Here is a 72089-nt window from a genome sequence, read left to right on the forward strand (position 1 = left end):
TTTCGGGGTGAACAGTACCGATCCGAATTTCTGATTTTTCTCCCCTTTTTTCTCTTTAACTCCTATATTATACTATTTTCTAAAAATGTCCAAATACCTTTTGATTCGTAACGTTTTCATACGAACTCTGATTTAGGCGTGCCACGTGTCCACGAATTCTTATCGACGAGCTCTACGACTTTTATGTAAGAAGTTTTCAAAGAAACCCCATGAGTCAAAAGTCAACTCTTAGACTCGTCAAATTGAACGTTTCCGAACAATTAATCTTTCGAACCCTTTCGTTTTCATCCTCGTCTAATAAAATTGGACAATGACCAACTTAATAATATCAGGAAACTCATTGGAAATTAGATAAAAAATTTCGGGGTATTACAAATGGTGGTTTAAATATGTCAAAACGCCTCTTTTTTTGTTAACCATAGGTACGGACGGTCAAGCCATGTCCAAAATTGATGAAATTTTTACAGGTTCCCTAAATATATATACCGATCACATCTGCTGGTGTCGATCGATCATATTTCAAACTGGAGTTGTCGATCGCCGAAGTGTCCACTAATGTATTATAACCTTTATATAGGTTTATAATAAAATTATCGCAATATGAAGCGACTATATGAAGGAACTTTCTTGGAATCGATCGAGACCATCTGATGTGATTGGTATATATATCTAGTTCCATTTTAAAATTTTATCCAATTCGGACCTTGTTTGACCGTCAAAATTTCCGATAAACCAAAAACACAACTAATATGCCTTAACGGAAGACCCATTACCAAGATGCGAATGTCGAAAACTGTTTACATATTTGAAATCATCTAATTTTTGTCACCAATCGTGGGTGGTTGCAACGTGGAAACTCATTTGGCAAATCCCCGGTCAATAGAGTTTTATTATGTCAACACACCTCTTTTTTTGTTAACCGTAGATACGGACGGCCAAACCATTTTCAAAACGGACGAAATTTTTACAGGGTCCCTAAATATATACCGATCACATCTACTTGTGTCGATCGACAATATTTCGAAATTAGAATTTATTTGTGACTTTTTTTAAAGAATGTTTTCTAATAATTCTTTTATTGTTTCAAACTCTTAAATAAGAGTATTATGTTTTTTTCTAACACAAGCCCGGAAGGCCCGACCCGTTAAATCCTACAAGGCCCGGCCCGCAAAAGCCTGCAAGATATACTTTAGGTTAGCGGGTTTGGTTCTTCATATTTTTAAAAATATCCAGCCCGCCACTTATTTAAATAAATTAGGCCCGGCCCGAGCCCACTACTCATGGAGGTGTAGTGTGTGGATTGTAATTTTGGAATTAATCACATAAGTATGAATTCTTTATCTTCTTAAATACATTCAGTCCTTTGGTTTTTGATGTTGTCTTTGTGGTCATCACTGGGGTTTTTAACATGATCCATGCTTTTGATTGTCACCTCCCTCACAGAATGGAAAATTAAAGCATGTACATCTTGTTGATGCTCCTGGACATTCTTGCCTGAGACCCAAATTAGATGAGTTCGGCCTCAAGCAGCTGGTGTAATTTTTGTGGTGGATGCTTTGGAGTTCTTACCAAACTTGCGTGCTGCTTCTGAGTAAAATTGCCTCCCCATTTGAGCTATAGATGCTTTGATAGTGATCTTTTTTTACCATACGTCACACCTATTTTACCCTGATAAAGGGTGTCAGCCTGATTGTTTAGCTTGTAAATGATGAAAGTTTCGCTCCTTAAATCCAACAGGTACCTGTACAATATTTTGACCAAGGCTAGTGTGGTGAAGAAAAAATTCCGGTTCTTGTTCTCTGCAACAATACAGACAAAGTAACAGTACGTAGCAAAGAGTTCATTCGAAAACAATTGGAGAATGAAATGTAAGATCTAAATTCGTCTAAAAAAATAGAAACAAACATAATAAAACTGCGAACAATGTTACCTTTTGATCAGACAATTTTTTATTTATTTTTCAAGTCAAGATTTTGATAATGACTTTATGGGATATTGCTAGTCTAGTACATATGCACTTATCACTTACATCCCTAAATTTTAAATAGTAAAAATTCAAATTTAAGGATACTAATACTCTGCTGTCACGCTGCTCAAACCTTCCATCTCAACTACTGCGTAGTACCTACTGTATTACCCTCTGCATCAATAATGGAACACCAGGGTTGTTAACACAAACTTGGTCAGCTTCACAGCTGGTATGAGTAAACTTAATATAAATATTCAACCTAACAACATCACGCAACAAATGCATCGACAATCAAAACAACTCGCAACGCATGCATAAACCACCATAACCACGCAATACATGTAGAACAACACCACTCACAACAACAACGCAACACATGTAAGACAGTTTTGGGTTAAAGTGACTCTTGAATCGCACCCATAAGAAACCTGACAATGAAGACTAGAGCTCTAGCTAATCAGCCCCACATTTGGCCAACGTGTGGTTCCAACACTGCCTATGCCACTAAGGCCGCCACAAAGGCAGAACAATTAAATATTTTTTGCCACTAAGGCAAAACAATATATATTACTTTTCCTTCGCCAATCTAGCCACAATAAAGGCAGAACAACGCACACAAAGTCTTTGGCCAAAAGGCCACCATAAGAGAAAAACAACACCACACAAGGCCAAGCCACAACAATCATACCATAATGTACATTTTCTTCCCGCCCGACTACTATACAATTATCAATAATCACAATAATGCCGGAAGGTACATTTTATTCCCTTCTGGCCAAACAACATATATATATATATATATATATATATATATATATATATATATATACTTCAACTATACATTTATTCCATCAACAACCTCCAAGTTACCGAAAGGTACATTTTATTCCCTCTCGGTCTCATCCTCCACAGTTTATAAACAAACAAAATTATACACAATATCTTTCGCAATTAAAATATAACAATATATATACAAATATACTAATCACATACTAACATGAATAAGGACAATATATACTCAATGATAATTATATGCATATCTCATTACCATTAGATATACATATTTAAATCACCAAATATGTATGAGTATATAACAATCTCACATTAATATAATTGATGATATTATAATAAAATATGTCAAGTTCCCGCAAGACATCACTTAGTCAAATGAACTAAAAGAAACTAAAAACAAACACAACCTACTAAGGACATCCCACAAGAGCTTGATGCTCTCACTCTCTCTCTCTCGACACCTTCAAATAACCAAAAACTCACAAACCACACAGTGGGACTGCACACAACCTCTCACCACTCAAAACAACTTCCCAATACTACCTCTCGGTCTCTCTCAACTGTCCAAAGAATAAAACAACATCTATACTCATAGAAATACTCACCCATGCCACACGCTAATGGCATCAACACCAACCTCTCACCCTCTTCCTCTCTTACTTCCTCAAAAACCATCCTCTTCACTTAATACACAAAGTCAAGCCGCACGACCTCTTCCAAAACTATCCTGAAATACTCACTCCAAAACTACAGCAACATAACAGCAAATCGAGAATAGTCAAACTCCCAAAAACAACCAACATCAATTTCAACCTAGACTTACTCAAGAATTAACCTAACACAAGCAAATGACCTATGAAAATGCTCGTATTAATGAGTACATCACAATAGAGTAAACCATTACTATGAAACATTACACTACACGTCGCCGACAGTGGCGGTACCACCAGTTTTTTTCGTGACCACCAATGATTACCAAAATTCACCACCACAACATAAACAACATTTTTAAGAACTTTCTAGTTGACAACAAAATCTAAATCAAGCCTAAAAAGTCCAATCAGCGAAGAACATAAAAGCGACACTATTCACAGACCCTATAAATTGAAATCATCGATTCTCCTTGTGTGTTTGGAAATAGATAAAACTATTTTAGAGGGTTGACATACATCCTACAAGCTTCAAAACACAAGAAGAATCACCTTCATTGGTTGCCGGAAGAGGGAGTTGTCCTCACTTTTTCAAACCGGGACAACAACATTGTTTCTTCATTTATGGGCTTCAAACAGCTCGAATCTTTCTCAACCACTAGCCCAAAACAATAGAGGATGAAGAGACGGTTCCAACGCCACCGGTATCACTCAATTCCATCGCCGGACGACGGAGATATGGCCGGAGAAAAATCCGGCAACCAATAGGGAAAAGTCGCGTGAAAAGTACCCGAACTCGGATGAACAGTAACTGAGCTGGGTTTGGGAAAAAAAACTGATTTCCTTAATTTCTAATCTCCTCTCCTTCCTTTTATACTCTTTCTAAAATTAGAAACCAAACTTTTGTTGCTAACAACTTCCACATACAACATCTGATTAAAGCGTGTCATGCGTCTACGAACCCATATTGACGAGCCCTATAACTTTTGTGAAGGAAGTTTTCTAAAACAAGTAACGGGTTAAAAGTCAACTCTTAAGTTAATTGAACTTAACCCAATATTGACTTATTGGTTCTTGACCAATTTCTACTTTGAATGAAGGCTATTCAAAAGGCGTAGAATAAGGATATAACCAAAATAACATTTCATTAATCTCAAGAAATTACAAGAAATGTAAATCAAAATTCGGGTTATTACAATGTTAGTCCTCCTATATTCAATTGAAGTTGTATTGATATGAGCACTTTGTGCAATGTTCTTAACATGTTTTTACCTCCATTTGTTCTTTACTTAGCCTTTATTATTGTAATATCGAGTCATTGAGTCGAGTTAGGAGTCTTGGTGACATTAGTTGCATTTTGGTGCTAAAACATGCTTTAAACGCATAAATTGTTAAGAGTTCTATTTAGAGTAGGATTTCTTGTTGAACTAGGAAACCTAGTTAAATTAGGAGTCTTCATTATTCGACGTTTGTGTAACATTTGTGGTAAGTTGAGATTCCTATTTGCATTAGGTATCCCTTTGGACTAAGGAACGTATTAATTGGGACAGTCATACTTGAACTATAACTCTTATTCTTTAACTCTCCTAATCAAACTTTTCAATTCTAATAACTTGTTCAAACAAGTTCCCTGTTGTGAAATGGAAACTTTCCTAATCTAAACAAGCTTATTTATTACATATGTGTCTTTTTAAGACAACAATTGTCTAGATTAGGACAAATTTATATTAATGGTTATCTTGTTTTTAATTTTCTCTTTTATTTTATTATTTTCAGATTTTAAAGGAAGAGATAATGAAAAGCTAGAAGAGAAGTCAAATATTGGAGAGGAAATGATGGAGATGCCGTGTGATACTTTGAGGATGAAGAGATAGAGATGCTTAATTAAAGGAAGAGAGATAAGTGGATGAGGTGGATGAGAAGGAACCTTGCTTTTTTTTTTTTTTGAAAGGAGGGCTTCTGCTTGCGAGGCTGCCCTCGAACTTTGATTAATGAAACTGGCGAATAAAAAAGGGGGGGACCTTAAGCCTAAACCCCTGATTGCAAAGACCTAAAATAATATCAGATATCTCTACAAACTTGTACCCAACTAGGCACCAACTAGCAAATAGTGCACTAATGGCTACTCTATTTACTTCAAAATAGCAGTGACATACCAGAAAGATAACTCGACTACTGCGAAGAATAATGGCTAATAACATAGTTATCCCACTATGTTGTCGCCGAAAAATAAATTCGACGACACTAAACTTCACCCTGCCACTAAGCGACAATGACCATTTGACAAAGCAAAGAACTCGCTGTCTATCTAGAGCAGACAAGGCACAAAAAGTTCACTCACAAACACGAAACCCGACTAATCGTACACAACTAAGGTAGGAACTTATTAACATAACAATAAAACACAAACAAAAAACAAAACAATAGCAAAATACTTTGGTTTAGGCCCAATGTCAAAGCCCAAATTGAAACCTTATTCAAAGGTGCAGGAAAACAACATGACGTCGGCCAAACTCCGCCGAACCACACTGCAGCCACTGCCATCAGTCTGCCCATTGCATCGATCCTCACCATTCGCCGGAACACCGCCATCCCAATCCATGGAGACGCGTCGTCCCTAGCCTGCCAACATACAACCCAAGCCGCGCCGCCACAGATCGCTACGTCACCACCATCTTGCCACCACCTAGAAGCCGCCGCACCTACAACATCAAGCTCCTCCATCGAGGCAGACCACATGGTTTAAGACAGAAACCTACTGCCGCCACGCCATCTCCCTTCTGCAACCCCGACAACACCAATGAACACTCCCTGAAACAACCAAAGGTCGTGATCAAAGAGCCTCGATACATCTCCTCAGACCCACACAGTGCCGACAAGCCCAGTCATACGACAACAAAGGGCACGCCGCCGGACAGCGATGAGAACCCTATTTTTGTGTCTCAGAACCCTATTATTTTTCGTACTGGTAGACTTATTGAAGGAACCTTGCTATCATGCAGAACATTAAGGAGAGAAGATGGAAGAGAGAATTAAGGAAGGAAGAATTCAACCGTGCAACCCTAGAGATAATTAATGAGATAAGTCACGGCAAAGAAAGAAGGAAGGAGAATAAATGAGAATATTGAGGAGAGAATTAAATTGAAAAGGAGAGGATAAAGGAAGTAAAACCATGCAGAAAATTAAGAGGAGAAGAAGGAGGCGCCATGAGCAATTAAGAAGCAGATAGCAAAGTCAATTCACCGTGCATGAAAGTAAGAGGAGAAGAAAATGGCATCCATGAACAGAAATTTAGAGATAGAGAGTAAAACACTTAATTAAAGGGATAAGAAGAGGAGATAAAGAAGGAGAAGGAAAGTGGGACGGCACAAGGGAGAGAGAAGCACTCTCATTTCAGCCCAAGTCCAACCCGTGCAACCCATTCCTCACAAGCCTCTATATATACCCAACTCTTTCACCAGAAAATGATCACTTCTCCTTTACAAACACAAACCGATACTCTGCTAAAAAACTCACCAAAAAAATCAGCAGCCTTTCCTCTATCTCCACTACTCACCTATGGCTCGTTCTATTTCAGATTTTATTTGTTATTTATATGACAATTCGCAGTCGTATGTACTTAATGATTCCATAATTTGGTCTTCGATTTTGTGTTCTTCAACGTGTTTATATATTTTTAGATAATTTTCAGAAATGTGCAACCAAATTTAGTGTTTGAATGCAGTTTTCGTGATAGTGTTTGGATGCTATTTTCATCTACCAATTTGGTACACATCGAATCATACACTAAGTAGGTTCGGTTTGTACCAATTAAAAGGGTTTAAATTTCTGGAAATTTACATGTATTCCATGGTGAGTGACGCTCCATGTTTAATATCTCCGACAAAGATATGGTGCTTATATGTGATCTTGTTTGAATTCTACGCTACGTGTTTTTGAATGTGATTACATATAATTTAGCTGTTAGGCGCTAAGTCAGCCTAAAATGCAAAAGAGATCTTGCATGACTAGATGATCGCTAAGGCTCTAGTTGTATCAGTGTCTAAAATGTATAAATATGTGTTGAATGCGTTTTTGAGTCCTAATTTGTGATTGTTATGTGATATGGTTGTGATGGTGAAACTTTACAAAAGAGGAGTCGATCATGTAAATAGTAGTTTAGGTTTTATTTTTACGTAATAGTTAAATAAATATTTTTAAATCCCCCATTAATTTGTCAACACAAAAGTTTAGAGTTCCCTTCAATTCCCCGGACAGAACTATCCATGTTTATTCTATACTAACGATGATATTTTACAGGGTTTATTATGAGATGCTCATGCGTCCCATCATGTATGTTCTTTCATAGTTGGGGGAAAGATTTTTCTTCTAGTAGTATTAGCACTTCGTTTATATGGTTTTCTGGATATGATATCTGGCGCATGTAAGTTAGGAATTTCATTGAATTTTGATTGATTTATTTATTTCAAGATGTTTTGACTTAACATTGATAGAAGCACAAAGTGTGACGTTCTTAATGTATATATGTCATATTCTTGTTCTTTGTTATCTCTTTTATTTAGTTATTTTAGGTTTATATTTGTCATTTGCATGTGTAGGGGTAGCTTATTCCAAAAAGATAGTTTTGTGCTAAGTGTTAGAAATCCTTATTGAGCTATGATTCCTTACTCGATTAGGACTCTACTTTCCTATTTCTTATTTGTCGATTTCTTTTCAAGAACGACAAAATCCTATATGGACAAAAAGTAGTGGAGCCGTGATGCATTCCTAGTTGGACAAGGAGATCATGTCCGAGTTCGATAAGGATTGAAGAGAGGCCGACCTAGCATTTCCTAGCTCAACATGGAGAGTTGCCGTGCATCCATTGGTTGTCTCCCATTTGGATTTGGTTTCCTACATTAAGTTGGATTTGGAGTTCAAGAATCAAAATCCATATCAAAGAAGATATCAACATCCCTTGCTCGGCATAGAGAGAGGGCATCATCAATTCTTTCACCAAGAAAGCCAAAGCTTTACCGAATTTCGTACTCACCACTAATAAACCCTAAATCCGAATTTCATCTTTCATCATCCCTTGCTCTGAGTGCGTTGAGTGAAGAAGCTCCATTCGATTAGAAGTCTTGCCATGCCTTTGTGAATGCGTTGAGATTGCATAAAGTGTACCCATGATTCTTCTATGTTCAATTGGATTTTTAGGTTTCTTGTATTTGGATGATTACAATATTTGTTTTTTTTAATCCTCAATGGAAAGCCCTAATGTTCACCTTAGGGAGTTCTTGGACATTTGCAAGCTCTAATCGATTCATCATCTTTCTCAAGAAGGCTTGAGGTTGCTTTTGTTTCTATTTACTCTCAAGGACGATGCTAAGCTTTGATTGTACTCTCTGCATGCGGGAATCATCATCACATGGAATGAAATGACTATGAGGTTCTTGAAGCAATTCTTCCATACTGAACTCAAGAAAAGATTAAGGAGGGAGAATAAGAACTTCACTCAAAAGGTTGGTGTTCCGCTCTATGAGGTATGAGAGGAATTTCATAAACTACAAAGGAAGTGCCCTCACCATGGAATTTCGTTGGATGACTTGGTGCAATTCTTCTATGAATGACTCGACAAACAAGAGCATGGTGGATTGGGCATGTGGCTGCACATTCATGAACAAGACCGGTCAAGAAGCTTACTATCACGCTCCCAAATCCGAGACCACTATTATATGGAAATATGGTTCCCGAATTACAAGTGTGACCTTAAAAACCAATAAAATTTTCTCAATAAAACTGACATAAATATATGTCTGAATAATAATTTTATTAGGAAAACAAAATGAGAGTTATTTTACAATACAACAGATTTACAAATACTGAAATTTAGCGAAGATACATAAGTCTGCATTTATTGTCTTGAAATAGTATTTGAAGAAAAACCATCATTTTATTTAGTAGATTCATCCAATTTCCCAAGCATCTACTCATTACCTGAAAATAAGATTGTGTAGCATCATGAGTAATACATACCCAGTAAGTACATAATACATTCTTATAATAATTTGGCTAATAAGAAATTCAAATATGAACAACCAAGTAAAATGTACCAAGAACCAAGTGTATTTGGTCACACGAATTTTTACTTATGCATATAGATATACATATCAGCATCAATATATTCAATCAATTATGTGATTTTTCAAGGAAACTGGTAATTAATTACAAAGTCGCATGTTAGGTTTCACGTTTACCCAAAACACGATAAGCCTCAGCATACCGAGGCGAAGACTAAACTATGTATACTCAAGGTCAATTCTCTTATGACTATAATAATGCACTATCTGTAGGGACTACGGCCCAAAACTAAGTCACAAAGCACAAAACAATTTTACTAGTAACTCACTTAAGCACGGGGTAGTACTAATCACTCGGCTTCACACCTCCAACTCAATAACGTCTATAAAATATCACAAAGTTTAGTAATTAAGACAATATTTAAATACTAAACAAAAAATATATAATCTTACACCAAGATATAAATATTTATTAATAACACAATGTATGCATGAAATAAACAAGTTAATAAACTTGAAAGTATATGTGCAAATAAAGTAAATGTACTTTAAATTAAAAGTAATTAGATAATATTAGTTAGTAGTCATTTCTCCCATAATAAAGAAAGTCTTTGTCCAAAGTAGCAATTGTCATTCAAATAATAGTGTCAAAGTCTGTCAACTTTCCATATCGATAACTCAATCAATAAACATCCAAATTAAGTAAGTGAGGAGTCTATGTTCAAGGATTTTTCATAACAAATCTAATAGGATAAGTCATAGAATCCAGTTTAAATTCATTGTGTCAAAAAAAAATTCAAACACAGTAGCAGTGCAGAAACCGATCATCAAGTTATCATCTTAGATATCTAGATATTCTACTTGTAACAAAACTTTTATCATTGCTTCTGAAACTTTTCAGATTAAAAGTAGAGGTCTTATACTTTAATTAGATATAAAGCTTGTGGAAAATAGTTAAGAAATGAGTGAGATATGTGTATTTAAAGTTGTGAGTGCTACAAAAGATTTTCATTGAGTTTATTAACTTTAACTTTAATTAGCCATAACTTCTTCATTTCTAAACCTTTTTGAGTGATTCAAAAGCCTAAATTGAATAATTTTTCATGAGGATTTAATGATATTGTTATATTGGACAAACTCAGATGTTATAAAATACGAAAATATAACTTTTACCAAATCATAGTCTTTACCATTTATCCCTAGCTATGCACTTTGATAAATCTTAAAAGGCAAAAGATTATAAGGATGTAAGATGTACATACCTTGAAGTTTCAGGGGTGAAATCAAGGTTTTTATGTGTATCCAAAGTTGGATTACTTTAGTAAAGAATGAACGTGTTTAAGAGAGAAAGAGTGAATGCTAGAATTTTAGCTTGAGAAACATTGAATGGTTGAGTTTTCTATCAACTAAGGGAACTCTAGACTTGCATGATGTCTGATTTTGAAGTGTGAAGAAAACTTGAGGCAGCTCACAAGTATAAATAGGTCAAAGAAGGAACACAAAAAAATTCAATTCTCACCTAAAATAGTGTGATCGGGTAAAACATAAAAATAAATCAGCTAGGTTCAAAACACATTGGCATAAGGATTATATATATATATATATATGTAGATATAACAAACACATTTATATGTGTTATTCTAAAAAGTAAAGGAATTTAGTACATTCAAATCATAAGGTTTTCAATATATTTGCATTATCTAACACCAATATAATGCATAAAAGATAATACCATTAGTATTAGTCTTAAACTCGATTACAAAATATCGAGTATACGCAAGAAATATGAGCTAACGTACTCAAATTGTGGTCGAACTTACAAAAAGAAATTTTCTATCTTTGAAAGTAAGAACCTTAGCATCATTTGTTTCTAAAGAGAAATATTAGAAGAAAAATTGAATTAATTCAAGGTTAATATAACCTTAGAGTACTAAATAGTAAAAATTAAATTTCGGGGTATTACAGTCTATCCACCTTAAAAGAAAATTCGTCCTCGGATTTTACGTACCTTGTTTCATTTGTTCTATGAACAAATGTGGCTGTTTCTGATCTTAACTCCCATGAAGCCTCGTTTTCATCATGTTCATTTCATTGTATCTTAACCATTGGAATTTTCTTAGTACGGAGCTTTCTTACTTCCTTGCCTAATATGCGAACAGGTGCTTCGTCATATGTGACATTCGCCGCGAGTTCTATGGTACTATAGTCTATGACATGGGAATTGTCTGGCTGGTATTCCCGTAACATAGTTACATAGAAAACGTTATGCACATTAGACAAATGTTGAGGTAGATCTAGTCGATAGGCTAAATCACCAACTCTTTCTATAATTTGGAAATATCCAATATGTCGCGGTGACAACTTGGCAATCTTTTTTCCAAAACGGATAACGCCACACATGGGTGAGACTTTCAATAAAACACGATCTTCGACATGAAACTCTACATTCCTCCTATGTTGATCGTCATAGGTGTTTTGTCGACTCTGTGCAGCTTTCAAGCGCTCCTTAATTGAAGGAAGGACCTCGGCAAAATGCTTAACTACATCAGGTCTAGGAAGAACGGTGTCGCCTACTTCAACCCAACATATTGGCGTACGACATGGTCTCCCATACAGAGCTTCAAAAGGCGCCATCCCTATGCTTGAGTGATAACTGTTGTCATAAGCAAATCCGATCAAATATAGATGATCCTCCTAGCTCCCTCCAAAATCCAAAATGCCAAACTTAAGCATATCCTCCATCACTGGATTGACTCATTCAGTTTGTCCATCAGTTTGAGGATGAAATACAATGCTCATGTCTAACTTCATCTCCATTGCACTTTGTAAGCTAACCCAAAATCTTGAGGTGAATCGGGCATCACGATCTGACACTATCGATACAGGAACTCCGTGCAGACGTACTACTTCTCTTAGGTATAGCTTACTTAAGAAATCGTTGGAATCTGTTACCTTTATTGGTAAGAAATGGGCAGATTTTGTAAGGTGATCAACAATAACCTAAATTGCATCGTTGCCTCTTTGCGTCCTTGACAATCTAGTAACGAAGTCCATCGTGATGTGCTCCCACTTCTATTCTGAAATTTTGAGAGGTTTTAATAATTCTCCCTTTTGCACGTGCTCTGCCTTCACAAGTTGGCATGTAAGACACCTAGAGACAAAGTTAGCAATGTCTCTCTTCATGTTGTTCCACCAATAGTTCAGTCGTAGGTCTTTATTCCTTATGGGTCGATTGTGAATTTTGAACGATGTGCTTTTTGCATTATATCCTCATTTAATGATGCAACATTTGGCACGCAAAGCCTCCCTCTAAAAAGCATCCCTTCTTATGTCCGTGTGCTCCAGTCTTTGGGGTGCTTCTCTTTCATTCCCTGAACGTATTCCCCGAGCCCTTCATCCTCTCGTTGTGCTTGAATGATTTCGCTTATTATTGAGGGTTGACCACTAAGTTTCCAATAAACATCTCATTCATGTTCGTTGAAAGAGTAAGATTGTACTCAATTAGAATTCTTAACATACTCCAATCCTCTCTTATAATTGTAGGTAGGTGACTTTGAAGTTTTCGGCTTAAAGCGTCAGCCACTACATTTGCTTTATCGAGATGGTATTTCAATGTGAAGTCATAGTTCTTGATAAGTTCCATCCATCTTCTTTGTCGCATATTTAAATCCTTCTGAGAGAAAATATATTTAAACTTTGGTGGTCAGAGAATAGATCAAACCGCTCCCCGTACAAATAATGCCTCCAAACCTTCAAAGCAAAAACCACAGCTGCTAACTCAAGATCATGGGTTAGATAGTTCTTCTCATGCACCTTATATTGTCGAGATGCATAAGCTACCACCTTCTCATTTTGCATGAGAATGCAACCGAGTCCTTGATGTGATGCGTCGCTATTATGACAAAATGATCTCACTTTCTGGAATGGTGAGGATTCGTGCTGTTGTTAGCCTTTCCTTTAGATTCTGAAATGCTTGTTCACAATTGGTTAAGATGACAGATTTTTCTAACGGTGTCGAGACTATTAGAAGCTCATCTTGTTCAATTGGCGTTAAGTCCAAGGTTGCGACAAATGAAACATATATAAACGAATTAGATCCACCATTATCAAATAGTATATGAGCATGAATACTATATGCTACTAGCGTACCTTCCATGAAAAGATTAATTCTTTGATTAACATACATAGTAGCCATGTAGTGTTTATCATCTAGGTTGATATCAGGATTGTTTAAAGAAATATAAACACACATATTATAGGCCAGTTGCCTATAGTATTAGCACGTAGTTCCAAATACTCATTACCGAATTGAAAATCACTTCGTAATGCTTCTACGAAACAATGATCCATACTGTCAAATCATCATTGTTAGTTAAAAAAATCAACTCTAAAATTTCGAAATACATCAATTCAAATCAAGCACAAAACTTGAAGATGCAACAAATTATATGTGAGAACTTATATGCAACTCCTCTAACTTTGAGAAACACATTCGCATACAACATAAATACATAACCCTCCACGTTCTTGTTAAGTTTTTGAAAATATGTATAGATTTATTTTTTAAACAAAAACTTAAGAGAGGAAATGCTCTGATACCAATCTGTCACGCCCACAAATCCGAGACCACTATTATATGAAAATATGGTTCTCGAATTACATGTGTGACCTTAAAACCAATAAAATTTCATCAATAAAACTGACAGAAATATATGTCTGAATAATACTTTTATTAGGAAAACAAAATCATAGTTATTTTACAATACAATAGACTTAGAAATACTGAAATTTAGCGAAAATACTTGAGTCTCGCATTTATTGTCTTGAAATAATATTTGTAGAAAAACCATCATTTTATTTAGTAGATTCATCTCATTCCCCAAGCATCTACTCATTACCTGAAAATAAGATTGTGTAGCAACATGAGTAACACAAACCCAGTAAGTACATAATACATTCTTATAATAATTTGACAAATGAGAAATTCAAATATGAACAACCAAGTAAAATGTACCAAGAACCAGGATTATTTGGTCACATGAATTCTTACTTATGCATATAGATATACATATCATAATCAATATATTCAATCAATTATGTGAATTTCCAGAAAACTGGTAATTAATCACAAAGTCACATGTTAGGGTTCCGGTTACCCAAACCACGGATAAGGCTCAGCATATGAGGACAACACCAAAGTATGTATACTCAAGGTCAATTCTCATACCTGTATAATAGTGCACTATCTATAGGGACTAGGGCCTAAGGCTAACTCACAAAGCACAAAACAATTTTACCAGTAATTCACTTAAGCATGGGGTAGTACTAATCATCCGGCTTCACACCTCCAACTCAATAACGTCAATAAAATATCAAAAAGTTTAGTAATTAAGACAATATTTAAATACTAAATAAAAAATATATAATCTTACACCAAGATATAAATACTTATCAATAACATAATCTATGTATGAAAAAAACAAGTTAATAAACTTGAAAGTATATGTGCAAATAAAGTAAATGTACTTTAAATTAAAAGTAATTAGATAATATTAGTTAGTAGTTAAAGCATTAGTAGTCATTTCTCCCATAATAAAAAAAAGTTTTTGTCCAAAGTATCAATTGTCATTCAAATAATAGTGTCAAAGTCTGTCAACTTTTTGTATCGATAACTCAATCAATAGTCCAAAAAAGTTCAAACACAGTAGCAGTGCAGAAACTGATTATCAAGTTATGATCTTAGATGTCTACATATTCTACTTGTAATAATTTTTTTTTTCATTTCTTCTGAAACTTTCCAGAATAAAAATAGAGGTCTTATATTTTAATTTGATATAAAGTTTGTGGAAAATGGTTAAGAAATGAGTGAGATATGAGTTTTTAAAGTTGTGAGTGCTACAAAAGATTTTCAGTGAGTTTATTCACTCTAACTTTAATTAGCCATAACTTCTTCATTTCTAAACATTTTTGAGTGATTCAAAACCCTAAATTGAAGCATTTTTCATGAGGAATTTAATGCTATTGTTACCTTGGACAAACTCAAATGTTATAAATTACGAAAGTATAACTCTTACCAAAACATGGTCTTTTCCATTTTATCTTTTGCTATGCACTTTGATAAATCTTAAAAGGCAAAAGATTATAAGGATGTAAGATTTACTTACGTTGAAGTTTCAGAGGTGAAATGAAGGTTTTGATGTGGATCCAAAGTTTGATTACTTTAGTAAAGAATGAACTTGTTTAAGAGAGAAAGAATGAATGTTAGAATTTTAGTTTGAGAAACATTAGATGGTTGAGTTTTCTATCAACTAAGGGAACTCTAGACTTGCATGATTTCTGATTTTGAAGTGTGAAGAAAACTTGAGGCAGCTCACAAGTATAAATAGGCCAAGAAGGAACACAAAAAAAATTCAATTCTCACATACCCTTCTCAATAATTAATATTGAGTGATGGCCTAGCTAGTTAGTGGTGTTGTTGACAAAAAAAAGAAAAAAAAACAAATAATGTGATGGAACACAAAAATTCAATTCTCACCTACTATTCTCAATAATTATTATTGAGTGATGACCTAACTAGTTAGTGCGTTTGTTGACAAAGAAAAAAAAAGTGCGATGGGGTAAAACATAAAAATAAATCAGCCAAGTTCAAAACTTATTGACATAAAGATTATATATATATATATATATGTAGATATAAAAAAACACATTTATATGTGTTATTCTAAAATGTAAAAGAATTTAGTATATTCCTTTCATAAGGTTGTCAATATATTTGCACTATAACACTAATATAATGCATAAAAGATAATACTATTAGTATTAGTCTTAAACTCAATTACAAAATATCGAGTATACGCAAGAAATATGAGCTAACGTACTGAAATTGTGGTCAAATACTTACAAAAAGAAATTTTCTATGTTTTAAAGTATGAACCTTAGCATCATTGGTTTCTAAAGAGAAATATTAGAAGAAATATTGAATTAATTCTAAGTTAATATAACCTTAGAGTACTAAATAGTAAATACTAAATTTCGGGATATTACGCTTACACCTTAATTGATGATTTGGTCGACAACAATCGCCAATTTAGTTCCAAGGAGAAGACATGAAGCAAGAGTTGTGGGGTGTATGATGTTAATGCAAGGAATCAAATGACTACTTTAGAAAGGAAGCTTGACGTTCTAGTCAAGACATTCAATGGTTCGAGCATGAACACTCAAGCTTGTGGTATTTGTTCTTTCAAGGACCACACCACCGAGAATTGTCCAAATGGTGCAATGACTGAAGAGGAGTTAAACTTCATGGGACAATAAAGGCTTAGGTATGACCCTTACTTGAACACATGCAATCTTGGACTTAGAGATCATCCCAACTTTCGTTGGAACAACAATGCTCAACCGTCCAATGCTCAAGGTCAAGGACCTCGTCCTTCAGATTTGTTTGTTAGGCCTCAGGTACCTTAAGGTTCTGTTCCCTTTAACCCCAATGTTCATGGTTTGAATAATACATCTGCACCTAACTATGATGAACTTTTGAAGTCCGTTACTCAAGGGCAACATAATTTAAACTATGCTACTCAAGCTTTAGTTACAGATCAACAAGCCAATTCTATGGGACAAGTGATCAACTTCATGGGCATGATCCATGAAGGAGGTAAGTTGCTGAGCCAAACTGAGCCGAATCCCAATGTGAAGGCCATGATGACACAAGATGGGAGGACCTTGGATGCTCCATTATAGCCAATCAAGAAGGCCATGCCTTCTAAAGAGAAAGAGTCCGAGAATTTCAATGCAAATGACCTAGAGAAGGGCCCTGCCTCCTCTAAGACTAATGATGCCGTGCCTCTACCCCAAAGTGATCATGTCGTGCATAACACATGTAAGAATCATAACTCTAGTGGTTTAGTTTCAACTAATGCTCGTCCTCGTGTCCCCTTCCCCAATAGATTTGCAAAGCAAAAGAATGATGACTCTAATCAAGCCATGCTCGACATCTTTAAGAAGGTGGAAGTGAACATGCCTCTTATTGAATGCATTCAACATAATCCTAGGTATGCTAAGTTTTTGAAAGAATTGTTCACCAATAAAAAGATGACTCAAGAGAATGAGGTTGTCACAATGAGTGAGACGGTTTCTACCGTGCTCCAAAGGAACCTACCACCAAAGTTTAAGGATCCAGTAAGTTTTTCTATCCCTTGTACAATCGAAAACAGGACATTTGAAAAGATAATGTTAGACATAGGCGCATCGATCAATGTAATGCCTTACTATATTTATGCGGATCTAGGTCTAGGCAACTTGAAAAGAGATAATGTTGTTATTCGATTGGCAGATTGTTCTAACAAAGTCCCTTTGCGCTATGTTGAAGACATTTGAAAACATAATGTTAGACTTAGGCGCATCGATCAATGTAATGCCTTACTATATTTATGCGGATCTAGGTCTAGGCAACTTGAAAAGAGATAATGTTGTTATTTGATTGGCAGATTGTTTCAACAAAGTCCCTTTGAGCTATGTTGAAGACATTCTTGAGTAGGTCTCGAGCTTGATTTTCCCTGCAGATTTCTATGTCATTGAAATGAAACCAACTCAAGAAGATAACAAGGAGTCCCTATCTTGTTGGGTCGTCCATTTATGAGGACTACAAGAACAAAAATTGATGTGTTTAGTGGATCACTCACCTTTGAGTTTGACGGTGAAGTGATTAGCTTCAACATCTTTGAAGCTATCAGGTATCCCCTTTCAGAATTGATTGATTTCAGTTGACATTATTAATTCCCTTGCAGATAACCTAGATACCTTAGCACATGACAAGTTGGCACTCACCATTACCCAATGGCCGGATTTACAAGTGATTGCTCTAACATTTCTGAGTTGGAAGCCAATGATGTTGTGCCATCTTTTGTTTTAGAGAATGTGACCTCTCTTGAGGAAGAACGTGAGGTAAGCTATGTTTCTCCTAGTCCAATTCTCGTAACCACTAATAAGAATCTTCCTTTTATGGTCCAAGCCCCAAAACTTGATCTTAAGGTTTTTCCAGACCACTTGAAGTATGCATTTTGGGAGATGAGGATACATTGCCAGTGATCATTTCATCTTCACTCGACAATGAGCAAGAGGAGAGCTTAATTGAGGTTTTGAAAAGACTTAAGATGGTCATATGATGGAGCTTAGCTGACATCAAGGGAATCAGCCAACCCGAATTTGCTTGAAATTGGGCCAAACCGACCAAGGAAGGTCAGAGATGTCTTACCCACCTATGATGCAAGTTGTTAAGGACGAGGTCACGAAGTTGCATGATTGTGGATTCATCTACCCTATTTCGGACAGTAGGTGGATCTCTCCCATTTAAATTGTGCCAAAGAAGTCCGGAATCACGGTGGGGAACAACAAGGATAACAAGTTAGTGCCTCAAAGGACAGTGATTGATCACTGTGTGTGCATTGACTATAGGAAGCTCAATGCTACGACAAGAAAGGATCACATACCTTTGCCATTCATTGATCAAATGCTTAAGAGTTTAACTGGTCATTTTTTCTATTGTTTCCTTGATGAATATAGTAGATACAATCAGATTAGTGTTGCGGAGAAAGATCAAGAAAAAACGACGTTCACATGTCCTTTTGGTACGTTTGCTTATCGTCGTATGCCTTTTGGTTTATGTAACGCTCCAGGTGCGTTTCAACGTTGTATGTATCACATTTGCTCTGAGTATATTGGTTCTAAAATTAAAGTTTTCATGGATGACTTTTCTGTTTATGGTGAGAATTTTGATGCATATTTAGAGAATGTGGAACCTGTGCTTAAACGTTGTGAAGAAACTAACTTGGTTTTGAATTGAGAAAAGTGTCATTTCATGGTTACGCAAGGCATTGTCTTAGGCTATTTTCATTTGAAGGAATTGAGGTTGATAAGTCTAAAATAAATCTTGTGCGTCACTTGCCCCTCCCCACAACTGTGAGGGATGTTCGATCGTTTATTGGACATGTAGAGTTCTACCGTAGGTTTATCAAGGTCTTTTCCAAGATTGCGAGACCATTGAGTTCATTGCTTCAAAAGGACGTTCCCTTTCACTTTGATGATGATTGCGAGCACGCATTTGAGACTTTGAAGAAGCTCTTGACATCGGCAACGATCATGGCACCACTGGATTGGTCTTTGCCATTTGAATTGATATGTGATGCCTCTGACTATGTAGTTGGAGCCGTGCTAGGGCACCGTGTGGGGTTGTTGATAGGAGCACAGAGTGTGACATTCTTAATGTATATATGTCATATTCTTATTCTTTGTCATCTCATATTTAGTTGTTTTAAGTTCATATTTGTCATTTGCATGTTTAGGTAGAGCTTATTTTGAAAAGATGAGTTTTGATGATGAAATTGTGCTAAGTGTTAAAAATCCTTATTGAGATATGATTCCTTACTCGACTAGGACTCTAATTTCCTATTTCATTCTTTTCTATTACTTATTTGTCCATTTCTTTTCAGGAAAGACAAATTCTATGTGGACAAGGATTAGTGGAGCCGTGATGCATTCCTAGTTGGATAAGGAGATCATGTCCGAGTTGGATAAGGATTGAAGAGAGGCCAACCTAACATTTCCTAGCTCAACATGGAGAGTTTTCGTGCAACCCTTGGTTGTCTCCCATTTGGATTTGGTTTTCTACATTAAGTTGGATTTGGAGTTCAAGAATCAAAGTTCATATCAAAGAAGATATCAACATCCCAATCCGATTATATCTCCTTATTGGGACGACAAGGCTATGATTTGACTCCTATATATAGAGAGGCTCGACATAGAGAGAGGACATCATCATTTCTTGCACTAAGAAGGCTTTACCGAATTTCGTACTCACCACCAATAAAACCTAAATCCGAATTACATCTTTCATCATCCCTTCCTCTGAGTTCGTTGAATGAATGAGCTCAATTCCCTTAGAAGTCTTGGCCTGCCTTTGTGAATGCGTTAAGATTGCATAAAGTGTAACCATGAATCTTCTATGTTCAATTCGATTTTTAGGTTTCTTGTATTTGGATGATTAAAATGTTTGGTTTTTCTTAATCTATTGCGACTTTGTCTATGAAGTTGCTATATGATTTCGAGATATATAAAGATGACGAATTTAGGTTTTGTTTCTATGATATTTGGTTTCTGCCGTGAGTTTCATGATTGATTTCGAAAGTATTATGTGTTGTGTTTGCATTGAGTATAGCATGATATATATGTTGTTGGATTTATGACTTGCGCTATGAACATGTTTATCTTTTCTATATATTTTCGGAATTGTATGAATGTTGGTTAAGTAGGTGATAGCATAAAGTATGACGTTCTTAATGCGTTTATGCCCTATTTTTAGTATGTTTTAGTTTCTTTTGTATGAATAATTGTCTAGGCAGAGCTTATATCGATTATGAGTGAATTGATAATGAAATCATGCTAAGTGTTAAGAATCCTTGTTGAGATATAATTCCTTGTTTAAGTAGGATTCATCATTTCCTCTTTCTTTGTTTCTAACGTACTTATTCTTATTAGGAAAGACAAAAATACATGTTAGAGAAGGAAAGCAATCCTAGTTGCGCAAGGAATAAGGAAAAGAAGATATGCACTTAAAAGCCCAATCCATGCAAGAGTCAAAATGCTGTCAAGATTCGTAGTCCAACTTGGATGGGCTCCCATGGACAACTCCGATCGAATTAGAAGACGTACCATATATGGATAGAAATCTGTGTGAGTCTAGTTTCTGTAGGATTTTGAATCAAAGCAATATCTTATACATACAGGGAGATATGACTGAATCATTACTCGGAGGTCCAATGAGCTCGGCAAAATTATCTCAGCCATTGATTTGCTTTTGATCCAATGGCTATAAGGGAAACTTGGGACCTTGTTTCTCTTATATATAGAGCACAAATCTATATCAGAATCACCGTAAATTCCTGCACCAAAGAATGTCAAAGAAGGCAAGCAGCAAATTAATGAGAATAGGTAAGAAAGTCAAAGAATGCATGCAGCAAATTAATGAAAAGAGGTAAGAAAAATCAAACATGGCTGTAACAATTAAGATTCTTGCTGGCTCCCTAATTCCAAGGAAGAAATTTGTACAAAAGACATCAGCATTAAAGGAGGAAGAAGATATGCAAATAATGTCCAATCTTTATAGAAATCAGAATTCTAACAGTGCAGGTCATCCAACTTTGACAGGCTCCGCTGGACAGCTCACAATGATTCAGAAAATGCATGATATATGGATGAAAAGACATGGGAGTCTATTTTCAAATGCCGTTGGAATCAGCTCAATATCTATTTTCTAGAGAATGTTATGGCCAGAACAAGGCACAAAGGTCAAATTTGCCGAATTGAGAAAATCTAGGAAACCTCAACCAATTTGGTTTCAACTTTGTGGCCTTTGTGGCCAGCCTCCCTTGGGTTTCTTCCTCTACATATAGCACCTCATTTCCACAGAAAAACATCATCAACCTTGCACACAAGTATAGCCAAACCTTTACCCAAACACTTTCATTCTCCAAGAATCATAGAATCCGAATTCACCACCCTTCACCATATTTTATGCCCAAAGCTTGAGAGCCTATGTTACCATACTCTTGAAGATTTCGTGCTACCTTTGTAAGGAACTTTGGGAGGAGAATTATAAAGTGTAACTCTATGATCTTCATGTTTAGTTTTCGGGTTTTTATGTTCTTGTTCTTGGATGATTTATGTTAGGTTTTGTTAAAGTTATTTTTTTCTTGTTTATGAGATATTTGTAATTTTCGAATGACATGATGAATTAAGGTTTTCGATTTTTATTCAATGATTTTAGGTTTTATGCCATGAGTTTCTATTTATGTTCTTGATTAATTTTCAGTGTGTTCTTATATTGCATGTGTAATTAAGACAAGTAGTTGATGTCGCATATGTTAATCATTCAAAGTTAAAAACGATTTTGATACAAGTAGTTGATTAATTGTTTGTCCTTTGTTCTTCCACCGATTATGATCTTAAGTTCGACATTGGATATGTGCTTAAACATGTTGATTTCTCTATGTGATACGTAATTGCATGATAAATTGGTATGTTAGATTTTGTTGCAAGACAAGTAGTTAAGCTCGATAGTATCCATGTATTAGGAACCAAGTAGGAACTTGATGCATGATCGAACTTAAGATGAACTATAATACCCACGGCATGAACATGATTGAGAATAGATTTCGATGGTTTTGTTCTTATGTGATTTGTTTGGTGATTGCTTATGTGTTGGTTGGTTGGTTGATCACATGTATATATTAGCTTAGGATTTATTTCTATTTTTGATACCGATACTATATCCCAAAATCCTCAAACTCTTATGAATTCGTTGTTAAATATTTGTGATTCTTTGCCCTGGATGGATCCCCGGTTTGTGAACGATACCCTCTTGCTTTACACTACTAACGATGCTTACATGGTTCATATTGATCTCGAGTAATCGAACCGATTAGTAGGTGATATGCTTAATGAATTCAATATGCATGGCTTTGGAATTACGTGGTGAGATAACTATGTTAGATTTCAATGAAGAACGTTGAGCAATAGTTGAATGAGTTTAGTGTCTATGTGTTTAGGATAGCCGTTGAGGACCCTAATTGCATGATCCAACCTTAGTTGCTTGTGAGATATCTCGGCATGAACCTTAGGGAGAAAGAAACTTGATTTTCGTTGGCTTTATGTAACTTGTTTTAGTGATTGCTGATGTGTTGGTTGGTTGATCACATGTATATATTAACTTAGATTTATGTTTCTGTTTTATTTCTGTTTTGATCCGAAACTTATATCAAAATCTTTTATATCTCTTTGTGAATTCGTGTTAAATGTTTGTGATTCTTCCACTGGCTGGATCCCCGGTTTGTGAACGATACCCTCTTGTTTTATACTAACGATACTTACAGGGTTAATATTAATGTCGAGTAATCGAACTGCTCAAATGTAGACTTCTCTGTGAATATGATTTTATTCTACTTATGAATGTCTATATTTATTCTAATGAAAATTTGTCCTCTCATGTGTGTATCTTCTAACACTTAACAGTGATAAATTACGGTCATCAAGAAGTGCAATGTTAACAGCTGATATTGCGACTGACTTTACTCTTGGGGTACTTGGCGAACCATTCTCATTCACTCAGTGTCAGAATAAAGTAACTGTTGCGGCAGCTGTGGGTACTGCAGGTGATATAACTGAGGTGGAACAGTTCATTAGGAACCATGTAAAGCCTTAGGATGTTTTATAGCATCCAGACCAAAAAAAAAAAACAAGAAGGCGTCGGATGTTTTATTCAGCTTTAGTCTTTCATAGAGATAGTTGTGGGTTGAATATTGTGGTTTTATCATTGAAAATCCTCCAAATAGAATTTTTCAAGGAAAAGCATCAAAGGATTTTAAACTAAGAAACAGAGGAGACGGACTGTAATTCATGTTTGTGTAGTGGTGGGCGACTGAATATTATTATAGCTTGTGTGGGTTTTGTTACTTCCATTTAATTCGTAGTCTTATTACTTGCATTGTTGGTTGTGTGTGCTTGCGACTTTCATTGGTTGACACTACTACATGAGTCGAAAGAACATCCTTGCATAGAAAATATCCAATGAGGAAATATTATGAGATCTGTAAAGACTAATTCAAATGTCAAAGTGGCTCTAGGTGCGTTCTTAGTTCCTTCTTCCTAGTTGTGTCAGTTGTGTCACTTTCCACAGCTAGAGGTCGATGCATTGCCGATCTGCAGTGGAGGCTTCGATGGACTGGCTTCGCTGTTCTTTGTAAGTTTTGACATTATTGTGAAAGTTGTTGGTTTCCAGACGTTATGCGATTCGGTTCACGTCCATGAATCATGATCAAAGAGTCCGCAGAAAGATGGAGGCACAAGTCAGAAGTCTACCTTTTAAGTTTTGACCACTTCCAATTTGTCTGCGTCTAGAATGTTACTTAATTATTAGTATGACTAGTAAGTCCTTGAGGGCCAGTTGATCCCCACCTAAGTATTCTATTATAAAGAACCCAACCAACTACTCCCACCTTATTTCATCTGCATCTTCATTCCACATCCACAAAAATATCAACATGGGTTCCTCTTGTGCAATACTACTGAAGCGGCAGCAGCTTTTCATTGTGGCTGCAATATCTCTAGTCCTTGGCCTGAGTTGGCATGTGGTAGAGGCTCAAAATTGTGGTTGTGCTGCAGACCTCTGCTGCAGCCAATACGGCTACTGCGGCACAAGTGACGATTACTGTGGCACCGGATGCCAAGCAGGGCCTTGCATAACGGCCCCCCTCACTCCCGGTACCGGTGATGTTCCGGTGGCGGATATTGTCACACCGGAGTTCTTCAATGGTATAATCGATCAAGCCGATGCAAGCTGTGCTGGAAAGAACTTCTATTCCCGGGCTTCTTTTCTCGATGCTCTCAACTCTTATGATCAGTTTGGTAACATTGGTACCCTTGATGATTCTAAACGAGAGATTGCTGCCTTCTTTGCCCACGTTACCCATGAGACTGGACGTAAGTCATCTTTGTATCTTACTTTAAAAACAATTGCCTTGAATACAGAGTTAGAGACTAAATTATATTTAGGAATTAAGAAAGTACATGCGTGGTAAATTAGAAGTTTATAACATGCTAATATATACATATTAATATGTACGTCGGTGGTGCAGACTTTTGCTACATAGAAGAGATAGACGGGGCATCAAAAGACTACTGCGACGAGACTAACACGGAATACCCATGCAACCCGAACAAAGGTTATTACGGCCGGGGACCAATACAATTATCGTGGAACTTCAATTATGGTCCAGCCGGAAAGAGCATTGGGTTCGATGGAGTAAACTCGCCTGAAACTGTTGCCAATGACCCACTCATTGCTTTTAAGACTGCATTATGGTACTGGATGAACAATGTTCGACCGGTCATCAACAAAGGTTTCGGGGCGACTATCCGAGCCATCAATGGTGCGCTAGAATGCGATGGTGGAAACCCTACTACTGTACAGAAACGCGTCGACTATTATGTTGATTATTGTAACCAACTTGGTGTTGCCCCCGGTGATAACCTTACTTGCTAGCTAATTGATGTGCTTGGGCATTATATATAACATGATACATACTAATAAACTGCTTCAATAATACGATCTACGTAATTGCAATATTGTTAAAGTTTTCTGTTCTTTTTACTGGTGATTTCCATTCTCTAGCTTGGAACTTACCCCGCGCTCACGTTCTTTTTTTGAATTTGTTCTTGATGTTCCCTGAACTACAATTTTTTAGGAAAGCATGACGGTACGTGTAATTAAAATAAAAGAAGAGATCGAGGCACAATTGATTAGCTAACTTAAAATTCAGTATTGTAAACTCAAATTAATCCAAGAATCCATTGCAAAAAAATAGAAAGAATAGTGAAAATTGTTTTATTATGTTATGATTTCTAACCTAATGACGAGAGAACCACAATAAACACGCAATAGTAGCATAGGCCTCTTATTGTATGAAAGAGCAACCGTGAGTGCGATAAATAATAAACTCGTTGTAATGTATCGGCTGTCGTTGTTTATTTGATCTATATAAAAGAAACAAAGAAATCTGCAATGAGCATGAGAAATATAAAATTAGGAACAAAAATGGAGCCATACAAAGAATCCACAAGCATATAAAGAGATAATCTAATCTATTGAGCAAATAAAATAGAACGCACGAAAGAAAATACGACCTAGATTGTTAGTTGCAATTGTTCTGATAACTAGGAAATTCCAAAAAAGAGTGATTTTCTTATCCCTTATCCCTAACCAAAACAACTTTCCAAAGATAAATCAAGACAATGCCATAAGCTACCTAACTCAAAACCAAACAGAGCCAATGCAAATTGGCTGAGATACATATTTGTAATAAAAGACCCATGAAATCAAATTATAATACCACTCTGAAGAGAACGAAAATCTATCAAACCCATGAATGATTGATTGAATCTAATATAGAAATCAGCAGCTATAGATTGAGGAACACCAACGAGAGGGAAGAGAAATTTACCTAAGACAACTACTTTATCATCAAAGACGGTCGAACACGCGAGACATGTTTTCTTCTCAAGATAAAAGGAGAACTTGTAGGAATTGGGTTCGTTCGATAAATTCTTACCTTGCGGAAGAGAAATGCTAGAGTGAGTCTTTACTCTTTAGGACAAGAAGCTCTCAGATCTAAGGTAAACTCTTTATTTATTTATTTAAGTAAATGAAGCAAGGAAATGGGTTCCTTATTTTTTTATTAGATGCAAGGAATTCTCTCAACTTGTTGCTCTATTATTCTAAACAAAACAAGGAACTGTACAATTCCTTGTCTAAAGTGTTTTCATTCTAGCACCAACTCCTCCCGCCCAAATTAATGCAAGGATTGTGAAATGTTTGGGTTTACACATAAATTTTAATGAAATAAATAATTTTCATTAAAATATTAATCAGACATGAGCCCGACAACTTGCAACGTGACCCTAAAGTCAATAAAGTCAGCGCGGATCAAAGGGAGACACGCGTCAGCATATAAATAAGTTAACATAACCAAAATTGTGTGATTCCGACTTAAATGAGAAATTAAATGTTTTTGAAAAATTCGATATTAATTAAAATAGATTGATTATCAAAATGGAAGTCATACATTTAATTAAATTGATAAATTTCTTAAACGGTCATAATTAAATCATTATTTAAATCAGATTAATTTAGTTATGGAAATAACTATTTTTGAATCAATCAGTAAATATAAATTGATTTAATTATACGATTATGGAAACATAATTAATTCAGTGTCACAAAGCATTCCTTATGAAGAGACGCCTTGACACTATAAATACTCTCTCTCCAAACTCAAGAGGAGGACTTCGGCAAAACAGAGCAAAATCACTCTGAAGAAATTCTGAAGTCTTTCAAGTCTATGAAGAACCATAAAGCTATCTAATTGCGCGTTCTTCACCAAATCCAAATCCAAATCCAAAGTCTTAAGATCAAGTGCTCGTTACCCTTGAGTCAATTCACATACAGAGATAGAATCAGAGAAATTCACAAAGATTGTAACCCCACACTAGATTATCAATAAAAAACTATATTTTATTTGTACACGTGTTTGCATTCTATTTTGTTTTCAGATTCTCGTGTCTACAACTTGGCACGCCCAGTGGGACCTCTTTGCCTCTCATCTCCTTTTCCGTAGAAAACTTCGAATCTGCTTGTGCAATGGCTTCTAAGAACCAAGTCATTCCATTGACGAAATCCAAGTCCACAACCACAAGGTTAAGTGGAGAGGCTGATATGGCCAAGAAATCTAAACCAAAATTCTTCAAATCAAATAGTGAACCGACCGCTCATGTCACCTGAAGCATGGCAAGAACTCAACCCACAACATTTGTGGCCCTTCCTGCTAAACCTCGCCAACCGGTCATCACCTTGGAACGCTTGGGGGCAAAGGAGCCTGGCTCTAGGAGCGGGAAGAAGAAAGTGTCGGATGAGAAGGAGCCAAAGGAGCAGTCCCCTCTAGCCATTCATAGTGATGCCCCCATCTTGGACGACGGGGCTTTCTCTGATGACGAGTCGAGCACTGCATCATGCAATGGAAGTCTTAAAGAAGATGGCGACAACCTTCATTCGGTGTCATATGATACCTCTTGTCATGTCAATGCGCAAGTCTTGGTGACGGGAACATCCACAATTGAAAAGCAACTTGCCAATCTGATGGGGATGGTTGAAAAGCTCGCCCAAACTATCGAGGAAAAGGACATGCAAATTGCTGAGCTCTATAGCAAGTTGGAGAACCAAAATGATGAAAACTCCTCCAAAGGGTCGCACGACAAGAACAAGGTAAATAAAAAGGGAGAGACGTCCAAGAATAACGATGACTCACTTGGCTGCTTGTCACTCGAACAATTGCAGGACATCATCACGCTCGGTTTAGTTTTTACGATTTTATTAAGTTTTACTTGTTTTAAAAATTATTTTCTGAAAATCAGTTGGGTTTTTTTGTTTATGGGCTTGAGAAAACCCAGCCCATACCATTTGTTGACCCGAGCCCAGACCCGGGCTCAAGTCCATTTATTTGATAAAAAGCTTCGTCCTTCTCTCTCTCTCTCCCCCATTCTTTCCTTCTCCCTCTCTGTTCCCTCACCGAGACCGACACCACCGCCACCTTCTCGACCTTGTGCCACCGCCGCCACAGAACTCCGGCGACATGCACCACCACCATCAAGTCGTCCTCTTCTTCCCCTGCCTGATGATACCCATCGATCATCCATACTCTTAATTTCCAATTAGAATGAAGTTCGAACAGTAGCCGAGCCTTCCATGGTTCGCGGCGAGATCAAGTAACTCCGGCAAGCTTCTTGGCCACAATTTGGTGAGTTTAACATTTATTCTTCTTACCCAGTTCAATTCTTTCCTCAATTCTATGAAATCAGAATTGATTAATCTTTCCCTCTTTCTACATCAACGTCACCACATCCCCGTCGAGCTTTACTGTCGATGTTCTTATCTAAGGCGAGGCTTTCTACCGTCGGTGACACACCTTGATTCCATGTGGTGAGATTAACATCCTTTCCAATTTGATTTCCATCTGTAACTACCCGAAATTGGGACTCATTTCCTCTGTTTTCGGTTTTGTCAAAAACCCAGAACATTGTTACTCTCCTTTTTCACTGGTGATAGAGCGAGCTTGGTGAACATCAGGGGCGAAGTAGAAGTATTGTGGAAGATATATACATGTTAGGGGTCCGGACCCGTCAAAGGTAAACGTGGTTCCGCCCCTGACTTGGTCAATATTGTGAACGAGTCCATTTAGTGTAGATCCAGTGGAAAGAAATGTTTTAGGTTGCGTTTGGTGCAGCTTATAAGCTGCTTAACTTATAAGAAAATGAGGAGTTGGTGTTTGGTACACACATCTAGAAGCAACTTTTCTTAAAAGTCAGGGAGGTTTTTAAGAGATAAGTAGAAGTCAGTCATCCCTTCCTTTTGAAATAAGTATAAGTTGAAAAAACACGGAGAGTTTCGCGATTTAATGATATTTCAGTTAATGACATTGGGTGCCCTCGTTAGTTTTAAAGAATTACAACCCAACCTCTTTTCTTCCTCAGTAGAACTGGAAGACGAACACATTTGCATCTGGCCATCTGCAACTTCAGGGTCTGCTTCATAGTTATCATCTTCTTCCTCACCAACGTACTCCACCCAAAAAACCCAGAGCTTCAAATTCAGTGTCTCACTGATTATCCATAAAGCCCCAAGCTTATGAAGCTTCCCCCTCAATTTTTTCCCTCTCCATCTGCGGCTCTATCTTTGCTCTTCCCGATGGCCAATCTCGAGTTGGGTAATGATTATTACTTGTGATTTTTATTTCATGGTGGTGCTTTCATATCTCTAATTTGAAAACCTGAAATATCAAATGGTATTTTGTATTTTGATATGGGTTTGATAAATTTTTGGGCTATAGAATCTTGTTGGGTTGTTGTCGGGTTATTAGATAGTATATCTATTTGATTATAGGTTTGAGAATATGAGATGCAGAAGATTTGAAATTCTTTATGGGAATGAGATAGGTAGAAATGTTTAGAAAGATTGAATCTTGAACAAAGTGTGAATGTTTCTGAGTTTCTATGTTTATGGGGTTCATAGGTATTATGTGTATATTATGTCTGTTAGGAAAGTCATGCTTGGTGTGGTGAATCCATGGGTTACTTTGTTGAGGTTTTCTTGTGTTTTATCTTAGTCATATAACTCCTAGATGTTAGGAGCTTACTGATTGTCTCAATAGAGTGGAAGACTCTTCTATTTCTTTTGTTGTTAGACATCAAGTAGTAGAGTTGTAAACGTGATTGCTTTCTTTTATGATTTCCATTGTGAAGGCTGTATTTAAGCCAAGTAATTTGCTTTGAATAATATAGTATCATTTACTAATTTGTGAGAACTATCAGATTAGGTACTACAAGTCTGGAAATTTACATGAACAAATTTCCAGATCATCAGGTCTAGTAATGTACAGATCATGGAACTGAATGTCTTGCATGTTTTGTATGAAATTAGCGGTTGCTTGCTATATACAAATTACAAATTGTGATGAAGAAGATAGTTCGGTTAATTGACTCTTCCCTTTGAAATTTGCAGGAGCGCTCATGTCTTGAAGATGTACAACCAAGCAACTAAGGGTTACATGTTGAGGCTAGAGATCAAATTATTTACGTTAAGTAATATGGCCATAGTTCTGTATATATGTTTAAAGGAAATAATAGAACATTCCACTAAGATGGAAAAGGGTACTCTATATCCAACCTTATTTCTGTTGCTTTGGTTCATGAGTGATGATCATGATTTATTGTACAAAATTTGACTTATTGGCTCACCATTTCAAGTACTATATTGTGCAGACTGTGATCTTCCTAATGAGGTTTTGTGTACTTGTATGGTTTAAGTGGTGCTAACTGCTAAGTGCTAACCTAAAGTTCATGGAATATCCTGAGTTTTATGCTCTTCGATATTGTGCAAAATCTATAAAAATCCATGGTGTCAAAGATTATGTCAAAATAAAGGTTCTTATCTAAGATTGTTTTTTTTAATAACTATAAGATCCTTGTTTAAGGAGCATGTATCAAGATGTTTGAATGGGGAAGAAATGATTAAATTATAATATATAAGCAAATTAATAAGACATCAAGTCCATTTAAAAAAATAAAGAATAAAATTATTTCATGTCTAAATATGTCATTCTATTAAGAAAAGCATAAGTCAGTTTGAGTTTACCAAACACTTTGACATTGCTTCTGTCTTGATAATTACTTATAATAAGTCAGTTTACCAAACACTCAATTACTTAACTTATTAGTTACTTATTCTAAAAAATAAGTATAAGTCAACTTTTCTTATAAGTCACAGCTGTGCCAAACGCAACCTTAGTTTGAGCTAATTTTCCGATTGAACAAGGTTTCACATACCCAGAAGATGACTGTTTTGATAGAATATATAGGGTAGTAAAAACATCGACAGTGAAACAGGAAATTTATGAAAAGAGATGATGCAGGAACAGCATTAGATACAACCATCCAAATATCGAGCAGCATCTTAAGAGTGTTTCTACTTGTAAGTGTTTCAATATGAACCTTGAACATGTATTTCAGGTTCCTTTTTTTCTCATCTAGTCAATATATAACTAATATAAGGTATCACCATTACTGTCTTTTAAAAGCTTCTAGTGTATTATGTTGGTCTTCTGAAAATGATTCAGGTACCAATAACCCTATAAAGGAGGTTATCAGTTCAGTTGAAGTGATTCCCAGACCCCTTAGTAAGGCTGGTACTTTCTAATTTTTAAATGGAGTAATTTGGCCCTTTTTTTATGGGAAGGGCCAGACCAATTAACACTATTCTCTTACTGTTGTCCAACATAAAAAGCAAAGCACCTCTAACAGGTACAGATGACCTGATTACCAGACTCCAGGTGTACCGTATTCTTTCATTAGGAATAAAATGGAAAACAATCCAAGAGGAAGAACCTCATAATATTATTGCATGATTATTAGACATTAATATGGAATGACAAATTAACAGAGATGAGGAATAGACCTACGGACTATTCTTTGAGCATCCTATGGAAGTGCGAATGATTTTTTATGAAAGAAAACAGAATCAGGATATATAACCCGTCTCAGCATGACTTACCTATTCACAAATAAAAATTTCGAAAGCCAACAAAATGAGCAACTGAAAAAATGGAGGCATTGGCAAGTCTTCCATCATATTTTCCTGCAAATTCAAGCTTTTAAAATCACAAATTGACATCTACAGGTAGGTAAAGAATCACTGCCTAAGTTTTTATGTGTATGATTTGAAACTGTAAAAACATGTAAAGTTCCATCTGATGGATATTCCACCAACTAAAAATCAAGCTGACACATGAATTTAAATCCTTCCAATTTGATGCAATAACCCTGCCCTGTATAAGTTATGGAAAATTATTAATTATACTAATGCTGCAATTGAAAACAGAACAACATATTCTTGGGCAATATTCTCCATTACGTATAAACGCACACCAAAGCTCTCAGTTTAGTAAATAACTTTCACATGCAATGCTAAACCGCGTAAGGAACCTGCAACACCCAAATAATGGGGTATTTGCTTTTTGATATGGAAAAAACAACCGGAAATAATATCATCACAGATTCACAACTTGCGATGCAATATGACCAGTTGTACCCAAGAGATGCCCATATGACCACTATTAGGGAAAACCAAATAAAACTCGGTGGCGGACGCAGAAAATTATACGAGTGGGGGCAAAAACTGAGAGTTTAATTTGCACGAAGCGCAAAAAAAAAATTTATTTTTTGCGGAGCGAAAGTAAAGAAAAGAGAAATTAAGTTGGAGAAAGGGTCACATTCTAGTATCTTACAGGATTTGGTGGTTAATTAAGGAGAATTGAACGGCAAATTCGGTAAGGGGAGGTAGGAGGAGAAGAGTCGTTTAGTTTCAGTTCCTAATTAACAAGAAGAGAGTGTTGTTTCAATCAAGAAAATAAAATACAAGAGAAATTAAAGCTGAAATTCAACCTAGCTAGAATTATCAAAATGAATAGCTTTAGAAACAGAAGAAGTAAGAACCTTCTAAAAAATTTGAATATGTAAAAAGAGAGTTTTTGATTGATAGGCAACCTGATAGGAGTAATATGCTATAACAATTATATATTATAATGTATATCTAACACTTAAAAAGTTAAAAAAACCAAAACAGATGTCAAACTGAGTGGGGGCAGCTGCCCCCGCTTGCCCCCCTCTGCGTCCGCCATTGATAAAACTGACTTGATACTAATAAAACTGATTCCACCAAAAAGAAATATAAAATTTAAATTAAGCTCACCAAAGTATTACACATGAATATAAACTCATTGACAGTCCCAACTATTATTACTATAAGCCAATGAAATATGGAACAAGCATCTCGAACACTAATGGTGTGATTGGGGAACCATGTTGGGTAGACAGGTAGAGTCTTGAAAAATAAGATAAAAACCTCTTTAAAAATTCAATATACCATTTCAGAATAGTTCTTTTTGTCTGAAATTTTCGGAATGCAGTATATAGATTACAGAAGCAATAAATATACCTCTAGTTGATACCAACAATTCCAAAAGTACTGCAGAAATTTATCTTCACTTATCTCCAACCTACACAAGCAGTATAAAGTGAGACTCTGACCCCGAAAGTAGAGACTGACATGTTATTAGCTTAATTTATAACTGCACATGCTAATACGGGTGTTTTCAAATAATAGCATTAGATGTGGATATGCATCACACAATGAGCATCTTGGCTGTTCATATGTGATTTATCAGGTAAGAAACATGTCTTTATTTGAGGAACTTATTAGTAAATGGCATTATGAAGGTTTGATATTATAATATAAGTCAAAGAATAGTCATAAGTGTCAAAACATTTAAGTCTGAATCAAGCATATATATTTATGCTGAAAAGAATCACCTTTCTGTTCCGACTACATGAATAATTTTGAGTCCTTCTATGTCTTTCTCCAAGCCTAGTATCTGCAAGAACAACCATCCAGCATTCCAACTTCAGAACAGTAAATCAATTATTAAATAATTACTCATAGCATGCTTCCATGATCTTATTGTCAGCATCATACCTTAAGACATATCGTCATCCTCTCAAATTTTCCATGTTTACCACCAACGGTTGATCCATCTCCGCGGTTTTTACTCGTAATGAGAGAAGAAAGTGCTTCCATGGCAGATTCATATGACGACATCAGAGGTAGGTCCTCCTTGACAACCACATTTCTCTGCACATGTTCCACAACTTGAGATGACATTGGTCTGAATCTATAACCTAAACATTAAGCCACTTAAAGAAGTTCAGAAACTTTGTTAATACAAGATATGTACTTTATTTAACGAGTATACACAGTAAAGCAGAGAGGACAAGATGTCCATTTAATTTGAAAGCGGAAAGATGTCAGAAACTCAAGGTTTCAGTCTTCCAACAAACACAAATAGGTTGACGAATTCAAAAGAATGATTTAACCTATGGTTCAGAATATAACTCATGATAAAAATTAATTGAGAAGCCTCTAAGTTGAAGAATGTTTGACTAACTTATCACAATCATCAATAAGAGAATAAAAAAAAACAAGAGAACTTGGAAACGTCTGATTTGCATGGAAAACCAACTTACTAGGTCATTAAGATGAATGGTGCATACAGAAGCTGGCACAGGACTCGAGCTCGAAGTCCCACTAACAAACAAGTGAGCAGTTGGGCCATGGAAGTGTGAAATGTGAAACTTGAAGTATCTCACACTTGAGGTGAGTGGTTGCATGAGCAAGCATCAGGGATGATCAACCCTACAGAACGATGACTTTACAATTATACGGCATTAAAAAGAAAAAGAGAAAGATGGAATGCTGTGTAGACAAAGTTCTAGTGGGATGGTGTATGATGAAACTTTAGCAAACCAATGAGTCCACTTTTCGAATAAGATGAATTTTTCCAGTTAATAACTGAGAAAGAGAACAAGGGAGTCATAACCCAGTAAACCATATGCCTACAGACTACAGTAATGAGTTATTACATATGCTGTGAAGTGAACAAAGACAACAGGTTGAGCTTAAAGCAAAGAACTAAAACATAGCATATCATTACTGAAAGCAATCAGTTCATGTTTCCCTAACCTGAACTCATGTTATCTAGCAAGAGAAGTAGAACCCGATAATTGTTTGATATCCTTCTCCTGAGTTCTGACCAACCCAACGAAGCGTATATACTGAAAGCACACACACAGGGTCAGAAAACAAACCTCATTGGAAGCCGGAATTTTGTTCCGCAGAGCAGATTTTATGAAAGGGTTTGATTAGAGAGCAGAGGGGCTGGTTTCATAATCTTCGGTTGCAAATACAAAGTTGATATTCCAATAATTGGATAGTGTCATTACACATTCAAGACTTGGAGCATCATTTTCTCTAATTAGTTTTTGAGTACTCACCCCATTGACAAACATATAAGTTTTGTTCATTCAGATAGCACTAACTACTTTCTAAATAGCATTGCATACACCTCAACTCTTAGTTAGTTATCAAAAGAAGACCACCCAGTGTTGGCGTAATAACTTTAAGGACAAACAAAAGGTTAACATAAACAAACCCCAGGTCTTTCATGCCTACAACAGCCCTATTCATTGTTTTTCCAGCAGAGCTTAGGCAAAAATTCCCAAGTGCTATTCAAAGATATTAAAATGGACAAAGTTTACCTCAGTTGTGCCATGGCCAAAGATGAGAATCAAGTATAGAGTCTCAAATATAACAGAAGAATCTACATGTTCATAGTTGTATAGTTCTCCAAGGAATCGCATATGGACAATTCGTCTTTGCTGCATTCCGTACTCATTTAATTCTAGGCCAAGCCTGATCTCCTCTAAAACCTGAAAGTAAAGATACAACAATGAAAAACCAGGTTTTTAACCTGCCAAAAGTGCACACCTAGAGAGAATAATTCTCGTCAACTTTTACTGTCTTGGTCTCGGGAGAGGGGTTGTTATGAACTTCCTAGTTTTATCTTTAAATAACCTTGCCCAAAATTCCACAGACACACACTCAAGCTTACCTTAGGACCGTAAGTAAAGCAGTATATGTTAATAACTGAACGTAATGTGGAACACAAATTGTAAAGAGTAGCCACTTAGAATTTTCAGCATATAACTTGCTGCTAGATTGAATTTACTCTGGCCAGATCACCACACTCCATCATAATTACTAATAATATAAAAAAATCATACAGCAGAGATCAAAGGACAAATCATTTTAACTGAACCCAATGGTAAGTGTAGAAGAACAAAGGGTAACCCAACTCCGTAAACCTCCTCCCCTAACTTTGGGTCTCTAGCTTTGGTAAAAACTAAGTGATGTACTCTATGATTATTTAAAGTAAACAACAATAATGCAAAAAGGAAATAAAAATACAAATAAAAATTAAGGAAGAAGAAATGACCTAGTCAACAACAGAGACAGTAAATTCATCATGATACCGACTCAGGGCAGCAGTGAGAGATGCCGTCAAATGGATCTGACCATACTTCCCTTTGTGAACCTTCATAAAACATTTCAGAAGATATGGCTCACATTCACCCCATGGTAGTTAGCACAGTTGCCTCAGCACATGCTCAAGGGTAGATTTATCAAGATCTGCGAATAGCAGCTTTCTTATATACTGTAAATTTCTAATAAACAAAACAGTTAGTTAGAAAAATAAGTACTATCAAACAAAATTCAGAGGGAATCGACCCTACAAGAGATTTATACATGATGCAATGGAGGACGGACTTTAGCGACTCGTGCAGACCTCTCAGGTAGTTTGCACAGGTAGTAAGCATTTTCAACAAGGATGCTGTATCCAATTTTTCATGTTCTTTAAGCGCATTAATATTTCCAACAAGTTAGCCATCCGAACAGTAGTTTCAGGAGACCGATATAGGAAACGCCCACAAGTCTCAAGAAGATTGCAAGCAACATCAATATTATGATGAGAGAAATCATCTAGACAAGCCTGGCAAGAAGACGAGATCAATTTATGCAAACATCTCACAAGCTAAATGCCACATGGAAGTGAAAAATAAGATCTTAACTATCGTAAAAGCAATGACAATTTGGCAAAAAGCACAAATTTTCTGGTGTTCTGTTCTTTGCATTAACTTTAAACAACTAAACACAAGACCGGCTGGTGCAATTCTGAACTTACAGAGTTCTCCAATATATCTAATATTCTTAATCTTTGTTTAAATATTCATTTGATCCTGCACAGAATTAAAATTCAATATTAAGAGAATGAACATGACAAATATAATAATATTTTCCCAGAAAAAAAGTAAAAAAGAAAAGAAACTTGTGTGACAAACTTACCTATTTATTTATTAAGAAATTGAACTCCTCCTCCAACATAGCAAGGAGCATAGATGATACATCCTTCATACAAGTCGACAGAGTGGCAACCATGGGTGAGTAGTACGGCAGTAGCTCCAATGATGTCCTGGGGACATTAAACACTGCCCTCACAAGCTTTTTCCGATTTGCTTTAGAATTTAGATAACAAAACTCTACCTGAAGACATAGTCCAAATGATACATCGTTACAAATCATATAATACCATGATGTGGATAGTTAGATATACACCTATATATATATATATATATAGAGAGAGAGAGAGAGGGAGAGGGAGAGAAAAGTAAAGCTCGGACAGAATTATACTTATAGTCAATTGGTCAATGAGATCACGGCTCACACAACCAGGAAGCCTCTGCCGTAAAGCGTCCAAATTTGTCCCTTCGATACTTTTGAGTTTCTCCTTCTCATTTTCTCCCTTCCTGTCACCTTTTTCTTTCTCCTCCACTTTGATCTTGTCTTTCTCTTCCTTTGCCTTTCCTTTCTCTTTGATTTTTCCTTCCTGTGAAGCACCAACTGCCGAAGAAGATTCTGCAACTTCTTCTGTAACCTGTTGACTTGGTCTGATTCGGCCGCAGGTTCCTTAACAATGGATATATCAGCAAATATTCATCTGAGATTGGTACAAGCAAAAAATTACCAGACACACAAGAGTAACATGGCTCATTGTTACAGAGGAAGCACATATTACATCAGCAAATTGGCATGTAGCCTTAAAAGTGGTAAGCAGATTATTCAAAAACGAAGGTCATTAAATCAGCAAAGCGACACTTTTTGTTATTTTTTTTTAAGACAGAGGACATAATATTATGGAAAAAGGACAGAAGATAAACGAGGAGAGAGATGACGACTCAGTGTATGACCAATTCGGTGACATGCAGAATCGGTGAACAGTGATAGTAGATTCACCACGATACGAGTCGACGAAAAAATGTACTCATGAACACAGTTTTTGCCATTATTTACGCATGCTAACAAATATCAATTGAAATTTTACATATCCGTGGACTCGTGGAGTAAAAGAGAAAGTGGTGGGGGCACCCAGTATCTTTGCCAAAATTATGTACATCTTATTTCCGAATATAAGAATCTTGTACAGAATGCAAGATAAGTTCCTTACAGTTGGTTGCTCTTGGGTCTTTGCATATTGCTCATTGACTTTTGACTCCGCTTCTCCAAGTAACACAGCTGGAACAAAAATGCCCTGAATAGAACATATGAACATCTTAGTATACCTCAAGTAAATATCTGCAGTTTAAGGAATCACCATCCAACTCACTGATGAACTAAATTTTTATAATTGATAGCGAACTTAATAATGTTATTTTTTCTAATGTAAGATATAACATCCAGTTGAGACAGACCTAAGATCAGGCAAACATTCATAGAATGCCCTAGTTACTTCATCGTCCCATATGGCTTCAAGTGCAGAAGAATCCTTTCCAACAGCTGGAGATGAAGTATCACCTCCGCTAGTAACCCTAGTTGTGTGACCATCCTCTGGCATTGCAACCTCCAGTATATCAAGTGCTTCTGTTAATCTGTGGGGCAACCAAATAAAAAAAAAGTATTGTACCATAAATAAACCAAAGAAAGATAAATAGCGAAAGTAATCAGTGACATATTTTAACTGATGGGAAGGCTTAGGAAATTTGATCAAAAGTACAGGCACAATACCAAAGACGATGTTACTTCATAATATTTTTGGGCTACATTCAAATAAAGGAAATCATGTGCGGGAGATAAAACCCAGATCTTATTAGATTCTTTTCTTTTCTTTTTTCAGTTGTGAGGTTTATTCTTTGTTGTGTAATTCTCCTAGACACTCTTTGGTCTCAGTTTGCTCCTATTATTTACAAACAGTATATACTTTTCCGGGTTTGTTTTCCATAGCTATGCCTAGACGCTTTTTCCAGTGTTTTCATAATGTTAATATATGATCCAAAACATATAAGGAGATACATCCCCTTTTGAGTTGTTTCTGGGGCATTACATGAAATCTAACTGTACAATTATCAGGAAGGAGAAAAAAGAATAGCTTCCAATCTACAACTGATTCCTCAAATACTGGTATACTGAACTAGCCAGCAGAACGTTTTTAAGGCAGTTTCTACTTTAATCCTGGGCTATTGATGTTAGATAGCTTTGCGGATCTTGGTTGATGCATCCCATAAAACAATAACTATAGGAGGTCAATAGAGCAACTTGAACTCCTCCTGGGATTCATATTACTCGTGACATAATGTCAGCAGTAACAAACATTTGTAACTAGCGAAATTTGCTTACAAGGAGAAGGCACTAGATTAGAGGTATGCTAGATTATATGACTAAGATTTAGAAGGTCTAGAGTAACATAAACAGCTTGAATGTAGAAGAAAACAAAAATAATTATAAAATATCAATGACAAACCCAGTCACAGCAGAATAATAACATACAATGACATAATATTGCAAACCACTTACGCTGTGACATTGTGGTACAAAAGGTCATAAAATTTCTGAAGCTTTGCATATGAAGAAGCACTGTCATCACTGAGCTCTCCTTTTGCATTAAGGATTCTTGCATTCTCATGTTCCATTTGGCGAAGTGACTAACGGTAGCAAGAAAATTCAACTTACTGTGAAAGCAATGCACTAACAAAATACTGAATATACAATTTTCAGATCCTAAAAGCACCAATAAATAAATCTATCATATCAAAGAGAGTCGAAATCCTTACAGTATGCTCAGCCTGAAGCAGTTCTGTTGCAGCTTCGTAATATGTAAAGAACTTCATTTGATCTGGTGTGATATTAAGGCCCTTAAAAAACTGCAGCAAATTGTCAGAAGATGCATTAATATGGAAAAACAGCGGTTAATATAGGCACAGATTATATATATGCATAAGCTTATCATCATAGATAAGACTTCAATCAACATGCAGACACCGAATCAGAAGATACAAAATAAAAGTATAAAAGCAGAGAAAGAAACTTTTGAATTGATCATCTTGTGGGCAAAATGATTGTACGACACCATAATCAACATTGACAGATGGCCAGAGCATAAAAAAAATAATGAAATATGAGACATACTAAATAATGAAATACACCAGAGAAGAAAAATACCTCTTCATATACTATTTCTGGCCCAGAAAGTGGAAGGCAAAGGAACATTCTTCCCTGCCGAGCAAAAGTAGCAAGAAGAGTCAAATTTGTCTGAGTAGTTTCCCGGTCCTTTAAGTGTTCTCCACTGGTAAGATATTTAATAATATTCACAAAAATAGCACCATCTTCTATAACTCCAAAAAAAGTAAAGTTCCAAAAGGAGTCTCAAAGTGCTGCGCTACTTCATGGCCCTCAGGTTCTTATCTGCATCCGGGTCATCCCCAGAATTTCCCGGAAAGAAGACTTTCAAAAGACCTTCAACGGGGTTGGGGAGAAGTCTTTGTATCTTTGATGAAGCAGAGAGCAGATCTGGATAACATATAATCGTTTTACAAAAGTGCAAACCAAAATCTATAGAAAATGTTGATGCAGCAATTTCATCTATTCCAAACAAGATAAAAAGGTTTGTGTACCACTCCAACAAATAAAACAAATGCAACACAAAAGAACTATACAAAGAAATTATATGGTAATGTAAGACCATAAACATTTCACTTTTTTGCTACGTTACTAACATTACAATTCTTCCTGATCGAGACCCTCAACCAGACATCCTACTGTATTATGTTCAGAACTTCATTTAGAGAAATAAGGGTCTAAACAACACAATAAGCAGGAAGGATGGAAACCAAGACACTGGCTGCGTCAAATTGTTTGCACTAGTAAGGCAATTTATCTCCGATTCAAACCCATTTACTGGACAGAACAAAGTGATTAGAAACATCCATAACCCATTTCAGCATCAAGCACCTAGCATTTAACTACAAAGTTAATTGTACACCACATCATTTCAGCAAGTTTGCGTTTACTCTTATTTAACACTCAAAACGTACACAATTGTGTAGTTCATGTGATTCTACAACTGTAGAATCGTAAAGTCATCATATTGTTGTCAAGCAAATTCAAATGTGTAACATTATTAACCAACAGCTTTGGAATCATTTCCTGAACAAAATCTACACTAATATGTAGTCAAGTATATTTCTGAAACAGAATTTGTAATTAGGAGTACAGAACAGGAAGCAAATCAGAAAAAGTAAATGCACTTGAAGATCACACCTGAACTGCTTTAGTTTTTTTATAACCGCTGTGTTGCGTTTAATACTGGAATCCAGTGTCCTCAGAAATCCCGAGTCTGGAAGTCAGACGAAACAGTGTCAGTTTGCATAATGTCAATCAACACCAATTGCTCAATAGATTAGAAGATCATTCCAACGGACACACACAACCCCCGAAAGTATTAGTACTAGACAGATTAAAAGACATGCAGCGAAAACAAACTGCAATACAATTTCCCGACTCAGGGTTCACATTGCTTCATTTCCTCAAGCGGAGCAACAGCTTCCTGGAGAAAATAAAAGCAATTTACGCCTCGATTAAGAAAATCACTTCCAAAATGACACAAGTTAAACCCTTAAGTGTGCCACGAGGTTCAGCCCGGCTTCCTCCTCATTGTGATCCATCTCACTACTTGTATTCACACTACTCACTGACATACACACACCTTCAACCACAAACAAACAAACATGTAACGTCACCCAATCCAATTCAATCCGCGAAAAAAACCACAACCTAACAAAGCCTAATCAAACTGTAGAAATTGAATTCGTATTTACACTGGTGGAGTCCCTTAGGCTTTCTCTAGTTCGGGGCGGTTAGGTAACCGAACGGGTCCGGGTTGTGCGGAAGCTAAGGTTATAAAACGGCGGTGCGGGAATTGTAATACGGTGTCGTATGGGGGAGAGAGAAGGAAGCTAAGGTTACTGCGGAACTTTCTACTTCCTTTCTTCCGACCCGAAATCAACGTGTAATTACTCATTTATTGAATTATCAAGATCGGGTAGGTTAGAGGTTAGGGCAAATTATAAAAAAATAATATCTCTCAATTTATATTAAAAAAAATCACTACTTATTGATGTATGATGAAATAATTGTATATTATTCAATAATATAGGGGCTTATATATAGGCATTTACAAAACCACAATCCCGTAGGATTCGAAGTCCTAATCTATTACGGAGATGTTAATCTATCTCCTAACATGAAACCTATTAGGCTAAGACACACACAAAGGTAGAATAGTAATTCTTCCGGAACACTCCCCTTGTGTCGCATGCCTAGGTTGCATGGTGCACAACGTTGCCTCGGTAAAAACCTTGTCAAGCAAAACAAAAACCTTTTAGGTAAAACAAAAGCTTGATCGAAGGGAAAAAGAGCACAACGCACCAACTACTTAAAGATCTTAACATGTGATGTAGACTGCCCCTGAAGTCTACCAAACTCTAGAGTTCCGATAAACGGCACATGTCAATGCTCTTCACATGTTTCACAAAAGTAGATTTAGTCAAAGACTTAGTGAACAAATCCGCACCATTTGATTCTGAACTTACTTGATTAATCTGAACATTCAATAACTTCTGTTGTTGAACGTTGTAGAAGAACTTGGGCGAAATATGCTTGGTGTTGTCTCCCTTGATGAAACCTAACTTTGTATGCTCTATGCAAGCAGCATTATCTTCATAAATGCACGTAGGTTGATCAGTTGTAGAGACTAATCCACAAGAATCACGAATATGGCAAACAAGTAATCGTAGCCAAACACATTCTTTAACTGCTTCATGGAGAGCAATGATCTCCGCGTGATTCGAAGAAGTGGCAACAAGAGTTTGCTTTGTGGATCTCTAAGATATCGCCGTATTCCTAATGGTAAACACATAACCGGTTTGAGAACGAACCTTGTGAGGGTCAAAGAGGTACCCTGCGTCGGCATAACCAACTAACAAGTTGTTTGGAGTCTTTGCATCGGGGGAAAGAGCTGCACGGGATTGGTTGCTGCTCTCGGCACCGTGCACGGTCTCCACGCCATGGCGGCCGGCGGCGTTGCTGCGGCGTACGGCGGCAAGGTCGGGGTCAGCAACGGCGGTGGTGTGGGGAGATACCGTGGCGGTGTTCTCTCTGCAATAGGGGTAGAACAATCCCATGTCAAGGGAACCTTTCAAGTACCGAAACAAATGCTTGATTCCATTCCAATGACGTAGCGTAGGCATGGAGCTAAATCTAGCTAATAAGTTCACTGCGAAAGATATGTCTGGTCTAGTGCATTGAGCAAGATACAGTAGTGCCCCAATTGCACTAAGGTATGAAACTTCAGGACCGAGAACTTCTTCATCATCCTCTTTAGGACGGAATGGATCCTTCTTGATATCAAGACTTCAGACGACCATGGGAGTCGACAATGGACTGCATAGATCCATATTGAAACGTCGAAGCATCTTCTGCGTGTAATTTGACTGATGCACTAAGATGTCGTCGGCCCTATGCACAAGCTCAAGGCCGAGACAAAATTTCGTCCTCCCTAGGTCTTTCATCTCAAATTCCGACTTCAAATAAGACACGGTCTCTTCAATCTCATCAAGAGTATCGATTATGTTCATCTCATCAACGTAGACCGCAACGATGACGAATCCGAAATTTGTCTTTCATATGAACACGCATGGGCATAGTTCATCATTCTTATAACCCCTTCTCACCAAGTATCGATGCAACCGATTGTACCACATTCTTCCGGATTGCTTCAACCCGTACAATGAACGACGTAATCTGATTGCATGAGCACTTCATGGTCTGGAGGCACTTGATGGAGGTAAAGGTAGTCCCTCTGGAGCTTTCATGTATATCTCTACGTCAAGATCCCCATAGAGATAAGTTGTGACCACATCCATAAGCTGCATGTTTAGTCTTTCGGACACTACCAGACTAATAAGGTAGCGGAAGGTAATGATGTCCATAACAGGAGAATAAGTCTCTTCATAGTCAATACCAGGTCGTTGTGAGAATCCTTGCGCCACCAGTCTTGCCTTATAACACACGATCTCGTTCATCTCATTACGCTTACGAACAAAGACCCATCTATGTCCAACTGGTTTGACATCTCTTGGAGTCAATTCAACCTTTCCAAAGACTTCTCTCTTCGCTAATGAGTCAAGTTCTGCCTAGATTGCTTCCTTCCACTTCGGCCAATCTACTTTGCGTTCGCATTCAACTACAGAGCGAGGTTCAACGTCGTCTTCATAGATGATCTCATATGCGACGGAATAAGCAAAAACATCATCAATACATGTAGTGGCTCGATTTTGGACCGACTGCTCACTTGTGTAGTTCACTGAGATTTTGTTGTTCTCTGGCATCAAACAAGGTTTCATAGTGTCCCACGGTAACACTTGAGTAGATTCATGGACATAGCTGTAATCAGAGACAACTTCATGCGATGGTGATTCATCGTTGATGACGCGTTGTGTCTTAGTCATTCGCTTATTTCTAGGTTTTGAATCCCTAGAGTTTATCGGTCTCCCCTTTTTCCTTTGAGGAGCCGAGGCCGAAGCTGCTCCATGTTGGGCCATCTTGGCATCGTCGCCACAAGGGGCGCCGGCAACACCACGGCGTACGGTGGTGCCACCGCTGGCCTCCGTCCCACTGTCAGGGGCGGTGCCAACGTTGCTAGGTCCATGAGCTTGTCTTCCACGCCCGTATTTCGGGACATCCAACCGTGCTGGTACATTTGCAGCGGGTATGTTCGATCTCGTCACTTTAGGAATATCTACAAAGCCGTCGGGCATCGAATCCACGACTTTCTGGAGGTCGATAATGTGTTGCACTTCTAACTCGCTTTGAGCAGTGCGGGGATCATAATGAGACATAGTGGGGACACACCACATCAATTCCTGATGTTCATTTAGAATGATAACATTCTCATCTCCCCCTAACGACGGGAAGCATGTCTCATCAAAGTGACAATCTGTAAATCTTGCAGTAAAGAGATCTCCAGTGGTTGGTTCTAAGTAGCGGACAATCGTTGGGGAATTATAGCCAACATAGATACCTAATCGTCTCTGAGGACCCATCTTAGTACGCAGTGGAGGCGTAATAGGCACATAGACGGCGCAACCAAAAATGCATAAGTGTGAAATATTGGGTTCGTAACCAGTGACCATCTGGTACGCACTAAACGCTTAGTTAGCCGGGGGTCAGAAACGAATAAGTGTCGCTGCATGCAACACTGCATATCTCCACGCAGAGACCGGCAGGTTAGTACCCATAACCATTAACCGAGCAACAAGCTGAATACGCTTGATGGTAGCCTCTCCTAGACCGTTCTGTGAATGAACATGAGAAACGGGATGTTCAACTTCGATCCCAATATACATGCAGTAATCATCAAAAGTTTTGGAGGTGCATTCTCCAGCATTATCCAAATGAATGGATTTGATATGATAGTCGGGGTGGTGAGCCCGAAGTTTGATGATCTCAGCTAATAACTTAGCAAATGCAGCATTCCTTGTGGATAGCAAAGCGACGTGTGACTAACACATCGATGCATCAACCAATACCATAAAATATCAAAAAGGTCTACATTCTGGTTGAATAGGTCCAAAAATGTCACCTTGGATACGTTGTAAGAATGGAATGTTCTCGGTCGAAGCCTTAACAAAAGAAGGACTTCCTTGAAATTTAGCAAGAGAACAAGCTTTGCAAAATAAGCGATTGACATCAGAGATTTCCATGAAGGCATTAGAAAGAACGGGAGGCATCACAAGCTCCTGTGAAGGAGGGGATGCTGCCACCGATGGCATGAAAGTCGTGGAGCTGCCGAGTGAGGCAAGCTCGGCCACACCGTGTGGAGCACGGGTGAGGTGATCCTCCAATCGCTTCCGGGACTTGAAAAATGGATGACCATGTGAATTCTTAAGAATTCTAATCATCATGTCACGTCCAGGGTGCCCCGAGACGGGCATGCCAAAGCATATAAGAGTCGGAATCACAAAAGTTGTGTTCAACCGCATATGATTCAAAGATTCGAATGGAAGTAAGATACAAACCATTCCCGAGACTCTTCATCTTCTCTAAGATGCGGCGCTTGTCTGCTTTCTCAGAGGTAACACAAAGATATTCCTCTCCATTCTCAACATAAGTATCGAGGTGAAAACCATTGGCACATATGTCCTTAAAACTTAGTAAGGTACGGGGAGACTTCGGCGCATAAATTGCGTCTACGACGTTGAGAGTCGTACCGTTAGGCAACATGAAAGAAGCAGTGCCTCTTCCTTGAATAATGGATTTTGAGCCAATCATTGTAGTCATCGAAGAAGTCAAAAACACTAGATCCGTGAATAACTGCTTGTGCCGTAGGACAGTGAGGGGACAGGGGACACCGGCAGGAACCGGGTGGCGGTGCCGGAAACGCCGGAAAAAGCCTGAAGGTGGCGAATACGCCGGCAAAACGTCGGAAAACGTTCCGGAAACGCCGGAACAGTAATTGGGTACGGCCAAGGGCAAAACGACGTCGTTTTTGACGTTCCGAGGTCCGTTTTCCAAATTTTAAGTTCCAAATTCACAATGTAGTGCTATTGGGGTCTCATGTAACCTAAAAGCGTCCAATTTAAAAACCACGTGAGTTGCACACATTGATCATCATGCTAAGTGTAAGGTAAATAAAATTCTCAAGAAGATCGTCTTGTAAGCAAGAAAATGAGAAATTTTATTGAATGTCAATCTTTAATACATCACACATGAACTTCTAATTCCAAAATCAAAAGACTATTACAAAGTCAATGAAAATAACAATGGTGGTCGGCCATAACAATACTTGAAATCATAAAGCTAAAGAAGCTAAAACGACTAATCAAATTCGGGAGTATCCATGGTAGCGGCCGGAGGCCTAGCCTTAGAAGCAAGGGGCTCGGGCTTCATGGAGATATGGTGAGTCTCGATCTCAGGGTCCTCATCCACATGATTTGAGTCGGGTTGTAGAAACTTCTTGTAGGCGGAGTAAGCCTTGATCATCTCTTTGCTAGCGCGACAATCGCGATTAAAGTGCTTGAAAGAGCCACATTTGAAGCATGGAGACTTGTCATTACCGGAAGTGGAGGCATGAGGAGGCATGAGGAGGCGCACGGCCTCCTTGAATTTTGGGACGGGGATGGCCTCCCCCGGAGGGTGCGGCGCCGCCACATCACGAGTCCAAGTATTAGACCTAGGCCGAGACCGGCTTTGTTGCCTCCCACCACGAGAGTTGTTATTTTGGTGCTGGTATGGAGCGTTCCTTGATTGATTCTTTTGCTTAGGAGCTTTCCCATAGTTAGACTATGGCGTAGAAATCTTTTTAGTACCAACAGGTCTATTGTTGTTGTTGAGGAGGATCTCATAATGTCTCTCCTTTTTAGCCAAGAGCGCCATTAAGTCGGCGAAAGACCAGATCTTCCCTTCCTCTACATGAGTGCGGTACGTATGAGCTTGAACCTCATAGTTGATTGGAAATGTGTCCAATGTCTTATTGAGAAGATCTAGGTCAGTCTTGATGACACCAACAGTGCCAAGATCAGATTGCAAGCATAGCATATCCTGATTGAAATCATCCACTCTCTTATAATCCAATAGACGGATGTTATCCCATATAACGGTCAATTCAGGAAGAAGCTTATCATGAACGTTGTTGTACCGCAAGCGTAGTTTGTCCATAATTCTTTAGGATCTTTCACGTTCAAGTATTGCCTCTTGAGAATTGCATGGATGTGACGTCTCATGAAGATGAGAGTCTGAGTCTTAGCCATGGGTGGGAAATCAGCATGAGGGTCGGCAAACATGCCTTCGATCCCTCGGCTCTTGAAAGCGAGCTCCATGTAGGAAACCCAACGGTGGTATTCCTTTCCTTCTAGATCAAGAAGGGCAAATTCCGGTCGAGATGGCGATGACATCTACAAAAACGAATACATAATCGATTAGATTCAAGTATAATAGGAATTAGAAGGGGTGATGTATATGATCACAAGAAAAATCGATGCAAATGGCGATACTCATGATTGCACCCAAAATAGCGGTGCACTCAAGCGACCACACAAAAATTGATTAACTTTCCTTTCAAAACAATCGTGACTCCCCCAGGACCGTCACACAGAAAACATCGACCAAGAGGGGAAACCCATCCCTCTATAGTCTCATCGTCGTTATAAGAAAGGCCGGAATTAAGACAAGAAAAAGGCTAATAGCGCCCGATATAATATATCTATACGTTCAAAAGCGGGAACGTTTATGAAAAATTTACCTTTGAAGGTTTGTAGTATATGGGAGTAACTTCTCTTGAGCGAAGTCTTTGCTTGTGAGTTTCACGTTTCCTGCGTGAATATGCGGGATGAGCAATTTTGACTACTTTGATGCGGGGACTTGCGGGGAAAAAAGATGTTTTTGCGGAGCGAATGCGGAGGGGACCCTGCGGGGCTGCGATGCGGCAGCGAGCAGGAGGTGCGCCGGCGAGGAGATGCCGGAGGCCGGAATCAACGACGGTCGGCGGAGGAGAAAGGAGAAAAAAAATTATGTGGCTCTAAAAGTTCAGGGTTTTAGGGCAAAGTGTGTGATAACGTGATGGCGGTGCTCTAAGCAATTCCGACGAAACCGAAGCTCAAGGTTCCCTAATTCTAGATATTCCCTTCATTCTGAGCATACTTATACAAATCTCATTTGAATTTTAACAAAATTTCGCATATTTCCACATTTATTCTCAGCATGTTACACTTCTTGTCACAACCACTATCACATACACTGTCACACCCACTATCACAACCTATGTCACACTATATGTCACACCTCCTGTCACACTACATGTCACACCCACTGTCACATTACCTGTCACAACCGGTGTCACAACCACTATCACACTAACTGTCACACATACTGTCACAACCGTTGTCGTAACCGCTGTCACAACCGCTGTCACACCCACTGTCACACATGCTGTCACAACCGCTGTCACACTAACTTTCTGCTGTGACAGGTAGTGTGATAGCTAATGTGACACACAATGTGATAACTACTATGATAGCAGCATCGTTAAATTCGTTCAACATCAGCATATGTGCATCTTCCGCAGTGAACTTGCGCCTACATTGTCAAAACACGACTCAATCTCGAGTCTCAACCTCGCACCTCCACCCCGCACCTCCATTGTCAAACCACAACTCACGCACGTCTCCACTCCACGCCTCTACCGTCAAACCACGACTCCATCTCTTGCGCCTCCCTCCCACACCTCTACCCCGCACCTCCACTGCATCTACAAACCACGACTCCACTGAGCCTCAAACCGGCCACCGACTAACTCGTATCTTCACCCTGTGCCGCTGAACCCTGCACCTCCTCAGTTGTTTCAGGCTGAGAGATAGCTATAATGACATTTTTGTAAATACTTCAAACTTTAGTGGACGCTATAAGAGATTTAAGAATATGACTTTTTTCCAATTTTGAAATCTTACCTGACTTTTTTCTAATTTCATGTATGGAATGTGACTTTTTTTATAAGAAACCCTAAAGGTAAAGGAGAGTTTTTCACAAACTGGGTTCGAATGATAGACCTCCTACTTTGTGTATGGCTACTCTTTTTTTATCATATAATTCACACTTTGTTGTTGGATGATTATCTTCATGATTTCCTAGTGCATTTTGTCCTAATTAATATAGTCTAGCTAGTTAAGGAATAATATCTTATCCTTAATGCAACGAGATCTTTGATGTAATGTCAATATATAAAGTCACATATCTATTAATAAAATTACATTTATTCTCTCGAACTCATTCTATTATTTCACATTTTCAAACATGTAGCTCAAACCCTAAATTTTTAGGCCTAGAATCCAAAAAAAAAACTAAAACCCTAGTTTTTTTTCCTAGCACCGCCGCCCTCCAGCCTTTGTCCTTGCCTTCTCCAACCGCCACCCCTTGGTGGTCCTATCCTCCTTTGCTGCCACACCAAGAGAAGAAGAAGATCAAGCTTCACGGTTGCAGAGCAAAGAAAAAGAAGAAGAAGAAGATTCAAGACTTGCAATTCCAAGGTAAATTTATAATATTAAACTTCATGTTTTCAATGAAATTTACTTTGATGGAATTTTTGTCTGGCATTGAGAACTTTCAAACTCCCTTTTCTTTTCAACCTGATTCTTCCACTTCTCGGGTGGCACACAAGGATATGATTTCCCTGTTACCGAGTTTTAGGAGCGGCTGAGAGTGTCGTTGTTACCATATGTACCCATTGTGACATATGAAAAAAGAAGAAGGGAAAAACAATATAAGAAAATTTCGAGCGTGGCAGTTATAGCCGCAAATTCGCATCCATTAGACCCGTACAATTGTTTTGAAATAATTTTATTTAATCAAACTTGTTTCATTAATTCGAAACTAACATCTTCAATATTTTTCTTGTAGATGCCTAAAAATACATGAACATAGTTTGACATTTGAAAATATACAAACAAAATTTTACATATGAAAATACACGAATAGAATTTGACATCTTAGATTCTCATGGTACTGAGTATCATCGATATGTCTCTGATGTGGAAATCACGTTCGTCGGAAAGAAGTTTAGTATTGTCATCAAACCTCCAAAAGATAAGTTGGAGGGAGCGTCTGAAGAGACGAAAGCTCATGCCGTGATGTTTGTCAAGCGCCATATGGACAAGGTGCTTAATAACAGTGCTTAAAGCTCACAAATCCAAAAGTTCTTTGGGATAATCTCAACTCTCAAGGAACAGTTTGACAATGTGCATGATGCATGACAACCAACTCTTGTGGTGGGAAAGAGATTGATACAAGATAAAGTAATCGTGCATTTGTGTTATTACGTACCTACAAGGAAACAAACATTGTTAAGTGTGATTGCTCATACTGTAATGTGTTTCTCTTCATAATCAGTTTTATTCATCTTTTTTTATCAGAGAAATCCAGACAACATGTTCTTCACATAGGGAAAATAAATTTATTAGTTGCAAACAGCAAGAACTTTCTTGATGATTTGTAAAATGTTTGACTAGATTGTGTGTCTGTTTTTCTGGATGTCGTGAACTGACAAGAGAAAAGATTCAGGAGAAATTTCATTAAGTCTATTATTTGTGCTGAGTTGGTTGCATCTGTAGATAAAGTAAATTGATCTGTAGACGAGCTTCTTTTTTTTGTTCCTTGTTTTTGGTACTTTTGGTTGAGTAGACTATGTATTGGATCATCATGTTGGCTTGTTATGGGGCAAGGTACTATAGCAAGCAAAGGAGTCGGTTCTTGCGCTTGACATGGTGCAGTCGATTGAAATCAAAAGTCGAAAGTCTGAAGAAGCTGACTTGCCTTTGCATCACGACCCGGACCAGCCGTTTTCTCCCAAGTTGTTTCATGCATGCCTATATGCTCCACATTTAAAAAACACATATTCGCTCTGTACTCAGCATCGGACGAAATTCAGTCATTGCGGCAGAGTTTCAGATGGCTCAAAACTCAAACCAGCATCTACCAGAATAGATGGACACTGGCAGCTCGTCTTCTTTTCTTATTATGCTGGCATTGGCTCTCAGAAACTCTGTAGCTGATTGTGTATGACAGTTATAGCATTTACTTTGTATGCATTCCAAAATGTACAATGGCTGCACCCCATTTCCACTTTCGTTTGGCAGAAGGAAATTCTCCCTCACGCCTACCGTTTACAAGAAGTCCAAATGCAATGCTTTTCGTCTCCAAAATCATCAACTCATATAACTATTGCGAAACTGGAATTGAAGACACATTTCTGTTGCTTCAGAGAATGCTTCATCTTGTTCCTGCAGTTAAAGTCACGAAACAAAACCGCACTCATTTCAGAGACCAAGAGAGGTGTCTGAAACAGTGAAGTCGTTTAGACTCAAAACGACCAAAGGACTTGTGTCTTTCAGGAACAAATGCCTGAACCCAACAAACTCTAAACCCCTAAACCCTCTCGTAAACCCTCAAACCCATTCAGAATTCTCAATCCTTCAATGTCTAAAACCCTCCTCTCTCTCATTAAACCCCTCAACACTCGCAAACCCACCTCCTCTTGTCCTCCACACCTCAAGATTCTAGTCCACGAAACCATCAACATCCTCACAACCCACCCAAAATGGGAGCAGTCCCTCCAAAACTTCTCCTCCTCAACCCAAACGCCTCTCTCCGAAGTCGCACATTTCGTCTTAGACAAAATCCCAACCGCCGAGCTGGGTCTCAAGTTCTTCGACTGGGCTTTCCGGCGACCCTACTCCTCCTCCCCAACTCCGCTAGCATATTCTTCTCTCCTCAAGCTTCTGGCCAGGTCCGGACTCGTCTCCGAGATTGAGTTACTGATGCAGACGATGAAGCTGGATGGAGTAAAGCCCAGTAGGGATGCTTTGAGCTTTGTGGTCATGGCTTTTGTGGGGTCCGGGTTGGTGGACAAGGCTGCTGAGGTTTATAGATTTGGGGTCGACTCGTGTGGTTTGGTGCCGAGTGTTTATGCCTGCAATGCCTTGCTTAAGAGTCTTGTGGAGAATCGGAGAGTTGATGTTGCGCGGAAGGTGTATGATGAAATGCTTGAGAGAGATGGTGAGGGTGTTTGTGTGGATAATTACAGTACTTGTATAATGGTGAGGGGGATGTGTAAGGAGGGGAAGGTTGAAGAAGGGAGGAGGTTGATTGAGGAGAGGTGGGGAGAGAGTTGCGTGCCGAATGTGGTGTATTACAATACTCTTATTGATGGGTATTGTAAGAAGGGTGAGGTTGGGAGTGCTGAGGGGGTTTTTAGGGAGTTGAAGTTGAAGGGGTTTCTGCCGACATTGCAGACTTATGGGGCTTTGATTAATGGGTATGGTAAAAGAGGGAACTTTGTTGCGGTTGATAGGCTTTTGGTGGAAATGAAGGAGAGAGGTTTGAGGGTCAATGTGGGAGTGTGGAATGCTATAGTTGAGGCTAGGTGTAAGCATGTTAGCTCTGTTACTGTGGTGGATGCTGTCGCGAGGATGATTGAGAATGGTTGCGAGCCGGATATTAGGACTTATAATATTTTGATTAATAGTTCATGTAAGAAAGGGAAAGTTGAGGAAGCTGAGCAGTTTCTAGAGGAGGCAATGAAGAGGGGACTGGTTCTGAATGAGTTTAGTTATACTCCTCTTTTTCAAGTCTATTGCAGACAAGGGGAACACTGCAGGGCCCTGGATTTGCTTGTTGAGATGACAAAAAGAGGTCAGAAACCTGATTTGGTTTCTTTTGGAGCCTTGATTCATGGACATGTTGCTTCTGGGGATGTTCATTCCGCATTGACAGTCAGGGACAGAATGATAGAAAATGGAATACTCCCTGATGCTTGCATTTACAATGTGTTGATGAGTGGCCTTTGTAAGAAAGGGAGGGTTCCTGCTGCCAGACTATTGCTTGGTGAGATGCTTGACCAAAATATACTACCTGATGCATTTGTTTACGCTACTTTGGTAGATGGGTTAATCAGAAGTGGGAACCTTGAGGAGGCTAAAAGTATTTTCGATTTAACAGTTGATAAGGGTCTAGATCCTGGTGTTGTGGGGTACAATGCAATGATTAAGGGTTTCTGCAAATTTGGAATGATGAATGATGCACTGTTATGTCTTGAAAAGATGAGGAAAAGGAATCATTGTCCTGATGGGTTTACTTACTCCACAATTATTGATGGGTATGTCAAGCTGCATAACTTGGACACCGCACTAAGTTTTTTCAAAGAGATGGTAAAACAGAAATGCAGGCCAAATGTCATAACGTACACCTCCTTGATCAATGGGTTTTGCTGCATAGGAGATTCTAATGAAGCTGTAAAAACTTTCATAGAGATGCAATCTCGTGGTGTAGAGCCAAATGTAGTCACATACAGCATACTTATTCGAAGGTTTTGCCAGGAAGGTAAACTTGCAAAAGCAGCCTCCTTCTTCGAACAAATGCTGAAGAAAAAGTGCAGACCCAATGGTGTCACTATCCACTATTTGCTAAATGGGTTCACAAATGATGCAATTTCAAAGGAAGCGACTGTTTTTCAAGAAAGGGAGAAATCTATTTTTCTTGATTTCTACAAAAGGATGATATCCGATGGATGGACTCTGAAGTCTGCTGTTTATAATTCCATTCTCATTTGCCTTTGTCAATATGGAATGGTCGAAACTGCATTACTGTTGAACGATAAGTTTATTAACAAAGGTATTGACCTAGACTCTGTTTCTTTTGCGGCTGTGCTACAAGGTCTTTTTTTGGGAGGAAGATCAAAGGACTGGAAGAACATCATCCCTTTTAATTTGAAGGAAAAAGAACTCCAAACTGCTGTCAAATACTCCCACATAATAGATTCTCAGTTTCATGGAGGAAAAATATCTCAAGCTACACTTGTTTTGCAGTCACTGGTTGAAGATGATAAGGCGGAAGCTCAAAAAGTGGAAGACATAGAAAGATAGAGGAAGACAATCATCTTTCTTTACAAGTGGCTGTCAGTTGAGGTAGTACGTTGCTATTTCAGAAGCTGATTTGCCACATTCATGATATAATGGCGGTTGATACAATCAGGATCTCTTTTTTTCTTACTTGATAAATCCATCATCGGCTCTCAGACAGTGACTGTGGTCTTTGTTCTGCTTGTTGCATCTGGTAGACTGGTGCGAGTCCTTTTTTAAGAAATTAGTAGGTAGAATTCTTAATGAATTGATAATTAGGAAAAATCATTGACTAACAGGGTGCTTTTTTTCTTATTAATATTATTATTATTATTTAGTTAATGTGGTTCTACTTGTGAGGTTGTAGCTGTGTAGTGCTGACATGATCCTCCTCTTTTGTTGGTTGCCAGGTGATGAAGAAGTGTGGCCGTGATTGCGGAAATACATCGAGCAGTTCAACCACTTCAACAGGTTCAGCTTTTGATCAGTTTCATAAGCATAATTGCTATGGTTCTTGCACAAATAATTGCATTTTGTTAAGTTGGAAAATTCATCGGTAGTTGGTAAAAACCTTCATTTCTGCTAAAATGCTTTAAAACAGAAGAGAATTTTATAGATTTGATCATGAACAATACAGATGATATTATAATCAGTTACTTAGAGGTCAAACAACCAAAATCAGATCTGTACCATATCCCCAACAAACAACTAGTCAACCCTATGGTTTGCTAAATGCTCATAATTCTTAGAGCTCGAAAATGAAGTATGCATTACATTTGATTGCATTTCTAGTTACTTCAATTTGATACCATTACAATTTCATGTTGAATTAAATGCCTGATTATGTTCTCCTTCTGGTGCAGTAGATTCAGTAAATGGCCGGATACAAATCCCTTTAGACCTGATTATATTCTCCTTCTGGTGCAGTAGATTCAGTAAATGGCCGGATACAAATGCCTTTAGACGTGAATCCCTATTTCTATGAGATATGAAGGCAGAGGCATGATAAGATCTTCAAATCTCAAAGTTGCAGAAGTACCTAAAGCTTGAAACCACATAAAAAAAAAGATGTTTGTTGAGATGAAAATGATAGCCATACAGAGCTGTGACTGAGCTAGACAAGTTCGGATCAAGGAGACAGCTAGCTGTCCTGGAATTGCAGACAATAAGCACTCGGTGGAGGTGCTAATGGAATATACCTTTGTCGATCATGAAAGTCAACATCGTAGGTAAGGTTCTTAAGTACTGCAGGAAGCATGTGGAGTACAAGGAGGGTAAATCCTACGAGTTGGGTGACACTGGGTACATGAAGGTGGACCAGAAACAACTGTTTTGATCTCACTTGGCAACAAACTATCTTAGTAAAGCTATGGCAAACATGGTCAAAATAATGACTTATGAAGAGATTCACAAAACTACAAACATCCAGAACGACTAGATGGTTCGCATTCTAGATACTGGGATATTCACGGTTTTAAAGCCAGTAAAACTTAAAGCTGTAGATTGGAACTTTGCAGTTCTATCTGATACAAGTTCCGGACTGTATACTGTTGCTTGTTCTTAGTAATAAAACTTTGTCAAATGATTTCAGAATGAGTACAGTATGTGTTATACCGTTAAACAGAAGATGGACACTGAATCTAGACTTTTCTGAATTCTTGGGTGCCTTTAGTCTCTTATACGTAACCATGTCTTGGGATAGTGTAAGACGAGCGACTGTGGCAAGACTGGCAACTATCCAGTATATCTTCCTGCCCTTTAAAATTTAACCTTCAGCTACTTATTAATAGCATTATCTGATTTATCTCCCCTGTGGTCGTAAGTACATTATATTTTTCCACACACTATTTCAAAATATAATAATAATAATAATAATAATAATAATAATAATATTATTATTATTATTATTATTATTATTATTATTATTATTGAATTGTTACCAAGTGGGATATGTCTTTGAGCTGAGATTTCTTTCTTTGATGTTGCTCTCCTCGGAGTTATGATATAGGGGAGAGAGATGTGTTGGAAAGAAAAATATCAGAAGCTGTTGGAACCTCTCTACAAAAGGGTATGCACGATATCAAAACTATTTTTACCATATCTCTGATTGTCATATAGTTCAGATCCTGGTTTTCAAAGTTTAACTGAAATTGGTGCTCCTAAATTGGCTTTATTGTGGTACTAATGTGGAAAACACATTCTGAGTACTTTGATGGTTGTTTGCAGAGATATGAGATTGTTAATGGTACAACTGAAGTTCAATAAAAGACAAATGGAACTGCAGTAGACAAGGAAGAAGATAATTTCCAAAAGATAGTAAGTTTTGTAAGTTTGGCATTTATGAATTATGACGAAATTAAGTCCATGATGTACACGAAAATTTGTCACCTCTTTTATGTATATGATGACAGGAAGAGCAATATGAAGTTTAGAGGGATATGGATTACGAAGTTGGGTAGGCCGAAAATAATTCTTTTTCTCTAACTTTTGTATTTTGTTTATTTTATCAAACAGATTTATACATTACATTTTGTGCCTGAGCAGCTAATTGGCATTGGATGTAATATGTACATAATGATTCGAAATGTGGAACTGTAACAGACCTGTCGAGATATCAATGACATTAATTTTTAAATTTATATGCATGTGTAGCCATATCTCATCTATAATAAATTTTTTGCTGGTGCTGTTTTACAGTAAATCTATTCGAGACAAGGTTATTCCTCACGCAGTATCACATTTCACTTGGGATGATGCTGATCGGGCCACTGCTTGTGAAGATTTAGATGATGATGATTATTATTATTCTGATAATGAGGAGCAGCAGAAAGTGGTTGTTGAGCAGCACACTAAGTTTGGAGAGTTCTATCGACAAGGAGGAGAAAGATGAATTTTATGACGATCGTTGAGTATAAACTTGTTTTGAAACCAGACAGTTCCCAAAAATCCAGTATCGTAATAATCTACAAGATGATGCAGGATGAAATAACTGTATCTTTATTGAATGATATGAAAGCCTATATATGGACATTACAAAACCACAATCTCGTAGAATTCAGAGTCATAATTTATTACAGACATGCTAATCTATCTCTAACAGGAAACCTAACAAGGGTAAGATACACACAATGGTAGAATAGTAATTTTTCCGGAACACTCCCTCTTGTGTCGCATGCCTGGGTTGAATGGCGCAAAATGTTACCTCGATAAATACCTTGTCAAGCAAAACAAAAACCTCTTAGGTAAAATAAAAGTTTAATCGAAGGGGAAAAGAGCACAACACACAAACTACTTAATGATCTTAACATGTGATGTAGACCCCCCCTGAAGTCTACCAAACTCTAAAGTTCTGATAAGCGACGCATGTCAATACTCTTCACATGTTTCACAAAAGTAGATTTAGGTAAAGACTTAGTGAACAAATCCACAACATTGGATTCTGAACTCTCTTGATTGATCTGAATTTTTTAAGAACTTCTGTTTTTGAACATTGTAGAAGAACTTAGGCGAAATATGTTTAGTGTTGTCTCCCTTGATGAAACCTAATAAAAGTATGAGTTTTTAAAGTCGTGAGTGCTACAAGAGATTTTCAGTGAGTTTATTAACCCTAACTGTGATTAGCCATAACTTCTTCATTTCTAAACATTTTTTAGTGATTCAAAAACCTAAATTGTAACATCCCTAAATTCAGAACAGTAAAATTTCGAATTTGTGGATACTAGCACTCTGATATAACTTGAATAAATGAAATTACGTTACATCAGCTGAATATCTTATCCAAGTTTCACAAAACACTTAGATTTCAAACTGTAACAAAACGTAAATACACGTGTAAGTTGTACAGTAGTCAACTCTCACATGTCCTTACCAAAATAGGAAAATGAACAGAAGCAAAAACAGCGCCCTGCTGTTACACTGCTCACTCCTTCCGCCTTTACTATTGTGAAGTACATGCAATACTAATCCCCTCCACCAATAATGGTACACCATGATTGTAAACACAAACCTGATCAGCTACAAAGCTGGTATGAGTAAACTAAAATAAATACTCAAGGATGATGTAACATATTTCTAAACTCAGAAATATATAAAAAAAACAACAACATTATCATCACAACACTAACAACGTCAACTCGCAACCAATGCCACAACAAACACCACATATTGCCACACAAGCATAATCACAACTCACAATCACATCGCAACATATGCAGAACATTTTGGGTTAATGCGACCCTCAAGTCGCACCCAGAAGATTGACAGTAATACTAGAGCTCTATATGATCATCCCCACAACCGGCCAATGAGTGGTTCTGACATATGCCTACGCCACTAAGGCCGCCACACAGGCAGAACATTGAAATACATTTTGCCACTTGGACCGCCGCTAAGGCTAAATCATATCTATTCATTTTCTTTCGCCAAACTGGCCGCTACTAAGGCAAACAACTCACACAAGTCTTTTGCCTAAAAAGGCCGCCACAAAGACAACACCACAACCCACAAAGCTACACACACAATAATCATACTGGAAGGTACATTTTCTTCCCTTCCGGTAACAACAAAATAATCACAACACAATAACGCCGGAAGGTACATTTTTCTTCCTTTTCGGTCACACAACATATAAGCACTTCGACTATACAAATATTCCATCCAAAAACCTCCAATTTACCGAGATGTACATTTTATTCTCCCTCGGTCCCATCCTCTACAGTTCAATGAAAAACAACTAAAAATACACAATATATTTCACAAATATAGTAGTTTTATATAGTTAGTGATAAATATATGCATATCATATTACCATTTAGATATACGTATATAAATCACCAAATATATACACATTTATATTCAATCACACAACAAGTAAAAATATATAAAATGTACGTTCACACGTCTAGTTACCGCCAAGGTAACTAAACCAAACGTGAGGTTTACTCACCTTTTTGCTCCCGCAAACAACTTGTAATCCTCAAGTGAGATCACTCACTTGCTTGCTCCTTCAATTACCTAAGTGACAAAACATCACTTAGTAAAAAAAAATAACCAAAACCACTCAACACAACAAACCCTCTTTTAACATAAGGAAACTCCACACCTTCTTCCTTATGTAACTCTCAATCTCTCTCTTCTTCTCAACTATCCGAAAATAGCAACAAAATCATAACCAATTAAACCACTTCACTAATCCCCAAAACAATCCTCCCTTAACACTACAAAACCACTACTCACTCAAACACTTAATCTCTAAACCCACTTCACAACTAACCACTTAACCAAAACTTCACCCAAAACACAAACACAACTAACTAGCCAAACCAGCAACAAACCCACTGTCCACACACTCTTAACTTCCCTCAACTCAACCTAACTCAACCTCACTGCCCCAAACACAACCTCACAGCAAAATAAGTCAAGGTAAGAAACTCCTTACCAAAAATATACTAACAGTAAGGTTGAGGGACTGCCGGAGGGCTATGGCAATTCTCCTCCTCTCCAAACTGTTGTCGTGGAACTAAGTTGCTGTCTAATACCACTACAAAGCTTATGCAGCTGTGAATTTAACCCCCTGAAGTGACTCAAGGCCCTATGCCGACAGTGATGCCGCAGCTTTCAGTGGCAATGTCCCCAGCTGCATGTCTGTTACTACCGGAGCTCCTTGGACATGCATGGAGGGGTGTGAATGTTCAGTTGGGTGCTAGGTAGAGTTAGTGCAACTCTAGGATGACTGGTGATGATAGATTGGTGGAGGAATGCAGAGATTGGAATGAGGGAAGATTTTTCTGAAACAAGGAAGAAATGGAGTCGGTGGATGAAGAAGAGAAATAAAGAGGAAAGAAGAAGAAATGGAGAAGAAGAGATAGGATCGGTGGGAGAAGGAGATAAGGGGAAAGATGGAGATATTTATTTTTTTTCAATTTCTCCTCTCTCCATTTTACCCTTTTCAACAACAACTTCCGTTATTAAAATCTCACTCCTCCGAGTTCCAAAAATTACGTGTTGAATGTCTATGAACTCGTTTTGACGAGCTCTACGACTTTTGTGAAGGAAGTTTTCGGAAACGAATAACGGATCAAAAGTGAACTCTTGAGTCAACCGAATTAAATCGAAAAATGACTTAATGGTTCTCGAACCGATTTCTACTTCGAGTGAAGGCTATTTTAAAGATGTAGAATATGGATATAACCAAAATATCATTTCATTAATCTCCATGAAATTACTAGAAATGAATAACGAAATTCGGGTTATTACATAAATTGAAGCATTTTTCATAAGGAATTTAATGCTATTATTACCTTGGAAAAACTCAGATGTTATAAAATACGAAAATATAGCTCTTACCAAAACATGGTCTTTTCCATTTTATCTTTATCTGTACATTTTGATAAATCTTAAAAGACAAAAGATTATAAAGATGTAAGATGTACTTATCTTGAAGTTTCAGGGGTGAAATGAAAGTTTTTATGTGGATCCAAAGTTGGATTACGTTAGTAAAGAATGAACTTGTTTAAGAGAGAAATAGTGAAATCTATTATTTTAGCTTGAGGAACATTGGCTGGTTGAGTTTTCTATCAACGTTAGTAAAGACTTGTATGATTTTTGATTTTGAAGTGTGAAGAAAGCTTGAGGCAAGTTAGAAATATAAATAGGGCAAGAAGGAACACAAAAATTTAATTCTCAACTACCCTTCTTAACTAAAGAGAACAAGAATTAATATGAGTGATAGCCTAGCTAGTTAGAGTGGTTATTCACAAAGAAAAAAAAGGTAAAACATAAAAATAAATCAGCTAGGTTCAAAATATATTGACATAAGGATTATATATATATATATATGTAGATATAACAAACACATTTATATGTGTTATTCTAAAAAGTAAAGGAATTTAGTATATTCCTTTAATAAGGTTTTCAATATATTTGCACTATCTAACACTAATATAATGCACAAAAGATAATACTATTAGTATTTGTCTTAAACTCGATTATAAAGTATCGAGTATACGCAAGAAATATGAGCTAACGTACTCAAATCGTAGTTTAATACTTACAAAAAGAAATTTTCTATCTTTACAAGTATGAACATTATCATCATTAGTTTCTAAAGAGAAATATTAGAAGAAAAATTGAATTGATTCTAAGTTAATATAAACTTAGAGTACTAAGTAGTAAATACTAAATTTCGGGACATCCAACCGTGCCAGTACATTTGTAGCAGGTATGTTTGATCTTGTCACTTTAGCAATATCTACAAAGCCGTCGGGCATCGAATCCGCGACTTTCTGGAGGTCGATAATGCGTTGCACTTCTAACTCACTTTAAGCTGTGCGGGATAATAATGAGACATAGTGGGGACATATCACGTCAATTCGTGACGTTTATTTGGAATGATAACATTCTCATCTCCCCATAACGACGGGAAACATGTCTCATCAAAGTGACAATCGGCAAATCTTGCAGTAAAGAGATCTCCGGTGGTTGGTTCTAAGTAGCGAACAATCGTTAGGGAATTATAACCAACATAGATACCTAATCGTCTATGAGGATCCATTTTAGTACGCAGTGAAGGCGTAATAGGCACATAGACGGCGCAACCAAATATGCGTAAGTGTGAAATATTGTGTTCGTAACCAGTTACCATTTGGATGCACTAAACGCTTGGTTAGTTGCGGGTCTGAAATGAATAAGTGTCGTTGCATGCAGCACAACATATCTTCACGCAGGGACCAGGATGTTAGTACCCATAACCATTGTATGAGCAACAAGCTGAAGACGTTTGATGGTACGTAGCCTCTGCTAGACCATTCTGTGAATGAACATGAGGAATGAGATGTTCAACTTCGATCCTAATAGACATGCAGTAATTATCAAAAGTTTTGGTAGTGAATTCTCCAGCGTTATCCAAACGAATAGATTTGATATGATGGTCAGGGTGGTGAGCCCTAAGTTTGATGATCTCAGCTAATAACTTAGCAAATGCAGCATTTCTTATGGAGAGCAAAACGACGTGTGACCAACCCGTTGATGCATCAACCAATACCATAAAATATCTAAAAGCATTCTGGTTGAATATGTCCACAAATGTCACCTTGGATACATTATAAGAATGAAATGTTCTCAGTTGAAGCCTTAGAAAAAGAAGGACTTCTTGAAATTTAGCAAGAGAACAAGCTTTGCAAAACGAGCGATGAGCATTAGAAATTGCCATGGAGGCATTAGAAATCACGGGAGGCATAACAAGCTCTTGTGAAGGAGGGGATGCCGCCACCGACGACATGAATGTCGTGGAGCTGCCAAGAGGGATAGACTCGGCCTCACCGTGTGGAGCACGGGTGAGGTGATCCTCCAATTGCTTCTGGGACTTGAAAACTAGATGACCATGTTAATTCTTAATCATTCTAATCATCATATCATGTCCAGGGTGGCCGAGACAGGAATGCCAAAGCATATAAGAGTCTGAATTACAAAAGTTATGTTCAACCGCATATGACTCAAAGATTTGAATGGAAGTGAGATACAAACCATTCCCGAGACTCTTCATCTTCTCGAAGATGCGGCGCTGGCCTGCTATCTCAAAGGTAATACAAAGATATTCCTCTCCATTCTCAACATAAGTATCGAGGTGAAAACCATTAGCACGTATGTCCTTAAAACTTAACAAGGTGTGGGGAGACTTCGACACATAAAGAGTGTCAACGACGTTGAGAGTCATACCATTAGGCAACATAAAAGAAGCAGTGCCTTTTCCTTGAATGATGGATTTGGAGTCAATCATTGTAGTCATCGAAGAAGTCAAAAACACTAGATCTATGAACAACTGCATGTGCCGTAAGACAGTGTGGGTGGTTCTGCAATCAACTAGACATTAGATTTCGCCGCGTGACATCTACAAAATTAAGAGAGTTAACGACACGGGAACAATTCTATACAATACACCGTAGGATATTGTAAGAAAGGGAATCAGAACAAAGTGCGATCCCATCGAATGTATCACGTGGAAATAGTACGACATTCTTCAACTAAAGAGTTGGTAAAACATGGTATTGAAGCAGTAAAATACCAAACATGAAACTAGGGTGATATAAACCATCCAAAATCGGTGTAAAACACACATAAAGAGTGTCAGTCAGTGTAAATAACGGAGTTGGAGAAAACCGGAAAACCATGTCAAAAGAACTCAAAACCGGGTAAGAGTTGGACTAAGAAAACGTGGCAGCAAACAGTGCTGGAATATGCCGGGGAAATGACGAAAAATTTTTCAAAAAACTCGCCGGAAACAGGCGGCGCCGATTGCTGGAAAAAAGGCCGGCAGCGGCCGGAGCTGTAGATCCAACAGAGGACGCCGGCAGGAACCGGATGGTGGCGCCGGAAACGCCGAAAAGTGGCCGGAAGGCGGTCAAAAATGCCAGAACAGTAACCGGGTAAAGCCAAGAGGCCAAAACGACATCAATTTTTGACAGTCCGAGGTCCGTTTTCCAAATTTTAAGTTCTAAATTCACAATGTAGTGCTATTGGGGTCTCATGTAACCCAAAAGCGTCCAATTCAAAAACCACGTGGGTTGCAGACGTTGACCATCTTGCTAAGTATAAGGTAAATAAAATTCTCAAAGAGATCGACTTGTAAACAAGAAATTGAGAAATTTTATTGAATGTCAATCTTTTACATCATACACGAACTTCTAATTTCAAAATCAAAAGACTATTACAAATTCAATAGAACTAACAATGACGGTCGACCATAACAATACTTGAAATCATAAAGCTAGAATAAGCTAAAAACAACTAATCAAAGTCGGGAGTATCCATTGTAGGGGTCGGAGGCTTAGCCTTGGAAGCAAGGCGCTCGAGTTTCATGAAGAGGTGGTGAGTCTCAATCTCAGGGTCCTCATCCACATGATTCGATTCGAGTTGTAGAAACTTCTTATAGGCGGAGTATGCCTTGATCATCTCTTTGCTAGCACATCAATCGCGATTGAAATGCTTGAAGGAGCCACATTTGAAGCATGAAGACTTGCCATTACTGGAATTTGAGGCATGAGGAGGCACACGACCTCCTTGAGGTTTGGGACGGGGACGACCTCCCCCGAAGGGTGCGGCGCCGCCACCATCACGGGTCCAAGTATTGGAATTAGGCCGAGAAAGACATGATTGCCTCCCACCACGAGAGTTGTTGCTTTGTTGCTGGTATGAAGCGTTCTTTGATTTATTCTTTGGCTTATGAGCTTTCCCATCTGTGGCGTAGTAATCTTTTTAGTGTCAACATGTCTATTGTTATTGTTAAGAAAGATCTCAGAATGCCTCTCCTTCTTTGCAAAAAGCGCCATTAAGTCAGCGAAAGTCCGGATATTTCCTTCCTCTACATGAGTGCGGTACATATGAGTTTGAACCTCATAGTTGATTGTAAACGTGTCCAATGTCTTTTTGAAAAGATCTAGGTCGGTCTTAATGACACCAACGGTGCCAAGATCGGATTGCAAGCATAACATATCATGATTGAAGTCATCTACTCTCGTATAGTCCAATAGACGAATATGATCCCATCTAACAGTCAATTCAGGGAGAAGCTTATCATGAACGGTGTTGTACCACAAGCGTAGTTTTTGTTACGACCCGAATCTTTTACGATTCGTAGCGATAATAGTTTAATCTTTTACTCGTAACGAGAGTCATACTAAGTGTGACGACTCTAAAAGTTGACTTTTCAATGCGTAAGTTTTTCGAGAAAACTTCTTTCAGGAAAGTCGTATGGCTCGTCGATACGAATTTGTGGACATGCGGCACTCCTAAATCGGAATTCGTATGTAGAAGTTATGAACCAAGAACATAATTAGGCATTTTTGAAAATAAGTATAAATATGGGTAAAAATCAGGAATTGTTACGGTGCGATTTGAGCCATCGATTTTGATCGATTAATCTCAGTCATTTGATCTAAGGGGCTGGTTATATACAGAGGAAGAGAAAAGAAAAAGGGAAAAAAAAAACAGAGAGAAGCAGATGCAGCTCCTCCCTGACCCCAAACCACCGCGCGCAGACTCGGCGTCGTTCCGCCGCCGTCAGGCCAGCTCTGGCCGGCGCACCAGCCTCTTCGTGACCGCCTCCGCGTCGCCGTCCTCCATGTAGCCGTGGTTCCTCCTATCTCCAACGGAGGAGTGAGAAACGAAGAAGAAACAGTCGACTCCCTCCGGTGACATCGCAGCGTTTTCCGGCGTCTCCGGCCACCGTTTAGCTCGATCTTGGTATCCATCTTTACCTTCTCTTCGTGATCTACGTCTTTGTGTAATCATTTTATTGATTTGATCAATATTTTGGGCTGATTCGATTTTGGGGATTTCTGGGTTCATGGTGTTCTTCGGTGTTAGGACTGATTTTGGATCTCTCGGCTTGATTTCTACCTCCTTGGCGTCTGTGGTGAAGCCTTGAATCAATTGGAAGCGTCCTTGGTCGAGTTGATCACCCGACTTCAAGTTGCTGCACACTTCCACACTAAGTTCTTCATCAAGGCTTCTGCAAATTGGGATTTCCATAAGTAGATTACAGCTTTTGAGTTCAAAGTCTGATTTGATTATAGTATTGCTGTGGTTTCGTTACTGTAATGGAATTCCTTGATTATTTGGAGCATGTGAAGTTGGTTAATTCCATTTACATGGAAATATAGAAATTGGTGGAAATTGCTTACATACTGTGAATTGGAAGTTCACTGGTTATTGTTCTAAGGTTTCAAATCATTTAATTATGTATGAAGTGGAATTCCATGACGTTGCTACAAAAATTATGGAAATTAGAAGCTTTCTGGTAGTAGCTTTTGTTACATTAATTTGATGTATATTTTGGTTTATGTGGTGGAAGAATTAAGCATGAGAATACTTGAGTATTACAGCAAGTATGTTGTTGCTATGAGAAAACTTGGACACAGAATTGGGAATATTTTCATGTCGAATTGTACAAGTATGAACTGATATTGGAATTGAGGGATAAGATGATATCAGTATTTGCTGAGTGCCCATAGTAGATTTATGGGAGCAAACTGAATTAATTCAGTAAATGTAAATAAGAACTATAGCAATATTTATGTGATTGAAACCATGATCAGGAAACATGATTATGGGTTCTTGTTTACTGTATTGTTGTACTGAGTTAAGTACATGATTGAAATTATGCAAGTGTGTGTTGGAATTGAAATGAATTGACATTGGTATATATCTTGGGTGTCTATAAATTAGTAAAATTACTATGCAACAAGTATTGAAGATAAAAGTAAATATTTGAGTATCCGCCGATATTACATTATCAAGTGGTATTCGTTGAAAGCGTGTTTTCGCTTTGATTTAGTCAATTTTCGGATTAGACAATTATTAGTCGTCTTGATTGTTTATGATCGTGGTCGAGTCATTAATGACTATTAGTTGAACTACGAATGGCTTGATCACTCGTAGAAGGTACGTAGGCAGCCCAAACAAGGTTTGGGTGCAGACACAATTAAATTAGATTAGATTTCGGTTTACTGGTTTTAATTTTGGTTTTAATGCATAATTAGGTAAATTATTGGGACGGGTCGTCTCAGTTTTTCCCATGATTCTTTATGATCTTTTACGTTCAAGTATTGCCTCTTGAGAGTTGCATGGATGTGACGTCTCATGAAGATGAGAGCTCGAGTCTTTGTCATAGGTGGAAAATTAGCAGGAGGGTCGGCAAATATGTCTTGGATCCCTCGGCTCTCGAAAGCGAGCTCCATGTCGGAAACCCATCGGTGGTATTCTTTGCCTTCTATATCAAGAAGGCCAACCTCCGGTCGCGATGGCGACGACATCTACAAAAACGAATACGAAATCGATTAGATTCAAATATAATAGGAATTAGAAGGGGTGATGTATATGGTCACAAGAAAAATCAATGCAAAACAGTGATACTCACGATCGCACAAAAAATAGCGATGCACTCAGGCGACCATACGAAAATCGATTAATTTTCCTTTTAAAATAATCGTGTCTCCCCCCATGACCGTCACACAAAAAAACATCGACCAAAGAGAAGAGTGGTGAGTGCCCTCATTTGGCCTCAACCGCAGTATAAGAATGGCGGGAGATTGAAGTAAGGCGAATATTGCCCGATATAATATATCTATACGTTCAAAAGCGGGAACGTTAATGAAAAGTTACCTTTGAAGATGTAGAGAAGACGGGAGTAGCTTCTCTAGAGTAAAGACGTTTCTTGTGAAATTCGCGTTGCTTGCGTAAATATGCTGGATGAGAAATCTTGAATGCTTTGATACGGGGTCTTGCGGGGCAAAAAGTTAATTTTACGGGGCTACGTGCAGGGGCTACATGCAAGAACTGAGGGGGGTTGCGGGCAGATGCAGCAGAGGGTTGTAGGGAGTGGTAGGCGGGGCTGCGGGCAAGGGCTGTCGCTGACAAGGAGCGTCGGCAGGAAGGTTGACGGAGACAAGGGCGGCCGACGAAAAAAAAAGAATTTCTAGAGCTCTAAAAGTTTAGGGTTTTAGAGCAAAGTGCGTGATAACGTGATGCATGATGAAATAACTGTATATGTATTGAATGATATGTAGTCCTATATATAGGCATTACAAAACCACAATCACGTAGGATTCAGAATCCTTATCTATTATAGAAATGCTAATTTATCTCTAACAGAAAACCTTATAAGGCTAAGACACACAATGATAAAATAATATTTCTCCCGGAAGACAAGGCTAGTTTTTTCCTTTTTTCGGTTTGCTAGGCCGGCTTAGATGAATCTACTACACTCCTTATATTGATTAACCCGTCTTTTGGTGTTACATGGGATTAGAGAGCAACTTATTTGGTTTGTTGGGTGAATCCATAAACTGAAACCAGGTGGGACTTGAATTAAGTACACCTGTAGGTAGAAATGGAGGACATAGTGAGCCTCACCCTTCCAAAGTGCATGCTTATTCATAAAACTCTGTATGTAGCGTACAATCATACATATACAACTCTCAATAGGAACCAATGGAGAGCTTAGACTTAAAGCATTAATATTACAGTAGGAGGTGGTACTGAATAACTTGACATTCAAACTTGTAAACTATGAACTAATTAAGTTTGTTGTCCTCTTTTTTAGTTGTTCATATTACCCTCTCACTCATTAATATCAAAGCATATGTGGGTAAACTAGTGTTAACGGTGGATTCAGAGTTTCATACAATAATATCTTAATATGGGTGATTCAAAATTGCATGCCCCTCATGTTGCATCTTATTTCCTTTTATTTTTGGATCAAAAAATATTAAATCGAGAATGGCCCAAGTTTGTGAAATCGGACCTGGACTTGTTTACAAATCTTGGGTCATTCTCGATTTCACTTCTTTATATATCACATTGAAAACATTAAAATTTGGGCAAAACCCTGTACCCTCTTTCTCGATGGAAATCGAGAAAATGAAGATGTCATCATCAGCAGCAGCAGAGATCGTCGCAAATATCCAAGAGTTCCTTAGCAAATCCTGGTAAGGCTTCCACCTCTATCTCTAATCCGTTTCAAATCCGTCTCCAAGCACTGGCTCTCCCTCATCTCCGACTCCGACTTCCGCTGCCGCCACACTCTCCACAACCCCAACCCTATAATCTCCGCCTTCTTCTCTCCCAACACCCAACACAACTCCATCCCTCTCCATATCCCGCCTTCCTCCAATCCCTTCAAAACCCTCAACGCCCCATCACCCAATTTTATTTCTTCAATCCTGCAACGGCCTCTTCCTCTGTTACATTGCTGAATAGACAAAACATCATCCCGTCTATCTCGTCAACCCACCACCAGTGATTTTCGGGTTCTTTCTTCCCCCAGTGTCAGCCAAGATTCCTACACTTTCGTACGTTATGCATTGGCTTTCGACCCTTCGAAGTCGCCTCATTACAAGGTTGTCTGCGTCACAAACTATCCCTTTCATCGTAGATGGGTCTCGGGCCGCCATGAAATCGACATATATTCGTCTGAGACTCGAGAGTCGAAGCATCTCGACGCCCCCTTCTTCCCCACCCCTGCTGACGAAAGGAGGCACCATGATTGCGTCACGAATGCCATGCATTTCGGCGGTAGCAGTAGTCCAGGCGCCGTGTACTGCGGCGGCGCGGTTCATTGGATAAGTGGTGCATCAGACTTGCTGTTCTCTTCGAATGAGGATGATTGGTTTGGATTTGTAAGAGAGGAAGGTGATGTGATGCACTACTTTGACATAAGCCATGAACGTTTGATGGTTGTGGCTATTAGTCCTCCTGTTCCTATGGTGGTCAAAAACATTCCACTCAAGGCTGGTGGTTTTGGCACTAAGTTACCCACTACATGGCCGAGGTTGAGTCAGAGATATTTTGGGGAGTGCGGCAGCCGTTTGTACTTGATTGAGACTTATAAGCATTGTATGACCCAATTTTGGATAGGTTGACAAAGAAGCTTCGTAGGAAAGAGGTGGAGTTGATTAAGGTTTTGTGGAGTCACCGTGATGAGGGTGATGCCCTTTGTGAGCTAGAGTCAGATATGAGGACAATGGATCCGCATTTGTTTGTTGAGTAGAGTACTTAAATTTCGGGACGAAACTCCTTTAAGGTGGATATAATGTAATAATCCGAGTTTTTGAGTTTAAATTCTTATAATTTCTTGTAAATTATTAGGCTTGGTAATTCGAGTAATTTCATATTCTACACTTCTCGTTGTTGTCTTTACGAAATGAAAGTGATTTCGGAAATTTAAGGTTTGAAAAACGTTACATTTTCAGTGGCTTAAGAGTTGACTTTTAATCTGTCGCTCATCTTTAAAAACTTCCTTCATGAAAGTCGTAGAGCTTGTCGTTACGAATTCGTAGACATGCGGCACGTCTTATTTGGACATTGTGTTTAAAAGTTGCTAACAACGGAATTTTGGTTGCCGTTTTGGAAAGAGTATAAATGGGCATTTTTGGAAACCCCAACTTTCCAAAATCAGAAACTACCCCGCAGCTTTCCTTCTTTTCCCCGACCCCCATTTTCGCCAGAAATCGGACCGAGCTTCTTCTCCGGAAATCTCCCTCCTCCGGCCATCGTGTTCGACACTGTCGGTGTTGTTGGAACCGCACGGCCAAGCCGCGTCGACCAGTGGTAGTGGCGCCGTAACCCCGTGTTGTGTTTCAACCGCCACTAAGAGAGCACAACTGCAGCACCGTCGAGCTCAACGTTGCCGGCGAGATTGGGGCACGAGGAGACGACTGCATGTCTTCCCTCCTCCTTCTAGACGTGAATCCACCGCCAGAGGGGCTCCAATCGAGCTGTTTCACCTCCGATCTTCAACCTCCAATTCGGGTTTCTTGCGGCGGCGTTTCTAGCGATCTCCGGCCGATTTAGAGCTTATTGCATGTACAGTTATGATATACTCCTTGTTATCTACGTTTTTGATGTTGGAAGTTTTGTGATTTGTTGAAGTTTGGGTGGAGGTGTTTGTGGTGCGCGTACCGCCGCCTAAGACGGGGCGTGGGAGGAGGTGCGGCGGCAAAAAGTGGATATTAGGCCCTAGGATGGTGGTAGGAAGGAAATTGGTTGGTTTTGATGGCTGCAAGTAAGGTCACGCGCGGCTGCTGAGGCGGCGCGTGAGCACCATGCGTGGTTGTCGGAGGGCAGTGCATGAACAGTGTTTTCGTAAATAGTAATTCGTAAAAATGTTTTGTGAACAGTTTTTAACTGTAATTATTATTCTCCTGTTTTCTTTTATGCGGGTCGTTTTTCTAAGCACGTTATAATGCCACTAGGTGACTAACGAAACGAGTAAGGGAATCTCTATTACTGTCGTAGATGTTGCACGCAGGAAAATAAGGTAAGTAAATCACACTATGACAAGTCTACCATTGGCGGTGACTTGTATTTATGTTAATATGCATTAAAGTTAATGAAATGATTTTTTTTTAATGAGTGAATTGTGACGTCAATATAATATAGTGAGTCGTGTATGTGTATTAAAATGGTAGATACAATTCATATATATGGTTTGCTATATTATATAACGTTATGGTTTTTATTTAAATTATGCAATTTTATTGTTTTCGATTAATTGTGGCGGATGTGACCGGAAGGGCAGATAATGTACCTTACAGTATAATGGATTATTGGTGTGACTTGTTATATATTGTTGTGTAAGAGTTGCTTGGTTTTAGTACATAAACATGTGTGAATTGTTATATTGTACGTGGTTTTAACATTGAGTCTTGTTAAAATGTTTTCTAGTTTACGGACTTGGTGATG

General features: G+C 38.0%; 3 protein-coding genes, 1 long non-coding RNA gene and 1 pseudogene across 8 annotated transcripts; 3 read left to right on the forward strand and 2 right to left on the reverse strand.

Moving 5' to 3' along the window:
* Positions 1–11558: 11558 nt before the first annotated feature.
* LOC126797101 (uncharacterized) lies at positions 11559–12104 on the reverse strand. The gene has a single exon (XM_050523779.1). It carries the CDS (start codon positions 12102–12104, stop codon positions 11559–11561), a length of 546 nt encoding a protein of 181 aa, XP_050379736.1.
* A 12430-nt stretch (positions 12105–24534) lies between these two features.
* LOC126799589 (endochitinase EP3-like) lies at positions 24535–25647 on the forward strand. The gene is made up of 2 exons (XM_050526825.1): positions 24535–25001; positions 25157–25647. Exons 1-2 carry the CDS (start codon positions 24563–24565, stop codon positions 25561–25563), a joined length of 846 nt encoding a protein of 281 aa, XP_050382782.1. The 5' UTR covers positions 24535–24562; the 3' UTR covers positions 25564–25647.
* Positions 25648–28638: 2991 nt separating this feature from the next.
* On the forward strand, positions 28639–31698 carry LOC126799593 (uncharacterized). The gene is made up of 3 exons (XR_007672636.1): positions 28639–29052; positions 29146–29340; positions 31417–31698. It is a non-coding gene; the product is annotated as an uncharacterized LOC126799593 (long non-coding RNA).
* A 267-nt stretch (positions 31699–31965) lies between these two features.
* LOC126797102 (regulator of nonsense transcripts UPF2-like) lies at positions 31966–47841 on the reverse strand (annotated as a pseudogene).
* Positions 47842–52387: 4546 nt separating this feature from the next.
* On the forward strand, positions 52388–56378 carry LOC126799584 (pentatricopeptide repeat-containing protein At1g52620). 5 transcript variants are annotated; one of them, XM_050526818.1, is made up of 3 exons: positions 52388–55073; positions 55262–55322; positions 55715–56378. In XM_050526818.1, exon 1 carries the CDS (start codon positions 52431–52433, stop codon positions 54873–54875), a length of 2445 nt encoding a protein of 814 aa, XP_050382775.1. In that variant the 5' UTR covers positions 52388–52430; the 3' UTR covers positions 54876–55073; positions 55262–55322; positions 55715–56378. The 5 variants fall into 5 exon arrangements, with proteins under 5 accessions (XP_050382775.1, XP_050382773.1, XP_050382774.1 ...); XM_050526816.1 differs by having other exon boundaries at positions 55718–56378; XM_050526817.1 differs by having other exon boundaries at positions 55779–56378.
* Positions 56379–72089: the final 15711 nt, after the last annotated feature.

The sequence above is a fragment of the Argentina anserina genome, chromosome 6, assembly GCF_933775445.1.
Source record: "Argentina anserina chromosome 6, drPotAnse1.1, whole genome shotgun sequence".
Lineage (NCBI taxonomy): Eukaryota > Viridiplantae > Streptophyta > Magnoliopsida > Rosales > Rosaceae > Argentina > Argentina anserina.

Coding starts and splice junctions, on each gene's coding strand:
- LOC126799584 (XM_050526818.1), top strand. CDS start 52,431: ATGTCTAAAACCCTCCTCTCTCTCATTAAACCCCTCAACACTCGCAAA.
- LOC126799589 (XM_050526825.1), top strand. CDS start 24,563: ATGGGTTCCTCTTGTGCAATACTACTGAAGCGGCAGCAGCTTTTCATT. Junction 25,002..25,156: donor CGTTACCCATGAGACTGGAC/GTAAGTCATCTT, acceptor TCGGTGGTGCAG/ACTTTTGCTACATAGAAGAG.
- LOC126797101 (XM_050523779.1), bottom strand. CDS start 12,104: ATGGCGCCTTTTGAAGCTCTGTATGGGAGACCATGTCGTACGCCAATA.